Consider the following 70,255-nt stretch of genomic DNA (forward strand, 5'->3'; position numbering starts at 1 on the left):
GCCGAGCTTGAGCTCGAGCTCCTTAGAAACACAACGAGCTCGAGCCTTGTATAATTATAGCGAGCTCGAGCTCAAGCTCGGCACAAGAACCCCTTAATCTAAATATATTATTCCATTAATATGATAATGCATTAATAAAATAAATTAATGTAAAATTATAAACCTATGTTATTATATTGTTTTAATTTTTTTAAATATTATTATAAAAGAAAACTTAATTCAAAAATATATTATTATAAAAATTTGAGTGTTTTAAATTTATTTAAAACGTGAGATTTAAAAGATTTGAATATTTTATTATAAAGAAATACTAAATTCGAAAATATATATGTAAAAAAAATTGAGTATTCATACTAAATTCGAAAATATATTTTAGAAAATTGAAATTATAAAAAAGATAATATTTTCAAATTTATAGAATATTGAATGCATGATATATATATATATATATATATATATATATATATATATATATATATATATATATATATATATATATATATATATATATATATATATATATATATATATATATATATATATATATATATATATATATATATATAATTATTAAATGATTGTGCAAATGTGACCTAAATAAAAATGTCAACTAATCAATTGAAGAATCCACCTCATCAATTAAACTCCAACTAAATAAATTTGATAACGACATAGACATTTGCCACATATCATTCATATATGACATAGATCCTCTTTTTATATTGGGATAATTAGTGAAAAACCCCCAATATATTTGATTATATTAGGATGGATATAGCTTCATTTTACATATAATTAGTGAGAACCCCCTTATTTTATATTTTAATTAAACATAAATTCAGATTTTAAGTGGTATGTCTATATTACCCTTAGTTATCATATAAAATCATCAAACCCTATTTCTCTTCTTCATCTCCTTTTTTTCTCTAGCCACTACCTCTCTCTCGTTTCTATCCCCAACCCCAAACCAGATATCATATCCCCACCGCCACCCTCCGTCAAATGCCATCGTCCCTGCTCTCCGTCCACCGCCGTCGTCGCTGCCCTCCATCCACCGCCGTCGTCACCGCCTAACGGTACCCTCGTTAATCCTTTACTCTTTTTGAGTCTCGCCAAATACCAGAAGCCGTCATTCAGTAAGCAACAATCGCTCTCCGATTGCCTCGAGTCGCGGCTCTTGCCGATTCATTCAGCCCGAGGATGAAACCGGTGATAAAAAAAACTCATCGGAGCAAAGCAGTTAAGTCATCCTATCTTTTGCCAATTTTAGATGGAATTTTCAGATTCGGTTCAGATCTGTATTTATAATTTTCGATAAAAATGTGGTTTGTAATTGATTTTCGATATATTGTAGAGTGTAGTTGATTTTTTATACTAATTTTCTCAAAACCACTTTAGGTATTCGCAGTGGCGATCTAATGTGGCAGAGTGGTAATTGACGGTTGACGCAAGGGATTTGCGTCCTTTCTTCACATGAGAGTCGTTGACATGTAGAAGTTGGGAAGTGGTTGAGACAGTGGCGAAGGAACAAATCACCCTCACAACATATGGCCGGTGGAGATATAGCCCCTTTTCGATGGATATGCGACTGTAATGTCCAGCATCTGGATTGAACTATAGTTGTTTAATCTCTTAAATTGAGATTTTTTATTTTATAGTTGATTTAGTAAATTATAGTTGTTTTTGATTTTTATAGTTGGTTTAGATAATTTTAAGTTGATTTGATAAATTTTTTGGTTAATTTCAATTTGTTATGGTTGATTTTCGTTAATTTGTAGTTGATATAATTTTAGTAAACCTGCTATTAAATATACCTATTTTTTGTGATTGTTGGTTCGAGAAATAAACGAACAAAAAAAATAGTTGCTTTCAGTAATCTATAGTTGATTCTGGAAATAGTCAATTTTAAAAATAGTTGATTTCAGAAATAGTTGATTCCGAAAATTTTATAGTTGTTTTCAAAATTTTATAATCGATATGAAAACAAAAAACTGTACAATAAAAATAATAAAATTGAAAAAAATTTAAATAAATAAATGAATATTATAATTAAAAGAAAAAAAATGAACTAGATATTAAAGTAGTGGAGAGTGAATAGTAAATAAGGGTAAATTTGAGAATTAAAAAAAGTTGGACCTATCACTAATAAAGGAAATGGGGCTGGACCCATCTTTATTAAAAAAATACTAGAGGGGTTCTCACTAATAACCCCTTTTATATTATATGTAGATAATTGGGCTAGAGAATAGAGATCCACAAATTAGGCTGGACTAAAGTGTCAACAAAAAAACAACGGAAAAAACTAAGAGGGACCAAGGAAAAAAAAAGAAGAAAAATTGGAGGAAAAAGTTGAAAAGTCCATTAGTTTTTCGTATTTCTCCACAAATAAATTAAATTAAATTAACAACAAGGGATTTGATTTGCGTGATCATTTAGAAATAGTTGATTCCGAAAATTTTATAGCTGTTTTCAGAATTTTATAATCGATATGAAAACAAAAAACTGTACAATAAAAATAATAAAATTGAAAAAAAATTAAATAAATAAACGAATATTATAATTAAAAGAAAAAAAATGAAATAGATATTAAAGTAGTGGAGAGTGAATAGTAAAGAAGGGTAAATTTGAGAATTAAAAAAAGTTGGACCTATCACTAATAAAGGAAATGCCATCTTTATTAAAAAAAATACTAGAGGGGTTCTCACTAATAGCCCATTTTATATTATATATAGATAATTGGGCTAGAGAATAGAGATCCACAAATTAGGCTGGACTAAGAGCATCTCCCACCCTTAACACCATTTTTTCACCGAATCCTATTTTTGGTGGTGAAAAAATGGTGTTATCTCCCACCCGTAGCACACCATTCTATAATTTCTCTATTTTTAGTGACAAAATAGTGTATTTGGTCTCCCACCAATTTCATCAAATTTTACACCAAATAATAAAATGTTAGTATTTCACCATTTTACCATTTATAGAGAATAGGATTTGGTTTGGTCTCCCATGACATTTCACCAAATATATTACAAAATCATAATTTTAATGTTAATTGTAAATTTAGTCTATTTTATTACCAAAATATTGATTATGAATTTGATCTTAAACAATGATTTTATTAAGTATATAATTTAAAAATTATGATAAATATCAAAAATTTATTAAAACATGAATGAAAATCGACTTAGATTATTATACATATAATAAAACCATGAATAAGCAATAATTTCACTAATTATTTCCTAAAAACCTTACAACATAAATTAATCATAAAAAACATTACAACATAAATTAATTATAAAAATATTACAACATTTGTTTTGGCCAAAAAAATTATTTCATTGATAATAAGGGTCTCATTAAAACCTTGTTTGTCCTTACAAGGAAAGTGTACCTCTTATTAGCAGATGAGTCTCATCCACCATTATTATTGTCATCATCTTCAACATCATCTATTTGATCACGTTTATCCCTCAAATGTGCTACCAGTCTTCTCCTTATATAGTTCATTATGCTCTCCTCGATTTATCAGATTTTGATGTTGATTAAGAAAATTATCATATTTTGTATTACCTAAATCTCTTGAAAGCTTAGCAGGCGGGACAGTGGATAAACTTTCATAGTCAAGGTTGTCGTGTAGATACCCACCACGTTCTTCTTCATGTAAGTCTTCTTTCTTACAAAATCGAGTTGCTCCTCTAATAATTGCAAACCAAGCTTGAAGAACTCCAAATGCCCGTTCTACATCTTTGTGATATGATTCATGTTTCTGTACGAAATATTTTTCTTTGGCGCATTTGGGTTCACTAATGGCTAATGGCTTGTACTAAAGTTGACCATTTATGATAAGTACCGTCAGCTAAATAATAGCCGACATTATATTTCCTACCTTTGATTGAATAATTAACTGATATAGATGTACCATGGGTCAGTGCTTGAAATAAAGTTGATTTTTGTAAGACATTAACATCGTTCTTTGTAAAACTAATTCACTAATTAACACTAGTATATTTACTATAAATATGTTTATAAGTTGGTAATCCCATGAAATTAGTTAATATAATAATGTTATATGCTAGTTATAAAATGGTGTTAATTACACCAAATCCTATTTTCACTTCTATATTTGATAGAATAAATAGGATTTGGTGAAAAAAAAATGGTAAAATGGTGGATGGATGGGAGATGAAAATTTCTTCACCAAAAATTTGCTGAAATATAGGATTTAGGGATATAGTGATATAGAGTTTGACTGGGGTGGGAGACTAAACTAAATCACTATACTTTTAGGTGTAACGGTGATTTAGAGATTTAGGTTGGGAGACTAAAAACACCTAAATTAGGTGATAATTATAGGATTTGGTGATGGGTGGGAGATGCTCTAAAGTGTCAACAAAAAACAACGGAAAAAACTAAGAGGGACCAAGAAAAAAAAAGAAGAAAAATTGGAGGAAAAAGTTGAAAAGTCCATCAGTTTTTCGTACTTCTCCACAATTAAATTAAATTAAATTAACAACAAGGGATTTGATTTGCGTGATCATTTGGGGGAAAAAAAAAAGAAATTCCAAAAATGAAAATGAAACTGAAAAGATTTGCATCAATTCCAGTTCTATCAGTGGTTATTTTAGTAGGATTCGTTCATTATGTGACGGTATTTGTATTCATCGAAGATTGGTTCGGATTGCGGAGCTCAGCTGGTTTGCTAAACTCTCTGATCTTCACTTTCTGGGGTTTTCTGTGTGTTTTCTCACTCTTAGTGTGTGTTCTTCGTGATCCTGGCCGCGTCCCATCTCGTTATGTGCCTGATGTTGAAGATAATCAAACTCAAAATGTGAGCCCTAATTTTTTTTTTCCTGTTATTACACTTTTTGTCGATGCAACTGCATTTCATTGATGGATTTTTCTTTTGATTTTAGTAATTAACTGTGTTTCTTTGATGGATTTGTTTGGGCATTTTGTTGTAGATTGTATTTGTGTGTGTGTGTGTGTGTGTGTGTGTGTGTGTGTGTGTGTGTGTGTATTTGGGGATTTTGAGAGTTAGTGCAGGATTAGAGATATTTAGAGAATCAAAATCAATGACAGTGTGTGTGTGTATTTGGGGATTTTGAGAGTTAGTGCAGGATTAGAGATATTTAGAGAATCGAAATCAATGACAGTGTGTGTGTGTGTGTGTGTGTGTGTGTGTGTGTGTGTGTGTGTGTGTGTGTGTGTGTGTGTGTGTGTGTGTGTTGTGTGTGTGTGTGTGTGTGTGTGTGTGTGTTTGGGGATTTGAGGATTTTGAGTGGTGCATGATATGAATTTACATATACAACGGAGAATTACTGCGGGAATCGAGATATTTAGAGAATATAAATCAATGATAGTGTATCATGCCTATATAGGGTTGTGATTGATTATAAAGAACTAAGAGTGTTAGCTGGATTATCTTCTGTTCGACTCTTCGAAAATACAAACTTGGCGAGATGATTATGTTCCGTATGTTGTTAGCGAGGTTATTTGCAAACTCTTTAAATGCACAAACTCTTTTTTTTTTCTTTTCTGTTGCGATTTTGCGAACTTAAGAAGGATTAAAGTTTCCGGAAGTTCGAAATCTTGGTAGAAAGATTATGTTCCGTTTAGCTCTTCGAAAACACTAACTTAGCAAGATTATGTTCTGTTGCAATTTTGCAAACCAAAGAAGGATGAAAGTTTAAAAATTGTATAAGCAAAACACGAGCTTCTTTTCTTCGAAGCTCAATATTAAATTGAAATTATTTTTACATTAATGGCTTTTTCAGGGCGCGAATCAAAGGAACTGCGACAAGTGCTCCGCTCACAAACCTCCGAGAGCTCACCATTGTCGTGTCTGCAGAAGGTGTGTTCTGAGAATGGTGGGTACAAAGTGTTTTTTAGTATTAATTTATTATTATTTTCTAGTAATTTATTTATTTATTTTTCTTTTTTTAACATTTTTGTTGGTGTAAAAACTCGACGCAGGATCACCACTGTTCATGGATTAATAACTGCGTGGGCCACAGAAACTACAAGTCGTATCTTCTTCTAATATTCTACGCATTTATTGCAAGCACTTACTCTGCGGTAAACATTCGATTTGTGTATTTCTATTTATTATCATTTTAAATATTTATCCACTTATGTTTTTATCTTTGTCGAATTCTCAGATCATTATAATTGGCAGCGCACTTAACAAAGACTGGGAGTCCACCATAAATCGTAATCTCAAGGCATTTCACGTGAGTTAGTTATTAAATCCTTATTAGCTACTTTATTTTGTCGCATTTTAATTGTGCGATTTTTTAGATTTTTTTTCTAAAATTATGTGACGGAGTTGTGTATTTCACAGATAGGTTGTGGAGTTTTAAGTGTGAGTCTAAGTGCGATGCTTGGAACTCTATTGGCATGGCATGTATACCTCACTTCACATAACATGACAACTATAGAGGTAAATAAAATTGAGTCTTGAGCGTTCGATCACACCTCGTTTATTTCCTTTTTTTAATTATGATTGAATTGATGATTTAATTATGAATCTTTTTACTCTCAGCACCACGAAGTAAAACGAGCTGCATGGTTAGCGAGGAAATCTGGACTCGTTTATCACCACCCGTATGATGTTGGTTTTTACAAAAATATTTCCTTGGTATCTCTCTCTCTCTCTCTCTCTCTCTCTCTCTCTCTCTCTCTCTCTCTCTGTGTGTGTGTGTGTGTGTGTGTGTGTGTGTGTGTGAATATTTGATGACGAAGTATGTAATTGATAATCAGGTGTTGGGACCAGACATGCTAAAATGGCTATGGCCGACATCAGTCAGTCATATCAAAGACGGGCTTAGCTTCCCGACTATACGTGATAGCTCGTGAAAACGGTTGTTTTTCCAGAGTGGCTATTGCGTAATATCATTTTTATGGTGACACATTCATGCTCTCAGGCTATAAAAACTAGTAAGTAGTTTTTTTTTTTTGAACATTGAAAACCTTATGCTGGGTTTTTTTGAAAATACGTTGTGATGTTTTGCCCCTTGGATAATTCATTTGGAAACGTTGTACAGATTGTAAAAGATCGTATAGTCGAAAATAGGAGAAGTTAGAACTTTTGTGGTGTTATAACTATGGAAAATGGAGAAATGAGTTGTGAAATTAGAAGGCAAGAACAAGATATATATATAGAAGTAATGTAGAAAAAAAGATTTTTTTTGTGGGAAATTTGTATCTTTACCTATAAGATTGCACTTGAGTTCATACTTGGTTTTCATATAGCTTCTCTATATAATGTTGCTTTAGCCTATTCATTATTTTATTTTTATTTTGTGAAATTTTGTGTATAAAAACAAAGACCAAGAGGTATTGGATGCTGGATCTACACCTGGTGAAAAGCACCGGGTGATTTTGCACTGAGTGATTTTGCACTATAAATGTATATAAATAACTATCCACTAAGCACACATACACGTGAGTATGTGTTATTATGTATAGATCAAAGGTACATAATCATCCAGTGTACTTCACCGGATGTAGCATCTATAAAACCGTCTGTCAAGTACGTCTGTCACGTAAATACGAATGCAAATACATGGATAAGTACCTTTAATAGATTTTTAGGTAAATACAGTGAAATGTTACAAGTAGGAGAAAATTAGGGGTGCGCACGGGTCGGTACGGCTCGGTTTTTGCGATAAACTAAACACGTACCGATAATATCGGTTTTTCATATTTTAAGAATGGAACATGTCGGTTTTTTTTGGTTCGGTGTTAATTGGTTTTCGGTTAACGGTTTCGGTATCAATTCGGTTTATTTTCGGTTTCGGTTTAATCTATTAGTTCGGTATAAAATTGGTATTTCATTAACAGTGAATTTGGACTTTCATTACATTTGTTTGAGAAAATTAACAAATAACAACTCAGAATTAATTAATAAAAAACATGTCACAACTCAAAATTAGCTAATAAAAAATATGTCACGTGGAGGCGAGAAGGATATAAGCACGCTAGGGGAAGACAGTAAATATTTACACCATCTATCAAAACGATGTTGTTTTGTATAAATTGGTTCGGTTCGAGTAATCGGTTCGGTAATTTTTTTATTCCCCATACACAAACCGATATTTTCGGTTTTTCAAAAAAAAATTACCGTATATTCGATTTTAAGTCGGGACGGTGCATATCGGCTCGATTTTTTCAGTTTTCGGTTCGATTTTCAGTTCCTCAATTTTTTTGCTCACTTCTAGAGAAAATAAATATTAAAAAAAAAAAAAGAATTAGTCAAATTTGGATGATTGAAACCTTGATTGATGAGAGGGAACCCTCTTCTCAATTAACAAAGAATTTGAGATTAAGACAAAATACTTGACAAGATTGAAATGAACTTTTATGGCCTTATTCGGTACTCAAACTTGCTAATTTGGGGCTCCACATTGAATGTAACTAATAAGTAATAAATCATCCCAATTTGAGAGTTCATATATATATATATATATATATTAAATTACAACCACCTTCTGAGTATGGTCAATTTACGAAAAGACCCCTCTTGTTTGGATAATTACATCTAATCCTCAACTATGATTACATATCCACCTTTATGGTGTCAAATTCAACATAATCATCTAGATATCGTGGAATGTGCTCTAATTTGTACTCTTTTTGTGTAAAAAATAAAAATACAGTTTCTGCTATACAACAATATGATATATACAAGTCAAAAAACACATTATGATCATCTTGCTTCAAAATGTAGAGTTCGAATGGGATAAAACGTGTATAAAAGTGATAATATTCCATATAATCTCGAAGATTCAACTAAATTTGAAACCGCAAGGATGGACGTGTGAGAATATTTATAGTTGATGGGGGTGGTTGTAATTACCCAAACGGGAGAGGGGTTTCGTAAATTTGACAATACCTCAAGGAGTGGTTGTAATTTACCTCAAACAGAGTTGGGGCGGGTCTGTGTTTTATATATTTTTCATGGGTCGGGTCTCGGGTTTAGACAAACCCGGCCCAGAACCGACCCGTTGCCATCCCTTCACTCAATCCACTAGTTAACTGGATAATAACGAGAGTTGCCATCCTAATCCTTTCCACGTGTCAAAATTCAAGATTGGAAATGATTATTGATTTTCCACTAATGCTTGTGTGTGATTTGATTGAGCATCTAAACATGTTTGGACATAACATTCATTATACACATGTATTTCCCACTTGCACAAAATTGCATAATTAAATAAGATAGAATCTGATAATAGATTCATTAGGGTTTGGTGTCTTGCATGTATATTCAATATTAGAATCATCATCTTTCGATTAATTAATTGCTATTTTATCATAAAGAAAGTTATAATCTTTATAGAACCAATATATATATTTTTTATTTGATTTATCGTCCTTAGTCTTTGGAATATATGTTACAAGTGCTTTTTCTACCTACATTGATAATAGATGCATGTCTAAACTTCAATTGGCATACATGATACAACACATTAATAAGATATATATATATATATATATATATATATATATATATATATATATATATATATATATATATATATATATATATAGGATTGGGCATGAGTCGGGTCGTGTAATTATCAGCCAATTACCTATTCAACCCGACACTCGATTTGGCTGTATATTGAAAACCATTATTGGCCCAAACATCATGGATCGGGTAATAGTTGGCAACCGACTTTATCGGATAAACAGGTATTATCAACCATTTAATTATTCATTTTTTTTTAATAATAATAGGATTTTTTAAAAGTTTATTCATAAATTATTTAAAATTTTGGGAAAAATTATATTGTAAAATTTTTAACTTTAAAATTAAGAGTTTTTCTATTTATTTATTAAACTTCTATAATAAGTAAATATAGATTGAAGAATATAAAATAAGAATTATTAAATAGAAATAGTACATAGAGGTTTATAAATTTGTGTTTCGAGTTTTTGAATTTTAACTTCTTAATATATTATTTCAACGTTAATAAAATAAAAATTACAATTAAATATTTATTATTAAAAAAGTCGGTAGGCCGATATTATCCGACCAACCGACTTTTGAGTACACTGAAAACCATCAACCAACCCATTTATATATGGGTCGGTTAAAATTACCGGTCCGACAACAAAATTATCGGCCGATAAAAGCGAACCATATATATATGAATTTACTGTATGAAAATTATGCTTTTAGCACCTGTGATGAACCCCATACTGCACATGTGAACCGATCTATACAAAATTCCCCAACATGCTAACTTGTAAAGGCAACTTGTGCCCTAGCATTTTCTTATCCTTTTCTACGTACCCAAAAATCTATTCTATTATTTAATTATTACAATGATAAACTCAATGAATTTATTTTTATAAATTTTAAAATTATTTATTTTGAATATACACGTCCAAACAAAGATTAGTGATCGAATTAGTCGAGTCGAACCGGAAGAATAGACCCCGAGTACATCCGCATCAAATGTTAGTGGTAATAAGACATCAAAATTATTATGAATTTATTCATTTGTCACCTATATGTTTACTCTAACCTTATATATAAAAATAAGAAACGCTAGAGCAACCTAAGAAATTCTAATGGTATATTTGTAATTATTAGTATTTTTCGTCTCCTATTTTTCAGCATTTTTTCTCCAATGACCTTCATATCAAATCAAATTTGCAAATCCACTAGCAAAATTTTAATACATTCGGATAATATATTTTTTTTACTCTTTCTCTCTCTTATACACACCGATGTTGATTTATAATTAATACATTAATTATTATGTATTAAACTTTTATACCTTTTTCAATCTCGTGCATCGCAAGGGGAGAATTGCTAGTTATTTTAAAAAGAAAATTCTTGCTTTTGTTAGCAAAAACTCCCCCTACTATATTTTGACTATAAATCGATTGGTGTTTGATCACTTTTCACAAGGATAATTGTTGCCTTGATTAGCATATAAACATATAAATAAGTTTCGTATGGTTTGCAAGCTATTATACGAGAATGTAGATTTACTTAGAACATCTATATGCAGGGGTGAGTCCACCCTTAGGCAATTTACAATTTCCCCCCTATATTATACTATAAATCTATTTACGCCACCCATTTTTTATGAATTAGCCCACTCAAAATTCAAATTAATGCAAAAAATGTCCCAAATTTTATTAATTGGCCCACCCAAAATCCAAATTAATGCAAAAAAAAAAACTCTAAAATTTGTTTTTTTTCTTTCTTTTTTCTTCGTTTCTTCTTTTCCTATTTTCAAAAAAGTCCTAAAAAAAATTCGGGGGCGCAGCCCCCAAACCCCCGAAATTTTAAGCCCATCCATCATATACCGAATTCCTGGACTCGCCACTATCTATATGATTGACACCAGTTCATTCATTATCAAAAATAAAACAAAAAAAAGTATATGCATAAGCATATTCTTTTTGCTCTAATGCAAATAATAACTTGTGGGTAATGACTAATGAGACAAACCCTTAATTACTACATAATGGGCCCTTTTCTTCAAATAATCACTTCTCTCTAAGCATCTTTAAAAATTATAATATATTGATTTAATCAATAATTAATTAGTCTAAGATCGAATTGCTAAATAGTTTTTTAGTAAAATAAATAGATAAATAAAAATAAATGAAAATAGAGAATATAGACAACCGAACACCCTTCCAATAGCACGTTCTAGTCCATACAATATGAGTTGTTGAGACGTGGAAAATCGACTAAATAAATCTATTTTTCTCTATGATTGCCCCATTAATAATTATTAAATCATAATAATTGTCATCCATAAAGATTTTGTCAAAATCTTGTCATTTCCTAAATCATATACATATTTTATTTCAAAAAAAAAAATGAGATATTTTGTTGATGCGAACTTCAAAATCATCGAGTGCAATAAATATTTGTAACACTCAGTTAAATTTTATCGGATGTAATTTTATTGGGTGCAAATTTAGATCGGATGGTCTGTTTTAACAGGAAAATCGGATGTTATTGAATGATTGACACGTGGATAATTTAAATAAAAATATAATTATGATTCTAATAATTGGACAAAAAAGAAAAAAAAGAAACGAAAAAAAAAACCCAGCAGAACCCATAACCCCACTAACCCTAATTATAATCATTGTGATTTATTAAGAGTTAAGACTTAAGAGTGCCACATGTCAAAAAATTAGTGGAATCCGATTTATATTAAATATCGGCTGATTCGCTCAAAATTTAATCTCAATTTTATTGTATATATTTTTCGAATATATAATTAGAACACATTCGGTGAACACACACACACAAACATGACACATGTACACACACTCATTACACAAAAAATTTAACATGTTTATGTATGTTTTCTACACTCATGTTTATAAAAGCTTTTACAAATAGATTATGAGTTTTTATCTGTATATAATCTGTTTTTAGGTGTTTGTAAACTAAGGTGGTGTTTGCAAATGATTATTTAAAAGCAGAAGTTAGTGATTGTGATTTAAGTTAGTTTTAAGTGCTTATTTCTAAAAGTTGGGGGTGTTTGCAAAAATTTCGGAAAATGAACTAAAATTGAAAAAGCAGGGTTAGGGGCGCTTTTAAAAAAATAGCTTAAAGCAGATTATTTTAAAAGAAGCAAAAGCAAAAGTTGATTTTGCAAACACCTAAAAACAGATTATGAGCAAAAAAAACCGCATAATCACTTTCAAAAAGCATTTGCAAACACCACCTAAGTTTCTGATTATCTTAAAATAAGTTGTCTTAAGCTATACTTTTAAAAGCACCTATATACCTGTTTTTTTCTATTGTAATTAAATTTTCAACTAATTTGCAAACACTCCCAATTTTTATAAATAAACACTTTAATCTCACTTAAGTCTAAATTACTAACTTCTGTTTTTAAATAACTTTTTGCAAACACATCCTAAGAATGAAAGGAAATAGAAGAATGTGAAAAATGAAGGGCTAACGAAAAGAAAAGGTATAGTTAAATTAATAAAATTTGTGTTGATGGATTGTTTATCTAATTTCTCCAAAAAATTAATACCCACCTCATAAATTAATTTTCACAATAGATTTTCACACAATTCAATAATATTCAAAGATCCAATATAATCGAATCAGAAATTGAATTCAATTTCCTCAAAGAAAAAAAAAATCAAGTGAAAAATAATATATCTAGTAAAGTTAAAGTAGAAAATCTCATGTGTACTTCAATTTTAACTTTTAAATAGCAATGGAGTTTTAATCAAAGGGTAAATTACAACCTCCCCTGATATAAAGTCTATTTACAAACAAACTCTCAATTTTGAATAATTACATCCAACCCCTTGTAATATGTAGATTCTTACATTGACACCCTTTAGTAGGTGTTATATGTAAAAAAATTACAAACTATAGAGAGTTGGATGTAATTTCTAAAAAATAAGAGTTTCTTTTGTAATTACACTGTATCTTAGGGAGGTGGTTGTAATTTACGGTTAATTAAAATAATACTAGTAGACAAGATTAATTTAATTTAGTGTATAGTTTGGCTTCAACCCCACATGTTGGACATTGGAATCACAAAAAAGTTGTCATGGCAATGTAGCATATATGTCTTTTTCCTTAAGTTAGGCTAAGTAGGCACATGTTCATCAACTTGCTTACCAACTAATGATTCATGATTAGTTTTTTTTTTTAGTTTTTTTTATTATTTTTTAATAATATATGCAAAATTTTATATTAAACTATTTTTATTGAATATGATTTGCTCAATGTTACACTCGATGAAAATCACTTGATTTTATATTTGACTACACGCGTGTATCGTTCCCCATACATCTTTTATACACATTCGTATGTATGAGTTATTGAGATTAAATTAAAGGTGAAAGACTATCGGATAAAATTCACAAGATTTAATATCTATCAGGTCATTAAATTTTAAATATTGAATGAATAAATATATTTCCTCCGTTTTTAATTAATTGTCGTCTTTTCACATTTACATAAATCTTAAGGATCTCAATAAATATGTTAAAAAACCACGTCATTAATTTATTAGAATAAGTAAAAGAATCATTAAATATTACATTGGTAGTATTGAGAATTTAAATATTATTGCTTTGGCATTTTCAATAGCTTTTTCTAATAAATAATTAAATTGATTTTTTTCTTCTTCTTTTAATTGTGTCATCAAAAAAAGAAGAAAAATAAGGATATTGTTATTTACTTAGGCCCCGTTTGATTGCCAATATAAGCTATGATTAATTAAATAGTTGGACTTAATTTGATATTTGGTATCTCCAATAAATTGTCGGATCGACCCGCCAAAATTATATAACCATGGCTTATCTTGCCTTATCTTGACTTTTCTTGCCTTCTAATGAGTTTTTTTTTGGTTGAATTTCATTAAATTATTTAATCTTATCTTGACGAATCTTATTTTACCAACCAAACGGGACTTTAAAGGGATAGTACTGCATAAGATAATTAACAAACATAGTATAAATTATAAAAATACTTGAGATACCCTTTACAAATGATTGAAAGATTCATCGTACATATATATCATGAATGTGTATGTGCGTATTCAAACATAGTCTTAGAGCAGTGATTAAAAATTAAAATAGTTTAATATATTTTTAAGGAAAAAAAAGTGATGTTTTAGTGGTAAAAAACAGTTTTAATTATTTTTCCCTAAAATATCATGAAAAGATTTTACAAAAATAAATAAAACAACACAGAAGCGAATATCTCTTCATTGCGACGGAATATATAAGACTCGTCGCAATTTGGGGACGTAACTCTATTATTCGCCGCAAGATTTGGAGGGAAATTTTCACGGTGCGATGATTTTTGCGACACAATATTGAATTGTCGCAATATTTATTCCAAATTTTTAAATGTAAATTTAATTTATACTTTTTTGCGACAATTATGTGATAAAATGTCGCAAATTGAGCGACGAAAAAAAAAAAAAAAAAAAAAAAAAAAAAAAAGTCGCATGAAATAAAATTTGGCCTAGCGTCGTTAGTCAACAAACTATAGAATTAATTTCGGAAATACCTGAAAAGAACATTTGAATTTAAAATTTATTGTTTTTAATCTATTTATATAATGACCCCTTGGAAGCAATGATCTGCCAATAAATATTGAATTCTTGAGAGGGCAATATAATTAATCAAATCTTTATCACATTGTTGTGATAGCAACTTATCCATATTTATATGTTGCCCAAAAACCTACCATTAATTTGTTTTCTAGAAAATACCCACACACATGATTGAAGTGACACTTAGGGGTGGAAATTAGAACGGAATTTCCGAATTCCGCCAATTCCGATCCGAAAATATTCGAATTTGGAACACTTTTTTTCATTCCGATTTCCGATTTTTTCGATTATTTTTGGAACGGAATTGGAATTACATATAAAATTATTGGAAATTTTGATTTCCGATCCGATTGTATTTCCGAAATATAAAATATAATATATTGATGCTGCTCAAATGTCTATTGGGCAACCCAAGAGTCTTTGAGCCCACAAGGGTAGAGAATGCCGAGAGTCACTGCCACGCGTCCGAGGTAGTCGAAGGGACCGCTCCACCGCTCCACTCGTTAACCTACAAAACAGTTGAAAACACTAGGTGACACGCCGGGGGTGGCCCGGCGATTGTCCTCCGACGCTCAAGTCAGAAAACTATCGCAATATAAACAATTAATATTAATTAATTGCCTAATTAGTGCATACCTTGTTATGTGATTGATAACACATATTTATAGGTGAAGTTTGGTATGGTTTTCTTGTAGAAAACCAATGTGAGACAAAAAAACATTAGATATCTTCCCATAAGCTTATTATGAAGTTCTTAATTAAGGACATTTGTGTTGGGCTTTTCCTTTGAATGAGCCTCGTGGGCTTTTTCGATTAAAGCCCAATTAGGCACATCATATATATATATATATATATATATATATATATATATATATATATATATATATATATATATATATATATATATATATATATATATATATATATTTCTATTCATGTTTTGCAAGAACTATGCTTGTTTTGATAAATCGGTTATGTTGTTTTTACAAGTGTTTACATTACATCTTATTAACCTTTGGATTCTTGCCTTTTGCCAGAAAATTACGAAAATATTAAAAAAAAATACTAAAAATTACCATTATTTTCGATTTTGGAACAAAAAATTAAGAATTAATTTAATTTCTGAAAATTCCGAAATTCCACCGATTCTGAGGTATTCCGAAATCGGAATGGATTTTGAAATTCTGATTTTTTTGGAACGGAAATTGGAACCTATTTTTAACTTCCGAAAAAAAATGGAAAATTTCCGAAAAAGGCATTTCCAATCCATTCCGTCCGATTTCCACCCATAGTGACACTTATTTAATTTTCCTTTAGTGTTTTAATTTTAGCAAAATTGATGCTAAAACCTAATTATTTTTGTTGAAATATCAAGTAGGTCTTCCTCCAACTACCACATAACATAGTTAATTTGATATTTTTAGATGGTCCCAATTTGAAATTAATGTAGTAAATCAATAAATTCTTAAAAGACATTGTTGTTGTTCAATATCATTTTTATTTTACGAGTTTACTATTTCAAATATTTATAGTGTCGATTTTTATTTTATTTTTTCTATAAATAGAAATCGAACTCACAGAATGTAGATTGCGCACCGACACGGTAAAAACAATATCAGCATTATAAGAAAAAATACAGTTTTCATCGCTCAAGTTTGCTCCAATTTTACATTTGGTCCCCCATGTTCATAAAAATCACATTTGGTCCCTCATGTTTAAAAAAAAAATCAACACTTTTAGTCATTTCGTCAATTTTCCGTTAAAACTAACAGAATCAAACATGTTCTCATCACTACAGTAACTGACAGAGTAACGGTAAATTAATGGAAATAACCAAAAATGTCATTGAAACATGAGGGACCAAATGTGTTTTTTGTGAACATGGGGACCAAATGTCAAATTAGAGCAAACTTAAGGGATGAAAACTATATTTTTCCTAGCATTATACACACAGTTACACCTCTACAAATTAAATTTAGCGAAACATTAAACCATCGAACTAATAATTTAGTACATTAACACCGAGTCGGGACCAAAATAAATTATTATTTAAGCTAGGTACAGTCTGCACGTATCTGGAAAACTAAATTTCTAAAGTTGGCGCATCATATGAAAAACTAGAAAAGTTGAGGGGTGCGTGGGCAAATAACCAAAAGACAGATAAGGAGAGAGAAAGTGCTGACTGGTTAGGACTTTGCATTGCAGTCGTCTTCAAAAAATGGTTATATATATATATATATATATATATGTATATATATTATGCATTTGGCGAATAATTCCTATCAGATTCAGGTCTTAATCATTTAAATTTTTTTTTTAAATATTTATACAATTATATTCATAAATAAATAATAATAATAATCAGTAAAAATCAAATCTTGAAATGACCCACGTTTGACTCATTTGTGTGTGTGTGTGTGTGTGTGTACTTAACTCAAACATTCTCAGCAACAATCAAAATCCCCCCCACTTGTAGTACCTACCCAAAGATACTGTTTTTCTTTATTTATTTATTTATTTTTATTTTTTTGCTATTCAGAAAGAATCAATATATATATACACTCCCTGTGTGTGTATTGTGTGTCAGTGTGTGTGTGTTTCAAGATCCAAAAAGAAGTCTTTGTTTTTAATTTGTTGAACACTTTATAAAGATACTGTTTTTATTTATCTTTTTGGTGCTCAGAAAGAACTAATATAAATACACTGTGTGTGTGTGTAGTGTGTGTGTGTGTGTGTGTTTGTTGGAACAGTTATAAAGATTGAGAACTTTCTGGGTTGAATTCCGCAAGAAAAGCCTGACATGTTTCTACCTTTCCCAAATCTTTGAAAAGGTATTCACAAATCTCTCTCTCTCTCTCTCTCTCTCTCTCTCTCTCTCTCTCTCTCACACACACACACACACACACTAGGTGTAGTGGAGTGCATGTCTTGATGATCTGGAATTGGCTCAGCAAACTTCAAAAACAAAAAATGCTTTGAGTTTTCTAACTTCAATTTTTTTTTTTTTGATGTTTTCAAGTAAATATATTAATTAATTAATTATCTAATATAATGGGTTAATTATAGATTGATTATGCATTGTGGTATGTATGTATTGATCAGTTTTCTTGAATTTTCAGATCTGCTGTCAGTAATTAATAATTTTTAAGAATCTTTTCTAGAGAGAGAAATTGAAAGACAGAGGAGAGAGAGAGAGATGGCAATGAAGAACTCTGTATCGGAGCAGAGTTTCTACATAGACAGTGAGGAAGAAGAAGATGAAGAGAAGGTGCTGCTATACGATAAAGTCGAAGATACCGAGGCTGCTAACAATTCCGATTCTTCGAATTATTCGAGCGATAACGAAAACGAAATCCGTCAACAAAGCAAGCCCAATTCTCTCAACCCCTCCTGGCCTCAGAGTTACAGGTTTTTTTCTTTTTCTTTTCATGTATCTATATCTTGTTTTCTTATGTGTATATTACGATTTACGAGCCGATTTTGATCAAGATTCGTTTGGTTTTATGTTCTAATACGATTACTTCTCGTATCCGGTTCGAGTAATTCGATTTGATTACGACCTGTTTTTATATTTATGATGAAGTTATTAGGCCATTTTTAGGGAGCACATCAACTCACAACGGATATAAGCTCGTACATCTGATAAGTTGTTTTAAGAGCTGATAAGTTGTTACATCTTATTTTTACTGGCTTTTAGATCTTAAATGAAAAGATGGGGTGTAAGTACTTTTTTAAAAAGATCTTATAATCTCCATCAGCTTATTTTTTGAATTTTTAAGATCTTTCTGTAAAAAAATTCCAAACACTTTGGAAGAGCTTATAAGTTGTTTTAAGATTTTTAAGATCTTAAGTAAAAAGGTGGAGTGTACGTACTTTTTAAAAAAAATCTTATAAGCTCTCCACCGGCTTAGTTTTTGAATTCTTAAGATCTTTATGAAAAAAAATTCCAAACACTTTGGAAGAGCTTATAAGCTGTTTTGCTTATCCAAACACAGTCTAATCGATTTTTTTTTTGTTGGATATTTTGAAATTAGTAACTTTTTTTTTTGTGTGTGACAGGCAATCGATTGATCTGTACAGTAGTGTACCATCACCAAGCCTTAATTTTCTCGGGACACCTACGTTAACACGATTTAGCAGCTCGTTTCTTTCGTCGACTCTTACAAGGAGACACACACCCGAGATATTGCCTTCTTTAAGTAAGCCTCTTATTACACCTGTCGATGAAGAGAAGCCTAAAGAAAGACGGAGTTCGTCGCATTCTCTCTTGCCACCTATACCCTCGAGGAAGTCTAGTTTGAAGAAAATAATACCTGATGGTAAATCTTCGGTTTCTCACGAACTTCCGCTTTCTCGGCAGAGCTCGTACGGTCAAGCGGTGCTAAATGGTAGGTGTTCTTTATTCTCATTGAATACATTTTTTTCGAGTTTTTTACCGTTATTAGTCGAACACTTTCAAACATTAACTCTCTATTCACATCACATCATTTAATAACAAAGGGCATTTTAGTCTTTGTTATATGTATTTTCTTAGAGTATGATTTCATTTAATACTCCTGTGTTGTATTGAATTGCTAAACAAGTCCCCGTGTTATTAATATTAGCAAAACAAACCCCGTAATGCATTTTTTTCTTAGGACACAACCCCCTAAACGACGAGGTTTTCGGGTGTAGTTTGCTATAAAAAATTGCATTATAAGTTTTTTTTTTTTTTTTTTGCATAAAACACGAATAATCGAGGCGATATTTTTTAACGCAGGAATGAACGTACTATGCGGGGTCGGAATTCTTTCAACTCCATACGCTGTAAAAGAAGGAGGATGGATCGGTCTTTCTATACTATTTATATACGCAATACTTTCTTACTACACCGGAATTCTCTTACGGCACTGCCTCGACAGTCAACCTGGCCTCGAAACCTACCCCGATATCGGACAAGCCGCATTCGGTACCGTAGGTCGTATTGCCATATCCGTAAGTATTCATCTATTATTTCCTAATTTTTTTTCCCACATTTTTTTTAACAGCTAATGTTAAATTTACGTTTGTGGTGCAGATAATTTTATACGTGGAGCTATACGTAAGTACTTCTCACCGTAGTCGAATTATACGTAAATTTACGTATATCTATATCTCATTTCGTTATTTTTGCAGGCTTGTTGTGTTGAGTATATTATTTTGGAGAGCGATAATTTGTCGTCTTTATTCCCAAACGCGCATTTAAATATCGGATCGTTCGAATTGAACTCTCACCATCTTTTTGCCGTGATGACTGCGCTGGCTGTTCTTCCGACCGTTTGGCTACGCGATCTGAGTATTCTTAGCTACATTTCTGGTAAAAAAACAAATTCATCGATCGATAAAATCACATTTTCGAACTTGTTATTACATTGAATTTAATGTAGTAATAATATATATTTTTTTAATAATTATTATCAGCCGGAGGAGTTATCGCGTCGATATTAGTGGTCGGTTGTTTGTTTTGGGTTGGATTAGTCGATCAAGCTGGTTTCGAGCCTCAAAAAACGACGACATTAAATCTTTCGACTCTTCCAGTTGCTATCGGTCTATACGGTTATTGCTATTCGGGACATGCCGTTTTCCCTAATATTTATACGTCGATGGCTAAACCTTCTCAATACCCTTCGGTACTTTTATTGAGGTAAACTGATTTTTTTTTTCTTCCGAATTATACCGCCCTCCGTTGAAAGTTATATCTAATTACACATAAACCCCGTCGCGTTTGAAAATATTACTCAAGCATCCATTATGATTTGATTTGGTGTTCGTTTATATGTTATGTTTGTTTGCTTTCGCTATTTTGAAACTCGTGCGTAAAATGAAAAAAAAAAACCACAGCTTCGGAATCTGCACTGTGATGTATGCTGCAGTTGCTGTTCTTGGGTACACTATGTTCGGTGAATCGACACAATCGCAGTTCACTCTCAACATGCCGCAAGACTTAATCGCGTCTAAAATTGCTGTTTGGACTACCGTAAGTATTTCTTTTTAGTTGTTAATTTTTATTTATTTCCGAGTCACGAATAAAACGAAAAAAATCGAAACTTACGAAATAAATTCTCGTGAGCTAGATTTATAAATTGTTTATGAAGTTAATATAACTTATGCTTCTAATTTCTTTTCTGCAGGTGGTCAATCCATTTACCAAATATCCTTTTCCCACTTCAATGTGTTTATTTACGAAAAAAAGGGGGTCTTCGCCCCCAAGGATGAAACTAGCTCGAAAGGCCTTAAAACAGTCTCAACGCGCATTCTTTTTAATAAACGAATGACAAACTAAATTTTGAAAATCGTATCGGTTTGATATTAATGCATGTGCAGGAAATAAAAAATAAATTAAAAAAATTGTCGCTTCCTTAATTACGATTACGTATGCATTAACAATGTCCCCCGTGGCGATGAGTCTCGAAGAATTGATACCGTCTAGCCACGTCAAGTCGCACGTCTATTCGATCCTCATAAGGACGGCTTTGGTCATTTCTACTTTGCTCGTTGCTCTTAGCATCCCCTTCTTCGGTAAATTTACTATAATACCCTTTTTCGTCTTTTCCTACGTAAAAAAAAAAACTTCGTTCATCTCATTATTAATTCGACGGATAATGCAGGTCTTGTGATGGCCTTGATTGGTTCTTTACTCACAATGCTTGTTGTAAGTCCTCATCTTCTCTCGTTTACGATTCCGTATTTTTACTATTTCCACTAACTAAATTTACTTTCGGCAGACCTTGATTCTTCCATGCGCGTGCTACATGAGCATCGTAAAGAGAAAAATAAGCTTATTTCAGGTATCCTTTCGATACAAAAAAAAAAAAGAAAAATGAATCAAGAATTCGCCGAATCAAATTTTCATTTCTAGCTACTTCATTGCTATATTTCATATATTTTTATTAATAAATATTTTTTTTTCGTTTTTTTTTCAGGGGTCGATGTGTGTACTGGTGATTGGAGTCGGATTAGTTTCTGCGGTATTCGGAAGCTATTCGGCGCTCTCCCAGATTATCCAGAATTTGATCTGATATATTTTTGCCATTGTGTTTCATATAATTTGTGTGCAATCTTTGCATTTAAGTGAGGTGAAAACAGTTGTGTTTTGCAAATTGTTGTTATGTTATATTATATTATAAATAGTTTTTTTCTGAAAATCGAACGGATTAGACCAGAATCGGGTATTTCAGGAAATTTCGAAATTTTCAAAAGTAAAAAAGATTATTATTATTTTATTATTTTGAAAAAACAAAATTTGAAAATCAGATTTACTTTTTGTTAATAGTGGAAAGGGTGTGGTAAAATGGGTAAATTTTGGATCGAAATCATGGGGATGATGCAAACATTTTGTTTCGATTCGTTAATATATAGAATGTATAGCACAATATAATCAAATTAATATTATAAGTATAATTTTGTGGAAAAAAAAAGAACTTTCGGAAATTAATTGAAAACCGAAATTTCGTTTATAAAATAAATAAAAAATCATACCCGGACCGCCGAATAGGTTGAATTGTTGTGAGGTGCAAGATATTTGGGAGGACTCGGCTAAATTATTTTTTGTGAGGTGAGATATTTTTCTTTAATTTTATTTTTGAAAAATGTGCAAATTTCAACTTATGTACACTAGAATCTCGATAAATTAATAACTTTGCTACTGACTCTATATAAACATAATAAATTATTAATTCGATAATTTGATATTTTACTAATCTTTTTATTTGTCAAGAATGTATTAATTTATAGAGGATACGTTCGACAATGAAAGTAATTACGTTTACCAATGAGTCAAAAACCAAAAAAACCTATAAATAAATAAACAGGGTAAATTATACCTACACCCATGAAGTATACTAAAATAGCTTTAAAGTCTCTATAGTATTGATAATTACAGCCACAACCCTTAAACAATTACCGGAGCATGTCCAGGAAAACGATATGCATCCGCGGGGCCGATGCTACCATATACGACAATTTATAAATCTTATATAGTAAAATAATAATGATATAAGAAATGTTAGGTGTTTCATGTCACCCCATAGCCCTATGTCGATAACTTGCACCAAAAGGCGAAATCCCTCGCCCCCATCCCTTGGCCCGATAAGTATTTGATGGAGGAATGTAAATCATGGTAATTCAACGGCCCGTTAAGGTAGCGGACCCGGACCTAGTGCCCACAAGGAACTAACCCTCATTGGAGTTGAAATTTCCACACTGCGGCTGTCAGGATTATTCGATCCTAGGACCTTGCACCAATTTACCACCTCCGGAACCAGTTGAGCTACACCCATGCGGGCCCTATGTTGATAACTTACCCAATGTATGTAGTTAGAGTTTCTAACAATGTTTCAGGAGATGATTGTAATTAGCGATGCTACAGGGACATTAATGTTATTTTAACATACCTCAGGGATGTAAATGTAATTTACCAAAATAAATAAAAAGTCGTATTTTTGCTTCCCCTGTTTTCTCAATCAAAATATTCTGTCTCCATTCAAAATCATTCAGCTCCAAAATTTCTTCACAATAATCACACACAGTAAACACACACTGATTCCAGAAATATTTTGTTAAAAATGGATATTTTGGCGTCGGTTAAAACCCAGTATTCAAGAATCCCTTCGCTATACAATCCATTCTGTTCGATTAAATCCAATAGAAATTCAATATCTCCCAATAATATATTTCACTCGAATAGGGTCCAGAGATTAGTACTGCACACTAGCTACACTGAAAGCGGGTCGGTTACCCAACCGGGTCAAGATGATATACGGGTTTCGGTGGACCTGGTGCCCGTTTCCAGCGAATCCGACTTCGATCGGGTCGTCGCCGGCGCCCAACACCTCGACGAATCCGTCGTCGTTTTATGGTATGCTATTTTTATTTTTTTGATTTCAAAACTATAATTTATTTATTTTTCTTTAATTTATTAATTTTACTTGTTCTTTTGCAAAAAGATGGTAATTTTTATATTATTTTTACAACCACCCCTCCACTACAAATCTTCTTACATATCCATACTTTGCGGTTGTCAAATTTAGTGGAATCTTCTAGATTATGTGGAATATTATTCAGTCTGTACCTGTTTTACGCCGTTCGAGCTCCACCTTTTGAATGTGTCTCTTGGCTTGTAAATATCAAATTGTGGTTCATCAGAAACTGCATTTTTTGCACAAAACGAGTAAAAACTAGAGAACATTCCACGGAATATAGAATCTTCTAATGTTGAATTTGAGTGTGGACGTGTAAGAAGGTTCATATTTGAGGGGTGGTTGTAATTACTCAAATAAGAGAGGTTTTTTCATAATTTAATTGTACCTCAGGGGGTTGACCGTAATTTACCCGTTTTCTAATTTTTAGAGTATAAATTCTCTAGAGACTTGTTGCATATTATGTCTAGAATAGTTCTAGGTACCTTGATACATGAAACAAATTGCAAATTTGAAATTGATATTTATTCTTACCCTTTTATGTGTTGCAAACGGACAAACTTAACAACACGATTGATTATTTATTCTATCTATATTCAAAGCAAATCTACCTTTCGTTATTTCTAGCTTCTGAAGAGTTGAATGTATATTAAAAGAAATAGTGAAGTTTTAGTTCCGATTTATTTTTCTAAATGCCAAATGTAAGATTTTTGTAGAACTATGTGTCGTGAAGAATTTAATCTTGTGTATGTTTAGGCAGATAAAGTTAAGTATTTCGATATGCAGGATGGCAAGTTGGTGCAGGAAATGTATATATTTGAAACCGAAGCTCGAAAAATTAGCAGCTGATTATTATCCAAGGTCAGTTCTTAGGTTAATACGATTATTTTATTTCATGATCAGTAGAGCATTTTCTTATTATCGTCTCCCTGTTATTTAGTTTACATTTTGTCGAGTGGTGGAGATCAATTTTCTAATGTATACGTTCGTATTCACCCTCTTACGATAGCATTTTCTTATTTTTACATGATTGTATACATACATATATACATATATATGAGCTATCAAAGGCGGATAATAGTGATATACTTTTAATTTTGCGGAATTTCACCGTACTGTCTATTTTTAGATCTTTAGTGCAAATTAAGTCGGTTGAGGGTGTTTGAAATTTTTTTTAAGTTTTAATTTTTATTTTTACATACTGATGCAGAATAAAATTTTACGCAATTGATGTCAATAATGTTCCCCATAAGCTCGTTGTTCGTGCTGGAGTTACTGTAAGTTTCTCATAACATACTCTGAAATGTAGAAAATATCCGAAGAGTTTTTTATTTCTCCATTGCTTTCGTTTCGCTCCATTAAACTTGTCGAAATTCAGTATTTTTTTTTCGTTTCCTTTTCATGTTTCTGCTGCTCCTTGAAATGAATTGCAGAAGATGCCTACAATACAGGTAAACCTTTCAAAATTACCAAATTACCAAGAAATTGTTATTAACAAAAAAAAAAAAGGAAAAACGGTTTACGTTTCGAAACGGATTTACAAATACCCCTTTTGTGATAAGCAGTTTGTAAATTAGGAACAAACTTCAAGGGGTATTTACAGTTTATAAATGGGAAAATTACAGCTTTCATCTCTCAAGTTTGCTCTGATTTCACATTTGGTCCCTCATGTTCACGAAAAACACATTTGGTCTTTCATGTTTCAATAATTTAACACTCTTGGTCCTTTTCGTTAATTTACCGTTACTCCGTCAGTTAAGGCAGTGATTGGCACATGCTTGATTCAATTAGTAGTAATGAAAAATTGACGGAAATTACTAAAAATGTTGAATTTTTGAAACATGAGGGACCAAATGTGGTTTTTTTTTTTTTTTTTTTTTTTTTTTTTTTTTTTTTTTATAAACATGGGTGACCAAATGTGAAATCGGTGCAAACTTGAGGGACCAAAATTATATTTTTCCGTTTATAGATTTAGCTTAACTTTGTTTGTAAATAGGCAAAATTGGAAGAGTGGATATTTTCGTAATTTAATGTTTTTTTTGTAATATAGAATATGTGAACTAAACTTGCATTTTTGTGACAGCTTTGGAAGGATGGTAACAAGCAGGCAGAGGTGATTGGTGGCCACAAGGCATATTTGGTAGTTAGTGAGATTCGAGATATGATAGAAAATGAAAATAGCATTTTATAATAATCAATTTTTTTTTTAATATTTTTTTTTTTTCTTGAAAAAGAAAAGATAATGAAATAAAAGAGTTAGAGTTGGTCATTTTGTATTGGATTAATGGTGTTATTTTGGATTTTGACCGTTGACCACACGATTTAATTATGCAAATATATTTGGTATTTTGTAGCTATTTATTCAATTGTGTTCGAGTGTTGTAAAAATGAAATTTATCCCCTTCAAGTTGGAGTATAGATATTAATCATGTCCGACTTGTTATAAAAACAATCAACTAGATTCCTATTTAAGATTCCCGTAACGAGGTCTCCTAACTGATATATTGTACAATAACTTGATGCTCTGATTCTGCATTTGATCGCGATACAACAGTTTGTTTCTTACTCTTTCGTGAGACGAAATTTTCCCCAACAAAGGCAAAATATCCCGTTGTGGATCTTCTATCCACTTTAGAACCCGTCCAATACGGTTATGTCTATAATTTGCATACAAAATTCCACGTCTAGGTGCACGTTTGGAAAAACATAGAATATGCTAGGGCCGCCCAATAATGAAATATGCAATATGCAGCCGAGTCACTGTGAGATAATTTCCTATATCTTTCAGGGTCTTCGAATCGGCCACCCTTAATTTTCCCGTCTCGGTTAGCAAATGAAGGACATATTTTCTCTGACACATAAATATTCCTTTTTTACACCGTATAACCTCAACACCCGAAAAGTACTTCAGCGTCACTAAATCTTTTGTGAAATTGAGTATGAAGAAAGAGGACTTTGAAATGAAATCCCTGTAGTATCACTACCAGTAATAACGATATCATACACCCGATTTGCTTTTCTTCGTGCCAACTTTCTCAACAGCTTGACTGAATCAAGCACGGGGACTTCGTTTCAAACCATACACATATTTGAAAGATCGACTAACCTTACCATACTCCCTCTGAGAAACAAAACTAGGATGTTCCTCCAAATAAACCTCTTACTGAAGAAAAACATTCTTGATGTCTAATTGATGTAAGACATTAATTACTGGAATCAAAGCTCAAAGAACTTCAACCTTTAATTCAACAACTTTCATATCACTCATAATAACAAAATAAAAGGTAGGTACTTAACAATCTCAAATACCAAACCCCAACCACAAAAAAAGGGTATCCTCAAGACATATTAAAGAAAAACTCATAAAACACAGCAAATGGGCTGAAATTCAGTGACGATGACCATTGGGCTTTGGTCGGGACGAAGAGGCACATACGTTCAAGAAAGACGGTTGCAGAAAAGTATGGGACACGCCTGCACGCCCCAACGCGTGGATTAGGGCAAAAAATGCTTCAGGCGGCGCGTGAGACTCACACGCTAGAGTTCATTCAAGAGCATCCTATAAAAATGAATGTAAAAAACCCTATTAGGATTACGATTTAATATCAATAGTGCACTCTAGGGTTGGGCATGGGTCATGTCGGGTAATTTCGGCAACTTACTTTCCCGACCTGACCACCCAATTTTGTTGAATATTGAAAACCATTATCGACCCGACCATTATTGGTCGGATAATGATTGGCCACAGACTTTGTTGGATAAACAATGGGTCGGTTGGAGGTATTATTGGTCATTTATTTATTTTTAATATTTTTTAATAATAGTAAAATATTTTAAAAAGCTTTTTCAGAAGATATTTAAAATTTTGGGAAAGTTTATATTGCTAAATCGTAACTTTAAAATTAAGAGCTTTTTTTATTGTAGTAAATATACAATGAAAAATATGAAATAGAAATCATAAAATAGAAATAGTACGTATAGTACTTAATTTAAAAAAGAATATCCAACTTTTGTCTTTCAAATATTTCCGGTTCATTCAAACTTATTTGCAAATAAGGAAAACCCTTTTATATATACCAAAATTACCCCAAATTCCTTGAAACTCAATTCAACTCCAATTTCATGATTTACACCCCAATTTAGCCATATCACTAATTAACCAATTTTGATCCAATTTTGACACGCCACCACCGGAGACCGTCGGTCAGCTGCCGTTCACCTCCGGTCTCCGACGTTGACTTTTTTTTTTTTTAGAAAAATATTTTAATTAATATTACTGTCATGGTTGCTAAATTACTGTCTCCAACAATAATTTAACTGTTAATTGACTTTTTTTTTTCCTTAAAAAAAATTATTTTAATTAATATTACTGTCTAAGCTGCTAAATTACTGTCTCCAACAGTAATTTAACTATTAACTGACCTTTTTTTTTTATTTTGTTTTTTCTTAAAAAAAATTATTTTAGATTAATATTACTGTCTTGGCTGTTAAATTACTGTCTCCAACAATAATTTAACTATTTGAAACAGTAATTTAATTGTATGAGATAGTAATATTACTGTCTATCTTAGACGGGTAATTTTATTGTATTAATTAATTTTATCGTTTTGGCCTGCAAGCAGCGGCGGAACATATAAGGGGCACGGGGGGCTGTTGCCCCCCAAGATTAATTTTTTTTTAAGGTATTTTGGCATTATAGTTTTCAAATATTACTTTTGGCCCCCCTAAAGTTTTAGTAAATATGTGTTTAACCCTCAATTTTTTGTTTTTTCTCCACAATCTTATATAAATTATACTTGTATATATCATATTTAATATAAAAATATTTAATAAAATGATTAAAATTTGTATTATTTTATATAATATTTATGAATATTTACTTATTTTTGATTTTTTTTTTATCAATGTCTCTTAAAAATAATATGGGACGATGCCATTAATCTTCAAAATATTTAAGTGCAATACATTAAGATTTTTTTGCCATGCTTAAAATATGATAAAACTATAATATATATGCTATTTTAATTAAAAATTATCAATATAAACTTATTTTTGCTATGTCTTGTGAACCTAAATTTTTTTTCGGGGCGCTGCCCCGAACTCCGAAATTTTAGTTAGCCCCCCCTACATTTTGATCCTGGTTCCGCCCCTGCCTGCAAGTTTGCTGTCTTCGACTGTAATATTACTGTCTCCGACCGTAATATTACTGTCTCATGCAATAATATTAATTAAAATATAGCAGCCAAGATAGTAATATTAATTAAAATAATTTTTTTAAGGAAAAAAATCAAAAAAAAAAAAGTCAACACCGGAGACCGGCGATTGACCAACTGAAGAAAAAAATTCAGAAAAAAAAAATCAACACCGGAAAACAAAATCATTTTTCTGAAAAAAAAATAGTTTTTCAAAAAAATATTAAAATGGGGGTTAATGTGATATATTTGTTTAAATTCGGGGTCAATGTGTAATATTGAGGAAGTTAGAGTATAATGGATGGAATTGGTAAAAAATATATTACGGATGGTAGTTTAGACTAAAGACATGGGGATGAGTTTATTTGAAAGACTGATTTTTTTGTGGACCAATGTGCATTTAAGTCCTTTGTCATTTGCCCTTATATATTATTTCAATGTTAAGAAAATAAGAATTACAAATAAATTTTTATAATAAATTTGTATTATTAAAAAAGTCGGTTGGCCGATATTACCCGACCAACCGACATTTGAATAAACCGAAAACCACCGATCAACCCATTTATATATGTGTCGGTTAAAATTACCGGTCCGACAACAAAATTATCAGCCGATAAAAGCGGGTCGAAAGTGGGTCGGTTGGCCGATAAAATCGACCCATGCCCAATCCTAGTACACTCCTTTTCAAATCCCCTCTTTCTATCTTGTTTTTGTTTTTCATCGATCGATTAATTCATCTTCGCCGGCCAAATACCAGACAAGGCATACATACATTTCAACTCTTCAAGGAGTAAAGTTTAGATGGAGATCTTGCGGGTGTTAATCCGACACTAATCATCACGAGATGTTCGTCTGTAAAAGAGTGGTGCTATTTCCACCTCCAAAATATCTCAATTCACCACCAAAGATTATAAAATGTCATAAATACCCCTCATATTTATAATCCACCACCCTTTGTTATATTCACTTAATCCTCATGTGTTTTAAGTTATTTCTGTTTAATTTTTTTATTTAATTTATTTAATTTATTTTAGTTTTTATTATTATTTTTTTTTACTTTTTTGCAAGGAAATATTTATTAAAAAATATTTAAACTTCCATATCAAATGACTTACATATTATGTAATTTTGTTTTTTAGGAAACGAAATTATATTAAGTCAAACTGGCCAACTCTAGAGGAAGTCAGGACATTTCATCCAAGCAATCTTAATTTATTTCTCAAAAAACGTCAATTCCTGCTCTTTTTGACCTTCAAAAATATTTTTCTCTGACGAAAGTACTATTCACGAGAGGGTGGAATTTCCAGTAAAATTTGTGGGGGTTTTTTTTATAAATTTTTAATTAGTTTAGTTGTAGATAGTTTACATATTTAAAAAAAAATATAGATGAAAGAAGAAGAATAGGGTAAAATGAGAAATATATTTAATTTAGTGGTGAAATAAAATATTTTAAGGGTGAAAATAGCGTGTCTCCAGTGAAATGAAGGATGTAGGGAAAAAATAAAAATCTAGTCCTTACCGAAAAACTATGAACTTACATCTTACTCGGAAATTTAGCATATTCTTCTTTGACTGAAAAAAAAAAAAAAAAAAACATTCTCCAAGGAAATAAAGAAAGAGAAAAAAAGTATTTCTAAAAAAACAGTGAAACACCACGTGGTCAATGTGTCTAAATGTAGATAGTATTTACGAGCCGTTATTAAGTTATGCATGCACGTAAACGAACAATTATCAATCAGGAGAATAATGTTTTCTTTTTTTCTTTTTTCTTTGTTCTTTATTTTTTTTTTAAATCACAAAAATAATCTAGAACACTGAACAACACCCACATTATTTGGTTTATTCTCTCTCTCTCTCTCTCTCTCTCTCTCTCTCTACCATCATCGCGGTTTATTCTGAATTCAGAAATTTCAGATTACCCATTTCCAGAAATCACCATTTCTCGTGAGTTCCTTTCTTCTCCGACGACCCACATTTATTTTAATTTTAATTTTAATTTTATTTTATTTTCATGCATGTTTTCCTTCGTACGTTCCTGTAAATCAAACTCGATCCGCTTTTTCCTGATGAATTTGCATTTTTTTTTTAATTAATTAGGTTTTGTATAATTTCTTCATGATCTGAAATGCGCCATTTTTTTTGATTTTTCGAGATCTCCTTCCTCTGTTTTTTTTTTTTTTTTTTTTTTGTGTTTCCATTATTGGAAATCAAGGTATTTTGGGGAAGCGAATTTGGCGAATTAGGGCTTCGATTGGAATTTTACTATTTCCTCCCGGTGTGAATGCGGGGAAGAAATTGGGGATTTTTTAATAAAAATAAAAAATGAGGGGATCGAATTCGAAAGGGAATTTGGAGAGCAGCGCCACCTTGCAGAGTGAACTCGAATCGCTGCTCCTCCAGCAGCAACGTAACCGCGGTTTAATTCTAGAGAGAGAAAGGGAATTGAACATTAACCGTAGCGGCAGCGCTCCCCCCACCGTCGAGGGCTCCTTAAACGCCGCCAGGGCCCTCTACAGTTACCCCCACATCGTCAAACTCGACGGCGGCGGCGGCGGCGGCGGAAGTAGCAACAACAACGCCGCCCCCGCCCCCGCCCCCGCCCCTACTTTCTGCGTACTGACCGAAGAGGAGATTTTGTCTCACCCGGCGTATTTGGAATACTACTACTCGAACGAGAATCTGAACCCTAGGTTGCCGCCGCCGTCGCTATCGAGAGAGGATTGGCGGATAGCGCAGAGGTTTCGGGCCGCGGGGTTCAATCTGGACAGGAATTTAATGGAGAACGTGGGGAATTCGTCTCTGTTTTCGACTCAGCCGAATTTGTCCGTGAAGAAATCGGAAGACGATATGCTGGAGCTTAGAAAAGCTGCATTGAGGAATCTTTCGAGGAAAAGTTCAGTTGAATCTCTGGATAAATATCTCACTGGTGGTGCTTCCACTTCTGGAATGGGAGGTAGAAGGAAGAGTTTTGCTGATATTCTTCAGGTTTTTTTTTTTTTTTTATTTATTTATTAAATTTATGGCAAGTTATGAAGTAAGGTCAAATTATGAAAAAGCCCCTCTTATTTGGTTAATTACAACCATCTCCCTCAACTATGAATCTTCTTACATGTCCACCCTTGCGGTGTCTGTCAAATTTAGAGGAATCTTATAGATTATGTGGAATATTCTCCGGTCTGTACCCGTTTACCCCATTCGAGCTCCAAGATGTGTCTTTTGGCTTGTAAATATCAGATTGTAGTGCATCATAAACCGCATTTTTGTTCAAAACGGATTCAAAGTAGAGAATATTCCACGGAATTTAGAAGATTATGTTGAATTTGACATCATAAGGTTGTACGTGTAAGAAGATTCATAGTTGATGGGTGATTATAATTACCCAAACAATATGAACTTTTTCGTAAATTGACTTTACATCAGGGATGGTCGTAATTTAATCTTAAATTTATTTGTTTTCATGGATTTTGGAGTTTATTGCATTTGTACACTAGTATTATATTAAATTATCAAACAACCCGTATGATGCATTTTCTTTAGCGCAAACCCCCCCAAATCGTGAGTTTTATGGGGTAGTTTGCTAAAAAAAAATTGAATCGTAGGCGGTTTTGCGTATTTTTAACACGGGAAGTTTTTTAACAGTTATAGTAATGACAAGTTTGTTAAATGCAATAAACCCTTTAAATATCAGTATGCATGGTGGCTCTTGTTATTAATGTTTCTTGATGATGCATGTGGCATGCTCTGTAAATATGTTAAGTTAGTGGCAAAGTAAAGGTTCCGATGAATTTTCGTATAATCCAGTTAGTGTTTCTTGATATGTAAATGTCGATTATTTTCTCTCGTTTGTCAGCACCATAACGATGACCAACATAGAAAACAAAATATGATCATTTTATTCTATACTAAGTGACTTTTTTTTTTTTTTTTTTTTTCCGTAGCAATTTCACAACTTCAGTATATTTTTTGGCTATATTGCAGGGAGGATCGGGCCAGCCCGTGAAATCGAATCTGTCACGCCCCGCCAGCCAAAATTCAGTTGCAGACGTTTTAGAGTCAATGGCAAACAACCCCAACACTACTAATTCATTAGAACTACGAAACAAAGCAGAAGCAGAAAGAGCATTTGCCAGCTCATCATCCACCACCCAAAACCCTAGTCGAGGCCTTGTTACTATCGGCAACGGTGTTTATCTCGCCGAAAACCTAAATTCCATGCGAGGGGATTCTCGTAATTTTCCTCCACCCGGAATTTTCGAGATAGCTGACGTGGAAGCTTCTCTTTCCGGATTAAGCATGTCTAGAGGAGGCAATCATTACCATAATAATCCTCATGCAGAAAATATTCTAAAGTCTTCGCTTCAAATGGGGATTCCATTAAATCAGCAGCAGCAGCAACAGTATTACGGCGAAAATTCTCGAGCGGAAAATATGGCCCACAATATAAACAACTACGTAAATCTATCGAGGAGTAATAATGGATCGAACAACAGCCTTAATAATATGCCAAACGAGGGCGTGAGTTTTCCGAGGAGGACTTCTTCTACTACGAGCCTTCATTCTCAACAACAAAATCATTCCGATATTTCTAGTCACAGAAACAGTGGATATTCGGTTGACCAAAAACCTCGTATGGGGATCAGTAGTGATCTTAGTACAGGTAGTTTATTTATTTATGAACAAAAAAATGCACTTTCGCCCCTTATAAAATTCTCATATTCGCACTTCCCCCCCGAATATTCAAGAAAGTGAGTGTCCCCCTTCAAAATATTATTTTTGTTGCACGTTGCTCTATAGACAAATTCCGATGGGTCATTCATCGGAATTGAGTGTTTTTTGTTGCACGTTGCCCCTTTAAAATATTATTTTTGTTGCATATTGCCCCCTTAAAATGTGTCTTTTGTTGCACGTTACCCACCGGAAATTGGCTTTTGCAGCAAAGTGCAACAAAAATAATATTTCGAAGGGGGTTATCTCTTTTTGAATTTTTAGGGGGGGGGGGGGGTGCAAAAATGGGAAATTTATAGGGGGTGAAGTGGATTTTGTCCATTTATTTATTTATTTTCTAAATATCGCGATTGTGTCATTTAATAACTATATATTTAGAAGTTTTTCATTTCTTCGAGTGGTGCTAATAATGTAGATGGATTGATTTTGAGACCTAGTGTGCCACCTGGCATTCATCTCCACGTAGTGGACCCACATCAAATTCAATACATGCAGAAAATACCGAACTATGGAGGGGGGGAGCCACCTCATATTTCCGGAAACTCGAGTCGAGCAATGCAGTACGACGAATTGCAAGCTTTGGAGAAAGCTTATCTCGAGGCGTTGCTTTTGCAACAAGCGCAGCAATATCAGTCGCAGTTATTACAAAGACCTAGCGGAATTATGAATCATCAATACCACGCGGGCCCCACATTTAGTGGTCAACAGCACTCTTCTTCTTCCAGCTCGTCGTATCAAGGAAATGTGGTCAACTCTCAAGATTCGAGAGGCAGTTCGAAAACTCCCGTCCTTCAGAAGGAGAAAAGTACTCAACTGCCCCCGACGAGTTTGCGAAGCCCGAAGGGAGATCAATCCACCGTTACGCCACATCAGCAAAGTGGAAGCAGTTCGAAAGGAAGATTTGAATCGTTGTTAGAGGTGCTCAAGAATAATAAGGCGAAATCTTTGGATCTTTCGGATATTGTTGGTCATGTTGTTGAGTTCAGGTATGAAACAGCCAAAAGTTTGGGGTTTATTGCATATCGTACCCCTGTGTTATAGCGAATTTTTGAAAAAGCCTCATGTTATTAATATTAGCAAAACGAAAGAAAAAAAAAATAAAAAAAATTGCATTATAGGGGGGTTTTTGCTATTATTAATAACATGGCGACCTTTTTTAGCAATAAACTCATTAAATTTATCTCTCTTTTTTCAAAATATGTTTATTTTTTCGCGTATGATGATTCAGTACGGATCAGTTCGGAAGTCGGTTCATTCAGCAGAAACTGGAGACTGCTACTGTTGAAGAAAAGACGAAAATACTTACCGAGATTATTCCCAATGCTCGTGCTTTGATGATCGATGTTTTTGGAAACTATGTCGTACAAAAGGTATATATATATATATATATATATATATATATATATATATATATATTAAATAGTCTGTATTGTTAATGTAGTATTAATTTATGGTTGAACCAACAGTTCTTTGAGCATGGGATCGAAAGTCAACGAAAGGAGTTAGCTACACACATTATCGGTCATGTTTTGCCCCTCACTCTACAGATGTATGGTTGCAGAGTTGTGCAGAAGGTAGGCGTATCCAGCTCGTGTTTATTGCGTTTCTTTTCCGTTTGATCTTTTCTCGAGTTTTTACTAAAAACATTTGATTCTAATCACAGGCGTTGGAAGTGGTCGATGTGGAATTGCAGACTGAGATGGTGAAAGAGCTCGACGGTTCGGTTTTGAAATGCGTGCACGATCAGAATGGCAATCACGTAATTCAGAAATGCATAGAGCGTGTCCCGCAAGAACGCATTCAGTTTATAATATCATCTTTCTTAGGGCAAGTCGTCACTTTGTCCACACATCCATATGGCTGTCGTGTCATTCAGGTTCGATTTCGGCCCCTTTTTTTTTTGCTTCATTTAAATATATATAATCGTTTTATTTATTTTGTGTTCCTTTTTTTTTTTTTTGGAATAGAGGGTTCTCGAGCACTGCGGTGATCCGAAAACTCAAGAATTAATTATGGATGAAATACTGGGCTCCGTTTGTAAGTTAGCTCAAGATCAGTATGGAAATTATGTCATTCAGGTATTTAATAAGTCTGTTTTTGAAATCGATTGTTTTTGTTGTTAATATTAGCTGGCAAAATATAATCTCGGTGTTACATTACATTTTGGATTTTCGAATTCATCGAGACTACTATTTAAGAATTTTAATCTAGATTATACTTCAATCATTTATAATCTTGGTGTAACATTTATAACATTTTCCATCTTGTATTTGTATATATAGCACGTCGTGCAGCACGGTAAACCACAAGAAAGGGCTGTGATAATCGGGAAGCTAGCAGGACAAATTGTAAAGATGAGTCAGCAAAAATTTGCATCTAATGTTGTCGAAAAATGCTTGACTTTCGGTGGTCCAGAAGAGCGCAAACTTTTGGTCAATGAGATGCTCGGTTCAACCGACGAAAATGAACCATTACAGGTTTTTTTTTTTTTTTTTTTTTTTTTTTTTTTTTTTTTTTGAAATTTCATCTATGTTGGCATGTTAAAATGCATATTAGCTGAAAACAGTATCTTGTGACTCGAAAAACATCGTAAAAGTAAAGCCTCCAAATCTTTATTAGTAACGTCTAATTTGCTTTTCCTCGATCGGAATATAACACTTCAATTGCGAGAAATATTCAACTTTCTTCCGTTTCTACCCCCGATCTTTCCTCCCACTTTTCACAAACTCAAGGGACAACATTGAGAAGAAAATTTATCCACTAAAACCCGTTTTTTTTTTTTTTATTTTTTTTTTTTTTGTAATTTGATTAATTTTCGTACTTAATGATAACAAGAGTTGAAAATGAAAAAAAATGTCAGGCTATGATGAAAGATCCTTTCGGAAACTACGTTGTACAGAAAGTACTCGAGACGTGTGATGATAAAAGCAGAGAATTAATACTCTCTCGTATAAAGGTTCACTTGAATGCACTCAAGAGGTACACTTACGGCAAACATATCGTTTCCCGTATCGAAAAGCTCGTTGCAACTGGAGGTAAGTATTAATTAAATAAACCCTTTTCATATTTATTATCTTACTCCATTTTCTTTTTGTTACTCTATCGAAATATAATCATTAATCAACTCTCTTATTGATACTCAAAAAAATTGTCATTTTACAGAAAGGCACATAGGGCAATCCTCTCGTTCTTGAAATGATCCGATTTTGGTGAAAATATTTACGAGTTTTGTATATATATATATATATATATATATATATGGCCTCGTTTTCTCGACAAGGCTTCTATTCGGTGTAAATGGGGTAGTATTAAGATTGGTTGCGCTCATAATTTTGAGCTAATAATTAATAAGCTATTTTATTTATTTATTTATTTTTTGGTTTTTGTATATTATGGTCAGGATTTGGATTAGTATTTTTTGTTTATGTAAATGGTTCATAATATTGTGAGCAAATAAGGGTGTATAGAAACTTGATATGCAACACTCTATTGCTGTTTATGAATTTCAGCATTGTATTATCTATTTTTTTCGAAAATAAGTTTCGGACAATTTCTGATTTTTTTTTTTTCGAAAGTGAAAATTGATTCGACGATTCTGAAAATCGGAACTAATTCTGAAAACTAAATTTTTGGAATATCAGAATTCGTGCAAATCGTGTTTTTACTTGTATGTTTTTGGAAAATTTGTGGAACTCTCAGATGATTTTTCAATGTTAAGTTGGACCAAAAATTGAATTTATCTGTAAATTTATAGAGAGTTTTTATTCATATTAAAAACTTATCGGTGAAAAAAAAAATTTGAAAATCAAATCGGAACAAAAATTTTGTTCCAAATCGGATATTCTCAGCTCAATAATCTGATCTAACAAATCAGAGTTTAAGATAAAAATCATTAGGGGACTGAAATTTGATTTGATTTTCTTGTTTTCTAATAATAATTCAACTTTTAATCACATTACAGACAACCTAATTCAAGAAACTTATACAATCAAATGCTAAGTAATCTATAGAAATTACCTCAATTAATTCCATACGAATTTTTCACCTTTTAAATCGAGAAAATGACAATCGAATAACAATGAACGAACACACGCAGAATTCTGAATTGCTAAACTGCAAATTAAAGAAAAATGAAAGGTTGATATATTTACATGAATAAACTAAGTAACAATCAAAGAATAGATGCAATGCTTTTTGTGTCACCAAAATTGCTATGTACAATGGTAAGCAAAAAAAATAAAAAAAATAAATAAGTAGGAAACTAATGTATATAAAAGGCCCTCCCTGCTAAATTCTTTCAAAACTCACGACGAAATTCGTCACCACCACCACCGCTTCTTTTTCTTGCTCTCCTCCACGAAAGGCAATTCTACGAGCAATAAACATATATATAAATAAATAAATAAATAAATAAATAAATAAATAAGCACAAAACCAAAAAAACAATTACGTTTATTGAGTAAACGATTTAAAGAATTTAGTGTTTTACCTCCTAATGGATAAATTGAATTGTAGTGAACTTCTGCCCAGAAGCTCAAGAATATAACTGCATCAACACCAAAAACAAAACCGAGTAAAACAAATGACTGGTAATAGTTTCGAGCAAAACGAGACGAGGAAAAAAACGAAAAAAAAACGTTGGATTTAATCAAAAACAGAATTTACTTCTATTTGACTTCTGATTTTGTGGAAGTATCTCAATATAGCATGTATCCTTGAATGATGTTACGACAAATATCTTGATGCCAAACTGCCAACGAAAAAAATACAATTACATTTCCATTTTTTAATATAAACGCCAAGTCATGTGAATCAATAATAGACATAATTAAAACAATATTACTACATTTTGTGTATTAAACAAAATATACATATAACAATCATAAGATGCACATAAATACGAGAAAAAAATACCCAATCTGAAGCAGCCTGTAACGTGACATGATCACCCCATTCCCCGTTCCTGAAAAATTCATGCAAAATTTATTTATTTAACAAAATAAATATAATAAGCATAGATGCGAATTAAAAAAAAAAAATAAGAATAAAAAAAAAAAAAACGGGCTCCAAAGGCAATTTTTACTTGCTCATTTTCTTCAAGTATTCGCCGTAAGCCATGGGAACGTAATTCTCATACAATTCAGCTCGTGACTTCAGCTGTGATGGTTGAAACATAATAATTTAAAAAAAAAATAGTGTTACAATAGGGATTATATGAAAACGACAAAAACGGAATTATTGTAACTTATGCAAAATACAATTTAAAAAAAAAAAGTTGACAAGCAAAACCTGGTTCACTATTTGTTCTCTAACAAATTTGTGATGATCTGAGCTTCGATATATTTGATCTGACAATGAACGGAACTACATCGAAGACAGTAAGATAATTTACTAAGCCATGATCAATAAGGATCAATTATTACAAACCGTGGTTAGATAACTAACTAGGCATCATTAAGAAAAAAAATAATTAAGCACCAATTACATATATATAATGAATATATAGATGTCTAGAAACCAACCTGACAATTACCATCTCCCGATATTTTTAGTTCAACCAAATCATATAGCTGTAATCTGACATTCGCGAAAATAAAAATAAGAAGTAAACTTACAAGTTATGAACAGTCGAACAAAATGACAGTTATTATGGAAAATAATATTTCGTAATTATTTATTTTGGATAATCATGACGTATAATAATCAAGAAAATCAGTTCAAGAATCACTGTCGATGTTCGTTCTACTAATTGCTAAAAATAATATACATACATTATCACAGTAGTATAACTATATAAAAGGTCGTCAAAGAAAGAAAATGGAAACATTAAATAACCTGTCTAACAGCCGTTGATGATCTGACGTGGCTTCATCGACGGACGGGATTTCTCCATTAATCTTAGGAACATGCTGAAAACAATCACAAAGCACAGACGGGATTTCTCCATTAACATTAAAACAATCGATTCTTAAAAAAATTCACGAGGAAAAATACATCTGATTCAAAAAACTTACCGCAACTGGAACCATCCGATTCAGCCTTTTGCCCAATTCACCATCGAGAGCCGACTCAGATTCTATCTCCGGTAAAATATCTCGATCCTCATTCGTAACCGATAATTCTTCCAATTCACATAAACATGCTTCATTCTTTCCTGTCTTTCCGTCATTACTCTGATTTTCTGTACAAAAATAAATAAAATAAAGAAACTGCAAAAAAAAAAAAAGAAAAAAAAACCGTTAACCTGTATTTCTGTACCAGAATTCGAGTTTGTTTGCGAAGGAATCCAATCTTGAGCAAGAATAGATGCTTTTTGATGGTGTTCCCCGTTAGAAGTAAACCCTAATGCCTCTTCGTTATCAAGCTTCGATAATTCTTCTTGAAGAGCGTGAGCTATTACTTCGTCGTTCTCAACATAAGACCGTGTTTTTGGACTACATAATAAACCTTCTCTTACAGAGCCAGTCGAAGACAAGTCGTTCTCGAAACACGTAACAGTTTCCGGAGAACCGTTATTTGTTAAAGAGCAGAAATCTATGAGGTGTAGGCCCCACCGAACAATATCGGGATCTTGCTCGTACATACTGATATCCTTGTATATAATATTTTCGGGAGCTGAAAAAAAAAACGAGCAGCTTCGGTTCAAAGGAAAGTAAAAACATCCTCATTTCATATTGACATTAAATCTCCAAGCAACTCTACACAACTATAAATTTGAGCTTTCTCGAAACAATTACGGAACAAAAACCGAACCAACGGGCAAAAACGAAAAAAAACCGCATAGCATGTAGCCCTTCAAACAATTTCATCTTTTCCTAGTACCCTTTTTTTCTTATATCTTGACTGAAATTTAGTAATTAGAAGATTATTTGATTTAAAAAAAAGAGAAAAAAAAAAATTAGGGGTTCATCCCAAAACCTAAAATCAAGAAATAAACAATGGAGAATTCTTGATTCTAAAATCCAAACACCAATCAAATAAAAACCGTAATCTTTAAACAATACAAACCTTAAATATCAAGAATCAATTAACCATTTGCGAAAAAGAAAACGATCAATACAAAATTCATGTACGTATACGCGGTGTGTATACAGAGAAAGAGAGGCGTGTTGAATTGTATAACAACTAACCTTTCGATTTTGAATTAGAAGCGAAGAAAACCCAGATTCCGTTGTGGTAAACAATAAAATGAAGAAGTTATCTCTATCTATTTGGTAAAAAAGGTAAAAACCAAAACGGTAGCCGGTTGGCCGCGAAAACGGCGGTGATTGCCGCCGTTAGGGGGGGTGGGTGTGTTTGTTCAACTTCCTATGAGATCGGTACACGTGTACTTGGTATCGAAATTTTGAATTTTTTTGGTGATTTTTCGGACTTTTCATTTTAGGGTAAAATTCATTTTGCACCCCTGTACTATGATAAATATATCGTTTACCCCCCTGAAGTATTGAAAACATCAAATACCCCCCTGCCGTTAGTTTTTTTCTTCTAATTTCGTTAGTCAAACTCTTTGACCGACTATTGCAAAGAAATGTTGGATTTTTTTTAACGAAAATACCCCAAAAAATTTCTATATATAGATTTCAGGGCTTTTAGTTTTCATTTTTTGTGGGTTTTGTGCCGTTAGTTTTCCTATACATAGAATTTTTTGGGGTATTTTCATTAATAAAAAAGCCAACATTTCTTTGCAATAGTTGGTCAAAGTGTTTGACTAACGGAATTAGAAGAAAAAAACTAACGGCAGGGGGGTGTTTGATGTTTTCAATACTTCAGGGGGGTAAACGATACATTTATCATAGTACAGGGGTGCAAAATGAATTTTACCCTTCATTTTATTATGTAGTTTTTGATCTCGGGGTGAATATTTTCGTGAATTTATGACGCAATAAAAGAGCAATATTTTGATTTTTGAGTTCAATTCTAATTGTGAAAATGCATTTTTCATCCTTCAAGTTTGCACTAATTTCATATTTGACCCCCATATTTATAAAAAATACATTTGGTCCCCTATGTTTCAAATATTCAATACTTTTAATTAGTCATTTTGTTCAAATTTCCGTTAAAGCTAACGGAATAAAACATGTGCCCATCACTACCGTAGCTGACGGACTAACAGTAAATTGACAAAAATGACAAAAAATGTCAAATTACTAAAACACGAGGGACCAAATATTGTGAAATTGTTGCAAACTTAAGGGATGAAAACTGAAAATTTCTTGTGGGAAAATTATGGATTTCATATATTACGATTTGTGATCCTATCTTTTTCTTTTTATTTTTTCATAAAACAAAAGTGGACAACGAATGAACATACAGTCAATCATGTAGAATATATATATTGAGATGCTATACCCGGTGAAATATACCAAGTAATTTATAACCGTTACTGTAGTGAAATAACTTCCCATTAAGTATACATACACATGGATTTGTGAAATTATGTGTAAATCAACGGTTAATAATCGTCATATGTATTTCACCGAGTCTAGCGTTAAATAAATCTGTATGGAATAAATTTTCACTCTAGTCTCGTGTACACTCTTGTATTTATACTAAATTTCTTACCAATGTACTAGATATGTCACATTGGGTAAATATAATTATTTTTTCCTGTTTCTTATATAAATTTAAATTATCATATATCAAATTGGCTAACTTATATGCATAGGCCATAGCTTTGAAAAATAACCAACATAATCGATACACGAACTACCAAAAATACCATCAATAGCAAACACATATAATTGTAGTTTCATCCAATTTAATTGTATTCTATTTAAATGGGAGATAAAAGTGGATTAGAACATTCATAAATAATGAAATCTAAGAGATAATCACAAATTTGAAAAGAAATATTAAAGTTAATATGGATCAAAAGCTCATAATGATAATTCTCATCCGAATATTATTTAGCCTCATTACAAAATCTATATAAAGAGATTGTGAATGTTTTGCTATACCACCAAAAAACGAAAATGGAGTTGCAATTTCTAAGAATTTTCGTGCTCTTATTCCTCTGCATCGCAGCCAATGCAAAACCCACAAAAATCGACGATAAGCTATTTACGAATATCTGTTCCAAGACAAAGGCTCCTTACAGATGCACATCGTATTTGAAATCGGTCCAAAAGGATGGAGCGTCTTCCCTTGAAGGCGTAGGAGTAGCCTTTCTCGGCATCGCTGTTAACAGAGCCAAACAATCAACGGATTTGTTTAATCGCTTTGTTAAATATGATTACATTGCCAAAAAACATTATATGAAGGCGAAATATGAGAAATGTAGCGAACAATATAAGTGGGCCACGGAGAAGCTGAGTGAAGCAAAGGTGACTTTGAAAGCAGAAATGTTTTCACCGGTGAGAGATAATTTGGAAGAGGTGGCGAAAGTTCCTATTTACTGTGAGAATTTAACTAGATCAAGCTCACGTGATGTTATAGGAGCAAACGAGGAGTCGGATTTTATTTTCGACATTGCTTTAGCTGTTGTTAGAGAGTTGGAACGAAGCACTAGAAAATTTACTAGCCTTGCTTCCATAAATAACTAAAAAATGTTGGCGTATCAAATAAGTAATGATATGAATAAGATGTAAGCAGTAATTTGTTGTTGAATTTACGAAGAAGTTAATGCAAAATTGATCAATGTTTTTTTTTTATCTTATTAATCAAAGTATAATTTATGTATCTTCGTGTCAAATATCATTTTTACGCACATCATAGTTGATTTGTTCACTCTTAATTAAGTTGAGTAATATTATGTTCAACACAATTAATATTATTGTGTGACACATGAATATTAATTTTTTTTTATATATGAAAATTATAGAAATATGCGTTCCGGGAAATCGAAAAAAACCATGTAGCACGGAAACTTCAACTTGTCAACGTTTTCCCGTTTCTGAAACGTTTTGTGTTGGAAATTCGAAGATACCTGCCGGACACTTTATGGGTCATTTTTAAATAGTAAATTTTTAAATATTTTTGTCGCTTCCCCAATTATTTACATGATTTAATGATCAATTGCAAATTGATAGGTGATAGTAAAATTTATTTTGGAATATGTTTGTTTAAAAATATATAAAAAGAATTTATATATAAATAACAATTATATATGTTTATCTTATATCTTATATATAAAAGAAAGAAACGTTGGTAGCAACCCTAAAAAACTCTAATGATATTTTTGTAATTATTTATTTTTAATATTTTTTCTCTTATAATTTCTAACTATAATTTTTAACAATTATCAAAATTAAAACTAATCCGTGAAGAATCTTACCTTATTGCTACTTATGTAATTATTTATTTTTAATATTTTTTCTATACTAATTTTTTAACTATAATTTTCAACAATTATTGATCTCCTAATTTTCATCAATATATCTCAAATCTTAAGAGATAAAGCTAAAAATTCAATATGAATAATACTACATTATTAAATTTTATTATATTAGTGTACTATATTTTCTTATTATATATTAAATTGATTATTTTTTTTTCACTATTTAAATAATATCCCGTGCATCGCACGGGGGAAAAATGCTAGTATAGAATAATTATAAATATATTCCTACACTTTTAATATTTACATGTTTCCCCAAAAAAATTGTATCCCCATTTTTGGCACATGCTGGTTTCCGTATCCATTTTTCCGGTTCCCCGTATCGACGCTTCCGTTTCCGTGCTACATATGAAAAAAGTGATTGAAAATGAAGAATCATATATTTATAAGTAATAATATGATTCTTTAATATATATCCTTTTATTTTTATTTTAATCACTAAAATTTTATTTCCAAAATATATAAAACCTAAAAATAACCAACAAAAATAAGTATTTTTTATTTCGTAATATCCTAAGGGGCAACAAAAAATTAACATTTCTCGAGAGGCCCAGCCCAAAACACGAATTACCAAAAATACCCCCACCAATTTCCACACAGCCTCACTCTCACTCTTCCCATTTCTAGGGTTTTACTTCCCATAATCAATTCAAAACCCCAAATGCAGCTGAAATTCAATTCAATTCCACCAAAATCTTCCAATTGTTAATCCATCCAGAAAGCAGAAGAAATGGCGTCGACGTTTATGCAGCAGTTTGCGAAGAAGAGGAGTTTACTGAAACGGTCATCGAAGAAGTACTTGGAAGAAGCTCTTTACAAGAAGCTGCTCAGCGATGGCGGAGAAGAGCGATGCGTTAGGGAGAAGCTGAATCAGTTTATAGATTCCCGTAAAAGTGCTTTTAAATGGGAAGCTGGCCACAGTCTCAAGATTCTCCGCAGCCGAAAGCTCTACGGCCCTGCCCTCAAGGTACTGTATCCGAGTTTTTATTATTTTTAATTAATTTGGCAGTGGGGTTTTGTTATGGAAGGGTTTTGATGTGCACTGTTGATAATTGGATTTTTCGATTGCAATTATAAGAAGTTGTGTTTGATTTGCACACGCTATAGATCAAGATCAATGTGATACCTGCTTGTGTGGGTTTATTCGTGTAAAAGAGTGTTTTTTGACGATGAACGGCGATGCCGACTGCCGAGTCTTCTGGTTGAATCATGAGTTCACTAGATGTTTGTTTTTCCGTCTCTGATAGAACTTAATAACTGGATATGTTTGTTTTTTTTTTTTTTTTTCAAAATTACTCATCACAACGACATCGGTTTTTAGAAGAGCGTTAGTGGAAGGAGACTTAGGCTCCTTTTAGTCTACTTTAAATGGGTATTATCTAAATGTCGATTCCCGTCTTAGTCTCTGGAGCTTATCTAATAGGTCTATTTCTTTGGTCATTCTTCGATCAGGATATGACGATCAGTGACGAGCAGACCATTATTAATGGATCGACCACCCCCCAGCCAGAATGATTATTTAATAGATTTCCACCAAAATAATGTGGAACTTTTTTTTTGAAGTCTTAGATTTTCTATCTTATATCGGTTCGATTCTGGGCTGGTTGGTATAGTATATTTTTGAATTTGTAATACTCAATTGTATAGACAGACATCTCTTCGCATTCCCCATCTTGAAATAGTGGTAAAAGGACTAATATATCAGCTGCAGAGTAATTATACTTGAAAATTGTACGTACAATTTGTGAGTTGGTTCTCATTGTAAGAGGGGAAACTATTCTTGAACAGATGAATAAATTAGCTCGGAAGTTTGATTAAGACTTTAAATTAATGGATAGACCTGTCTTTATTTAAGATTCCAAGGTATTTAGATCCTAAGGAGACTAACTTGAAGTAGAAACTGGTATGTAACGATAATGGGTCATGGACATAAATCGAGAGCATTATTTTTTAGGAAGCTAAATCTAACCGAAAATGTATATCTGCATCAAGAAATTGCTTGTTTTAACAGCTTGATTTTTCTCTGAATATGTTACTGATTCTACCTCAACTATTTGTTTGGTACAGCTGTCGGAGGTAACGGAAAAAAGAGGAATGAACAAAACAATCAGTGATCAAGCGATACATCTCGATCTAATAGCAAAAAGTAGAGGCATTACTGCTGCAGAGGACTACTTTATCCGTCTGCCCGAATCATCAAAAAATCACCTCACTTACGGCGCTCTTCTCAATTGTTACTGCAAAGAGTCAATGACCGAAAAGGCCCAGACTTTGTTCGAGAAAATGAAAGAACTCAATTTGGAACTGGGCGCCATGTCATATAACAGCCTTATGACCCTACACTTAAAAAACGGGCTGCCAAAAATGGTCCCGACATTTATCCAAGAAATGAAAGCCAACGACATCATGCCAGATACTTACACATACAACGTGTGGATGAGGGCTCTCGCTTCTGTTAATGATATATCTGGGGTCGAGAGAGTTATTGATGAGATGAAGAGAGATGGTCGAGTTGCTGGAGATTGGACAACGTACAGTAATTTAGCATCTATATACGCCGATGCTGGATTATTTGATAAAGCCGAAAAGGCCCTTAAAGAACTCGAGAGCAAAAACGCCACCAAAGAGCTTTTGCCTTACCAATTCCTCATCACTTTGTACGGGCGCACTGGAAATCTGATTGAAGTGTACCGTGTTTGGCGCTCTTTGAAGCTAGCTTTTCCTAAAACTGCGAATTTGAGTTATCTGAATATGATTCAAGTCTTGGTTAATTTAAACGATATACCTGGTGCTGAGAAATGCTTCCGCGAGTGGGTATCTGGTTGTCCGGTTTACGATATTCGAATTGCGAATGCGCTGATTGGAGCTTATCTTAAAGAGGGTTCGCTCGATAAAGCCCAAAAACTGAAGGATCAAGTTCGAAGGAGGGGAATCCAGGCGAATGCTAAAACTTGGGAGCTTTATCTTGATTATTATCTGAAGAAGGGGGAGTTTAAATTTGCCGTGAAATGCGTTGCGAATGCGATTACTGCTGGTAGGGGGGACGGTGGTAAGTGGGTCCCACCCACTGCAGTTGTTAAGACACTGATGCAATATTTTGAGGAAAATAAGGATGTTTTGGGTGCTGAAAGCTTTGTTGAGGTTTTGAAGAAGTCGAAAGACGACGTCGGAGCTGAGGTACTTGAATCTTTGATTAAAACTTATGCAGCTGCCGGGAAAAAGAGTGCCGTCATGCATCGTAGGGTTAAGATGGAGAACGTGGAATTGAGCGAAGAAGGCAAGGAGTTGCTGAACGAGATTTTGGAGGAATGAGATTGTTTCGGTTCGTTTATCTCTCTGCCGAAATTTTTACTTTGAAAAGTTTCGAGTTTTTTTTTTTTTTCATGAAGTAGCTATTTAACTCGGTTTCTAGTGTTGGTCTAGAAAAGCTGATTAATTTGGTTGCAACTCTTTTCTTGCAAATGGGATTTGTTTTCTTGTACCCATTTATCTTATTTTGTATACAATTTCGAACAAAATTTTGTAGCTTTTAAGCAACCCAGTAATTGGAATTTGGAATAATGACAGCAGCCATTCTATAAGCATTTCAATGTAGACATTGTTCTGGTTCGATGCTATGTTTCGATAACGAACATAAATTCTCAAACTATCGTCGCTTGTAGTATGTTAAGTTATATTATTCTTGACTACAACAAATTGAAATAATATGTTCTAGCTGATAAACGTAGTCGGGGGCAACATGTACCCTTTTTCGCTGCGATTCATAAAAGAAAAACGGGAAAACGAGCAACATATAACTATGTAAATACCCAAACTCTCTCGTCTCGTCTCTCGTCTTTCAAATATTAAGATCTTTCTTGCCGGCAAGATCCTCAAGAGTGAGATTCAAAGTATCAACGGACCCTGTCTTCACCTTCTCACCACGAGCAGCCAGAAACTCCTCCACGCTACCGGGCTCTCCAAACCAACCCAATCGATCGGCAATTAAATGCAAGTTATTACAACCGTCGCATCTAGCAACAACCACGCCTTTGTCATACGATTCGCGACAGGCTGTCTTCATGGACCTCGTGTCGCAAACTGTGCATGTGAACATCATCACAAGGTCGTGCCTTTCCGATATTTTCAAGTTTGAATTCACTCGGTGCTCCACACTAGTCTCGTCTTTTTTTGGATCGGGATTTGAGCTTGTGCAACTTTCTCGTTCCTTCGAGTTTTTGACATCTGGAACACTTGACTCTGCAAGAGACTGAAATCTTCTGGTGTATTGCTCATAGTTGCGGTAGAATGCGTTTGTAGAAGGGTGAAATTTCCGAGAAATTTCTGCATCAATGCAAAGCGGAGAGAAGTTATTTATATAGTTAAAACTCTATAAAGTAATACAGTCGGGATCAGCCAAATTCTATTAAATTCTATTAATTTAGCGAAATATTAATTTAATGAAATAATTATTAGCACGCTGCTTTTGAGTCAACATATTATGTAAACAAGGTTGTTAAATTATCGAGGTTCTACTATTAGGCACCCATGATGGTCGATTCTAAATGGGAAAAAATCCGAAGTAGTTTTCGTACTCTTTCGATTCTGACATAAAACATCAAATAGGAAAAAGAAAAAAAAACACTATTAATCGAATAAAACACATTTCATTTCTGCAAGTTAGGGTTCATCAAAACTTTGGAAACCAATTGATTCTTCTTTACTGCAAATTGGAATAAGATAATTCAATAACTCAAAATCCCAATACTTAACAAGAAACTATCCCATTCGAAAACCTAATTAGAAAAAAAATGTCACAGCCTGAAACTAAAATTAGCTTCTGCGCAATACAAAAATAAAAAAATAAAAAATTCTCAATAATCAAAAAATCAAAATCAAAATCAAAATTAGACAGACTCTCAGCTGGTAAGCACAAAAAAAAATTATAATTTATTCAACACCAAAAAATTAAAATCAAAATCAAATTTTCGCTGACAAGTCTTAAAAAAAATTGGGCATTTGCTCCGAATACAAATAATACACACACACACACACACACACACACACACACACACACACATAGATATGCGTATGGCGGAGTGGGTTACCTGAGGGGAGGGGATTTTGGGGGATTTTTGCAGCGAGGAGTGAAAGAATTCGCCGAGCCGCCATTCTTCAGTTGCTTTTTCTTTTTAATTTTTAATTTTTCGTTTTCTCTGTGTTATTATATGTGAAAAATGGTTGGAAAACTTGCAGAAAAAGCTGAGATTTTATTGGGCACAAGAAAGAGGGCTAATTTGGAAATACTAATTTATTCGAAAAATAGTTTTGGGTAAATAGCACTTACCTCCCTTGTAGTTTGAACTTCGTGCACATGACCCCGTTATACTTTCAATATATCACATAACCCCCTTGTAATTTAATATAAACGCATCACCCGAAAACCCGAAACCGAAACACGGAAATTTGAAACCCAAATACCCCAAAACCAAAACCCGGAGGCAATGAAGTTGTAACTGGAGTTATTTCTTTGTCAGTGTGCCTAATAAAAATCCATATTTCCTCCATATTTCATCTGCATACATACAAAATATATATATATATATATACATATATACATATATATATATATATATATACATATATACATATATATATATATATATATATATATATATATATATATATATATATATATATATATATATATATATATATATATATATATATATATTCGAACAACTAGTGGTGAAACCAGGATTTTATAACGGGAGTCGGATATACATTAAAATAACTAAATTTCGGGGGTTCGGGAATCAAGAAACAGAGAGCCATTTGAAGTATCGGAGCCGAATATACATTAAAATGGTACGAAGGACTTTGAGTTAGCTAATCACCATGTATTACTCCTAATATAGGGTTATTAAAAAGGGATTATTTGAGAAAACCCTCTCATATGCATTGTATCATTAGACTAGATTCTTTTTTTTTTCCCCCTTTTTGAGATAAATTCAATGTATTTTATTCAGCAAATTATATTATTAATAACCTATTTTACCCTTTCTCAATTTCTTTTAACCTACCCACGTCTCTCCTCTAGCCGTCTATCTCATGGTTCGCCGGAACGGCGTCGGAACGGCCGTTCCAGAACGGGAACGGTGCCCTCCGTTCCGGAATCCGTAACCAGAACGGTTTTTCACCGTGACTCATTGGAACGCCGAGAAATCGGTGGGATGGGCGAGACGGAGCCACGGAACGGCCCTGACGCGGCCGGAACGGCACTAGAACGGCCGGAACAGGAAATAAAATTTTGAAAAAAAAAAAAAACAAATTTGGCTAAAAAAATTAAGGAAAAAAAACATAAAAGAAAAAGAAAGAAAGAAATAATATGATGGTGGTGGGCCTGGTGGCTCGTTAGAGAATGGAGATTTCCCTTAATCACAAATTTTAGGCCTCGCTCTTCAATTATATCTTACACAATTCTAGTTCGGTATTCTACTTGGTATTAATTTTGTTTGTATTTTCATAATATTCTTTATAATATTTATTTTTGAAATTGTAATAATATTTTGTATATTATTGAATTTCAATATTGTTATTAAAAGCATATTTGAAATATATTGTATTTTTTTAACACTTTAATTAAAATGTGTCCGTTCCGGCCGCGACGTTGCAACGGAACTGGAACGGCAGTGTCCGCGACAATGCACTCTTCCGTTCCGGCGAACCATGGACTCTATCTCATTCTCTTCTCTCCCTTCTCTCCACTCCACACCTCGCAGATCTATGCCATCTGGCTTACCCCTCCTCGTCCGCCAATGGTTTGCCGGTGAATGCTTCATCGCCTATTGAAATTTCTGAATTTATTGGTAATTTAAATTGAAGATTCGACAGATTTTTTGCAGTTTGTAATTGGTCATTCAGTCGCCAAATTGGTACACCACAAATGGAACCATCCATTTTGGATTTTTGGGTTTTTACTACTGATTTTTTAAGTTTCTCGTTTCTTTTTTTTTTTTCCTTTGTATCAAATCTTGGCATTTTTTGTTGGATTTATGTCAGCATATCAATCTAATAAAACCATGTCCGAAATTTATAAATTAAATGGGCGTAAATGTTGAATCTGTTGAATTAATTAGGTGGGCAATGAAAATTGTTTTCGGATTAACTTTAGGGTTGTTTTGTCATTTTTTAAATTTTTTGTTGTAATGAATGTCCATGAAATTGAAGAAGAATATTCAACCACGTCTCATATAATCACTCCTATGAATTAATTTAATATATTATTATTTTGGTGTTTTATAATAGCGGATTTTGATAAGACTATTGTGGATTTTAAGTTATTGTCCTTGTTTAGAAAAAAAAAATGAGTGTTTGTGTAGCGGTGAAGGTGTGCAAAATAGTTGTTTTTGTTATCTTTGGCAGTTGTTTTTTTCTATTTTCGTGATAAGTTTTGTTATTTTTGCAAATTATTTTTGTAGTGGATTAGGTTAATTTCTTAGTGGATTATGTTAATATTTGAGTGAGTTTCAATATTTTTTGTAGTGGATTTTGATGAGATTGTAGTGGTTTTCAAATTCTTGTTTTGGAGACTAATTTTTTAATGAATTAAATTTACACGTTGTCTTTTTTTTTTTTCCAGGTTCTTCCACAAGCGGAGTCATGGCAACAAGTGGGACGAGGTTGGGTGATGCTCGGGTGACTCTACAATTGTCTGCGGTGACGGTGTTTATTAAAGAGGATTTTTATAGAGGATTTGGGCAAATTTTTAGTGGATTTTCTCTTTGTAAATGTGATTTTTTATAGTGGATTTCTATATTTTTGTAGTGGTTTTTGATGAACTTATAGTGGATTTCAGACCAAATATACCTGATACATGCGCGTGCAATAGAGGAGGGGGTGTCGATGAGCTTACACTAAATAGTGGTTTTCGAACTCTCACGCGACATTAACTAGTGGATTACGTTAGAGGGAAGGGGGTTGACAACGTGTACAATGAATAGTGGATTTCTAACAGTGAATAGTGAATTTCAAATTCAGGCAGTGAATAGTGGTTTACATTAATTTTATAGTGGATTACGATAATTTTTTAGTGGATTTTAAGTTAATTTTTCTTTTTTCAATAGTGAATGTTCATAAATTTTAATGTGTAGTGGATTTCATTTTTCGGTAAACCTGCTTTTCACTAAATTTCGAAATATTTATAGTGAAAAAAAATTCGATAAGTGTGTAGTGGATTTCAATTTGGCAAAGTGAAAAAAAAAATCAATAAAAAATATTAATTAAAAGAATAAACTGTTTCAAAAAACAAAAAATTAAAAATAATAAACGAATAAAAAAATTGAAAAAACTAAAAATAATAAATAAATAAATAATTTTTAAGTAGAAAAAAAAACAATTTTTTTGAAAGAAAAAAAAAATCTGAATGTAAGGATTTGCATACTTACGTGTTTTTTTATTAATTTCCCATACTAATTATTCTTTAATATTATTATGAATATAATAAGGGTAAATGGAGTATTATGCTAAGTGAGGGGTTATTTCTAATAGTGAATAAAAAAATGGATTTATCCCTCTAATGAAATTGTATGAGGGGTTATCTCATATAACCCCTATTAAAAAACAAAATATCAAGTTAATGATATCTTACAATACCACATTGATAATTAATTAAGTTAACAAACAGAGAGAACATTCACATTAGTTCGTTTCCCTTCTTCAACGAGTCCGACTGGCTCACCCCTAGATCGGAATATATAAGCTTCGGCCCTTTATTGATTTATGCATTTTAAGCCTTCTTTATAGGCTTGGATGATCATTAATTAATGGGCAAATTACGGCCAATCTCCTGAGATATGGTTAAATTACGAAAATGAAACTTCTCATATTTGGGTAATTGCAACCACCTATTTCACTTATCTATTCTCTTACGAAAAAATATATATTTTCAGTAGATAAATTTGACACCGTAAGAATGGATGCTATGTAGAACGGAAACTTCAACCTCTTAAAGTTTCCCCGTTTCGGATACCTTTTGTGTCGGACACTCAAGGACACCTGCCGGACACCTCGTGGGCCATTTTGCACTGTTTAAAAAGTTAGAAAAATGTTTGAATAACAAATTTTTGAAATATTTTTGTTGCTTCCCTAATTATTTACACGATATATTGTTCAATTACAAATTGATATTTGATAGTGAAATTTATTTTGAATATGTTTGTATGAAAATATATATAAAAAAATAATAATACATAAATTAAATAGTTATAAATATGTTTATAAATATACTCCTATATTTTTAATATTTACGTGTTCCCTCAAGCTCCCATGTCCCCATATTTGGAATATGCCGTTTTCTGTATCAGTTTTCCTGTATCACCGTTTCTGTGTCCGTGGCCGTGCCACATAGGATAGACATGTAAGACAATACATACACTAGCGGAGCTAGACTTTTTAACTTTACGGGGGCCGAATGCATTAAAAAATTTATTAGAGGGCCCGATAATGCTAATTATACACGATTTTTTTCAAGTTTACATAAAAAATAGGGTTTCGAGAATTGGATTGGGGGAGGGGCCATGGCCCCTTCTGGCCCTATGTTGGATCCACAACTGAATACATATTTGAGAGAAGTGATTGTAATTACTCAAACAAGAGGATTTTCTTTTCGTAATATAACCTTTAACTCAGAGTGTTGGCCATAATTTTCCCTTAATTAATTAAATACTAAATAAACCTTACCTCACTTGCGTTAATAATCAGAAGAGAAAACCCTATTTGGATTTGTATATATAATATATGGTAACCTAGCTCCGAACTCTCTGCAGAAAACTCTCACGGCATAATTCATAGGCAAAAGCAGCAATCGATATTATCATCATCATATGTAAGTTTTTTTGATTATGCATGCGCATTACGTATACGAGATTTAATGTTAAACGAGCGGTAAATTTATCTTATTTTAAATAATTATGAAAACCCTAATTAATCAACACTCCCATTACGAAACAGAAATGGCGAACTCCGACCTTCCAGAAGAAATACTTCTCCCAATTTTCTCTCTCCTCCCCGCACAATCGATAGGCAAATGCCGGTGCTTATCGAAATCGTGGCGAACTCTTCTCTCCACACCGCAGTTCGTCAAATCCCACCTCAATTGGAATGCAGTACACCAGAAACAAGTCTTTTAATCTCTCATTCCTCCCCCGCCGCACTCCAATCGATCGACGCCGTCCGAAACAACGGCGTCGTCGTCCCGCGACTAATCGAGCTGCCGCACGGATGGCAGATCGGCGTCGCCGGTTCGTGCGACGGATTGGTTTTGCTGCTGAATCATAAAAACGAAATCTTTCTACTCAACCCCGTCACTCTGCAGTGGGCGAGGGTCCCGGATTCGTACAAGACGAGGTACTACGGCTGCAAGTACGGGTTCGGGTACGATGCTTCCTGCGACGACTACAAGATTTGTCGAAACGTGTTTGTACATTGGCGGTCGTGCGAGTTTGTTATGTTTCCACTCGAAGAATCTTACAGAAACTCAGAAACTTAGAGAGATGTTAGAAGATTTAAACATAAATAAACATATATGAATTAAGAAGAAAGATTGAAAAGTAATATTGAATAAATCACAGCTCAGTCTTCCAAACCAATTCACACCAGAGATCAACAGAGGTCTCAAATCGTAACACACAGACTAAGATTGCACCAACAGAGAACAGATCTCTCTCTCTCAAACCCTAATCCACCCAGATCAGAGGTAAAATCAAGAAAACGATGCACTCAGCAACTCACCCACTCAAGACAGACCCAACTCCCAGAAGAGAGGGGTAAGGCTTTGAAACTAGGGTTTTTCTCAAGCTTTTACCCTCTGGCACTCCACTCCCCGCATTAAATAGAAGCTCCAGTCAAAGGTAATCGTTGAAGGGACCACCACTGGGACAAGCACAACCAAGAACGACGGTGTTTGGCCCATGGTTGCTGGAGCAAAAGGAGTAAAGAGCAGAAAGGGGGCAAAGAGGAAGAACATAGATTGTCTAGGGCACAAAACGGTAAAGGAGAGTACAAGGGGAGAGGGAGAGTCAGAAAGAGTCAATGGCCAGGATCAAGTGGATTAATCCAAGGGCGGGCTCAGATTAATCCTTTCAGCACATTCCCACAAATGGGTTTATTCTCTGTTGGGTCATTCATTTAGAAAAGTGTGTGTGTATTTGAATGAGAAATTGGGCTACAGGCCCAAACACATTGGGCCACAACCTCAACAGAGTTGCACATTTGCTGATGTGTATTATGTGAAAAGCATCTGTGGAAAAAAGTCGAGCATTCGCGTTACGTTCACTACCCTTGTGCTGTGACTCCCGGTGCTTTCTTGAATGGGGCTATCCATTATTTGACTGGTGAAAGAGAACACAAATTGGGTGTTCGTTACAATATAATCGCTGCTTTCGATTTGGAGCACGACGTGTTTGATGAAATGCCTCTTCCAAGTGGCTACAATGTGGGGAGATTTGGGTTCGATAAGTTAGTGGTTTTCGAAGGCTGTCTTTGTGTGGTTGATTCGAGAGAAACGTGGAGATCGATGTTTGGGTTATGAAGGAGTATGGTTTAGCGGAATCTTGGGCTAAGTGCAGTTTTTGTTGAAACTAATGCACTTTGATATTCATGCATTTCAATATTCATGCACTTTAGTATTCATGCACTTGGTAGTTTGAAAGTCCATTTTAATTATCTAGGCAAGAGTTTCAAGAGTCATTTTACCATCTATTTAAAGGGTCTCAAGAAATCAAGAATTCAGTAAATAAAATTATTAATAAGAGCTTTGCCTTAACAACTCTTTCCTATATTTTTCCTTGAATTTCTTTTTATATTTCCGCAAAATATCCAACAGTTTCCGGGTCGGGTTTTACTGGAATAATTTAAAACCTTTGTGTTGTATTAACAACGGGGAAGATGTTTTGGTGAGTACGTCGCAAAAATTGCGTTTGTACAATTTGAAAGAGCGGGCTCTGAGAGACGTTGTTGTTGATGGCGGTACAGTTGTGTTACGGGAGGCGATCGTGTTTGTTGGGAGCATTGTCTCACCTTTTATCGATACCTAAATAAAGTTAAAAAAAAAAAAAACACAATTGGAAAATTGTTAGTAAATAAAGAAACCTCTATTTTAATTTTTCATTTTTCATTTTTTTGAAGTATATTTGTTAGCATTTTACAATGATTTTGAGGAATATATCTTTACATTATTTGATGCATTAGTAAATTTCTAACCTAAAATTGGATTGTTTAATTTGTTTTAGTTTGGTTTGTGGAGTGAGACAAATTCCAATTGGTTGAGTGCAATTTCTTTGTGCTGTAAAATTGGAGAGAAAGAAATATTGTTCATTTCGATGTTCCACGCGCCGGTTTAGGGGTGTAAACGAGCCGAGCTCGCTACAATTATACAAGACGAGCCTATGGTTTTTAGCTCGAGCTCGAGCTCGTTGTGTTTCTAAGGAGCTCGAGCTCGAACTCGGCACAACCAAATTTTCATTCAATTAGAAAAGTAATATTATTCTTTTTTATTTATTATTAACAATATCCATTATTATAATATTAATATGTATTAAAAAATATAAAAAAAGGTAAAGCTCGCGAGCCGACTTGCGAGCTGTCGAAAAACTGAAATGAAGCTCGAACTCAGCTCGTCGAAAAGCTCGTGCTCGCTAGCTCGAGCTCGAGCACGATTTTTCGAGCTCAAGTACGAGCTGTTTTCGAGCAAGCTCGGGAAGCTCGCGAGCCGGCTCGACTCATTTACACCCCTACGCTGGTTCGAAGCAACTCGACGGTTTTATCGAGTGTTGCCAACGGTCAAATGGTCAATAAATCTCGACTGTAGATTTCAAAATGGTCATCAAATTTTGCACCATTATTTTTTTTATCCAACTAGTCGGGTTGACCTGTCTGACCCGGCTCATCGGATCGGTCAACATGATCGTTGCCAGCCATAACGTCCAACAAATCCTGGCCTTTCATCTTCTATGGCTACATGTCGTGATCGTCAATTTCAAGCAAAAAAAATCTTGAAAAAGATAAAGAAAATTGAGAAATTGAAAATATTTAACAAATTGAACCGAATTGGAACTTTAGAAGATAATAAACTTGAGACTAGAGAGATAATTGATAGTGAACTATTGGCAACAAATTGAGTTGAAGTGTCCTAATATTTATACGTCGTACAAAATTGAAAAATAAAATTAGGTTCACTTTGATCAGTTCAACCGGTTCGTTCGAAGTTTGAACCAACTCGATGATTCAATCAGCGCATTTCAACGTTCAAATGGTATAAATATGGACCACTGCACGTACAGATTTCAAACGGTCATCAAATTTGCACCATTATTTTGGTATCCAACTAGTCGGGTTGACCTGTCTGACCCGGCCATCGGATTGGTCAACATGATCATTGCCTTTACGTCCGAAAAATTTGTGGCCTTTCATCTTCTATGGCTACATGTCGTGATCGTCAATTTCAAACCAAAAGGTAAAAGAAAAGATAAAGAAGAACATGTGAAAATCTAGGGGTGTAAATGAGCTGAATTGGCTCGACAACAGATCAAACACAAGGTTTTTCGAGCTCTTGAGCTCAAACGTATTATTAATTGTTAGTTAGCTCACGAGACGGCTAGCCATTTTTTAATTTTATTTTTATTATATATATAACTAATATTTATAAATAATATAAAACTTTAAAATAATAATATAATAATAAATTCATATAAATAATTAAAAAAATTACGTAGAGTTCATATTTTTGTGTAATTTATTTATTAAAATATATATAAATTATAATAATAAAAACCGAATGCTAATAAAAATGAAAAATTAAAAGAAAAAACACAAGTGTGCTATGTGTCACGACCGACCAGTTTTGACCCAATCATTTGCGAGTTTACCTTGGGTTGGAGAGGTTAAGTCCAATAAAAGAGTGCAAGACTTAGCCAAGAAGAGTTAGGCCCAATTTATCCTAAATGTAAATTGGTTGAGTAGAGATATTTAGATGATTGTAGAATACTTTGTAGAATCCTCAATTTGTAGGTATTTTGTAGAAATTCTTTGGAGTGTACTAGTGAACAACTCTTAGCCCTTAGATTAAATAGACCTTCATTGAGGAGTTGACCTAGTATAAATAGGAGTAGGGACTTCATTTGTAACCATCCAAGCAAATGTAAGAGATTCTAAGCATTAAACAATAGAAGTACAAAGCTTTCCATTTTTCATTACTTAACATTCTCAACACATTTGGAAAGGCTGGCTTAGCTATCACTATGGGCGAAAAGCAGCTAAGACAGCAATGTTCATTGTTAAGGGAACAAGCCCATGACATCTAGCTCATGCTCAAGCTCATCTACACACCTATGTGAGACCAACAGTTCACCGGTGAGAGACACCAGAGACCATAGGGGCGAAAAGCAACTAACACCGCAATGTTCATTGTTAAGGGAACAAGCCCATGACATCTAGCTCATACTCGAGCTCATCTACACACCTATGTGAGACCAACAGTTCATCGGTGAGGTGAGAGGCACCATAGACCATCTGACACCTATGACCAACAGTTCACGGGTGAGAGACAACTGCGAAGGCAAGTGATGTCACTCTACCACTCAAAGTTGTCATTATGGTCATATATATTTTTAATTTGTTACAATCTGAAATGTTTTGACTTGGCCTTCTTGTACCTTTTATAGTAAATGTAATACGATCAGAATAAGAATACATTATACAATTTGAAAATTCTCGAAAAAAAAAAAAAGTAAATGATAACAAAAAATAATAAATGATTAAAAAAAAAAGTAAATGATAAAGGCTTGAGTCAAGATTATGTTATTCACAAATTGTACTTCAATTGAATAAAGTTGTCTCTTGACCAATAGAGAAATACTTATAATAAGATCATATATATATATATATATATATATATATATATATATATATATATATATATATATATATATATATATATATATATATATATGTCAAAAATATTTTATTATTCAATTAATATCGAAGTTTTTGGAATCTCGCTAAAATCTTTTGAGCCTACACAACGAAAAAGAATACCCCTGGCAATAAAAAATCAAAGGAAAATCTCCAAAGTATGTCTATGTAAACTAGAATTACTATAATTGCAAAATGACCCCTTATTGGACCAGAAAGGTTATACCATAAGTATGCTCATCGTGGACGAAATACCAAGAGATATATCGCCATGTAAAACTCTCGAGTAGCATTGTTTTGTACAGTAAGTTTAGCAAGCGCATTGATTCGGTAAAAGTTAAAAGTCTTGGCCCATTAAAGAAAGGCCCGGTAAGGGCCCAATAAGTGAAATCTCGCGAGAGTCCAATTTCTGTCGAGAGGAAAAGAAGATCTCTCATTTGCGAGAGGAGAGGACTGGAGCAGGAGATATGGTCTATAAAGAAGATCAGCACCGCCGACTCACATTTAATGCATGTCTTCTCAAATGTCAGAATGGCAGAGAATATGCAGGCTAGGTGATTTAGTAGATCAATATGATGGGTCTATCTAGAGGACTCTCTCGAGAGCCGACCATGGGGCGAGAGGAAAGCCATTCTCTCAGTAGCGAGAGGGAAGGGGCGAGAGGAATAAGGTATGGTCTATGGGAGGTCTGACACAATCGGCTTGCATTTAATGCATTTCTCCCCAAGTGTCAAGAAGGTCAGAGAATATGCAGTCTAGGGATTAAGCAGCACACAACACTGTTCATCGAGGAGACAAGGTAAGCTTAATTGAATGATTATTTGAAGTCCGGAATGTTTTGATGTGACAACTAAAATAGGAGTGAAATCCGGATGAGGTCCGGGCTAAGATTTTCCTCCTATAAATAGTAAGAAGCTAATTCAACTGAGATTATCTTTTTTTCCCAAAAAATACATATAACTGATTATTCAATTGCAATTTTCCTTAAAACCAGAAATATACTAACTTGGCCGTCGGAGTGCTAACTCCGGCATCAGCCCGGTCTTTCTTTTCCTTGTCTTTCATTTTGCAGAATCCAAAGATCCACCAACATATTCGGACGAATCAAATGCCAAAGATCCACCAACATATTCGGACGAATCAAATGGCGCCGTCTGTGGGAACGATTTGAGTATAATTAGCCAAAAACCTTTCCAAAATCATCTTTTCCTTTTTCTCATTCCAAAAAATCTAAAAATGGATACCCCCATCGAGAGGGCTGGTCAACCTGATCCAGCTGAAGCCGAAGTTAGCCCAGCACCTTGTCCTAATTTACAAGGAACTTACCTAGGAAGTACTTCTGCTCGGCAGGTAGAGGTTTTACGTACTCCGGACCCTGCAGCTGCTAGCCCCACGGTAACTCTAACCATGGAATCACTCCAAGCCCTTCTTGCAGCCGCAGTTCAAGGCGGGTCGCCGAGTGAAAGAAGAGAGCAAGAGGGGTTACCACCCACGAAAAGACGCTTGAGGTACACGGACAGGTCAGAGGAGGAGCCTCCTGTGGAGCGAGAGTCGCTGAATCCGACCCTCATTTCGATGGAGCAACGAGAGCAAGGCTAGACCAAGAGGAGTCCGTTCATAGCACAAATACTGAATGACGAACTTCCTGGATCATTTCGACCAGTCACGTATGAATATCTGGGGATCACGGATCCTAACGAGCACCTATGTAGGTTTAACAACACTTCAGATCTACATCGTTTTTCGGAAGGAGTAAAGTGCAGAGTGTTCACTACCACTCTGGCGGGACCGGCTCAAGCGTGGTTTAGTCAGCTACGACCCTCCTCAATAGGCAGTTTTGACCAACTCGCCTCTGTTTTCCTCGATCATTTTGCGAGCTCCAAAAAGCAGAAGAGGAGTACTTTGACCCTCTTCGCGGTCAAACAACGGGAGGGAGAACATCTACGAAGCTTCATCAAGCGTTTCATAACAGCCACTTTGGAGGTGCCAATAACTTCGGAGGAGGTCCTGATCAACGCCCTAGCCCAGGGATTGCGACTTGGAGATTTCTTTACCTCCATATCCAAAAAGCCCCCTCTGTCGTTTAACGATTTGTTAAGAAAGACGGAGCGGTACATGAACGCGGAGGAGGCCGAGCAGGGCAAGGCTGTCGACAAAGGAATGGATTAAAGGAAAGAAAGGCGGGAGGAAAAGGTGCAAAGACCTATCCCCTTAACCAAAAAGGAGGGATTGGTGGAGAGAAGAGTGGGCCCCCGGTTCGAAAACTACGTCTCGTTGGTCGCGCCTCCTGCCGAGATCTTGATGGCCATCGAGAACCACCCCAAATTGAAGTGGCCTCGTACCTACTCCGAGGTTCCCAAGAAAAATCCCGTCGCGGGAAGTTTTTGTCGTTTTCATAATGATTACGGACATACCACGAACGAATGTCAACATCTTAGGGACGAGATAGAAAGGTTGATTCGAGCAAAGAACTTGCCTGAATTTGTCAAACCTGGACAGCCCCCAGCGAGTACATTGGCCCCGCACGTTCGACCCGGTGTTAACCGATATGAGAATGCGCGAGAGAAGGCCAGTGAGAGGAATGACCAACCCTCGACATGAGGATTTATCCACATGATACACGGAGGACCTTCAGGAGGTGATTCAATTAGGGCCCGGAGGGCCCATCTAAGACAATTAAGGGAAACGGAAGAACTTTTTGGGGAGGCGGAAGCGGCCGATCTGGCAAGCCGAGCGAACTTGCAAGTACTTTACGAGATGGAGTCACAGCTCGCTGAGGTGCAGAGGGTGTCGCAAGTTCCTCCCATCATGTTTGGACGGGTGGATGAGGAAGAAATACAACAGCCTCATACAGATGCCCTGGTAATCACAGCCATGGTGGCCAACATTGATATCGCACGAATACTAGTAGACACGGGAAGTTCTGCAGACGTCATCTCTTATAGTTGCTTCAAACAAATGAATATGAATTTTAAGCTAAAGTATGTGGAGACCAGCTTAATGGGATTCTCGGGCGAGACGGTGCAAGCCCTGGGAGAAGTCAGCCTTCCCATCTCGCTGGGTATGGAGCCCGTGCGAGCTACCAGGTCAATAAATTTCCTAGTGTTGGATGTCCCTTCCACTTACAACATGATACTTGGACGACCGTCCATGAATCTATTCCGAGCCGTGGTATCTACCTACCATATGAAATTAAAATTCCCCATGGGAGATCAGATCGGAGAGGTGCGAGGAGACCAAGAGACTGCGAGAAGATGTTATTACGATGCATTAAGGCGAACCGGAAGGATAGACGCCATTCATATTGGGCGAACTGACATGATGGAAAAGGACGAGCCTCGTCCTAAAATCGATCCCGATAAGGAGGACAGCCATGTGCGACCCATGGAGGAGTTGATGACTATGCAGCTATGTGCGAAGGATGCTACTCGCACAACTAGAATCGGGAGAGACATGGATACCACGATGGCAGAGCTATTAATAGAATTTTTGCGCAGCAACCAGGATGTGTTCGCATTCTCATCAAAGGATTTGGTGGGAATCGACAATCGATTGGTTGTTCACAGATTGAATGTCAAAACAGGGGTCAAGCCAGTCAAACAGAAGAGAAGACATTTTGGAGTAGAAAAAGATAGAATAATTCAGGAGGAAGTACAAAAGTTGCTAATGGCGGGGCAAATTCGGGAGATACGATTTCCCACCTGGTTGTCCAATGCTGTCCTAGTAAAGAAGGGGGCGAGCAAATGGAGAATGTGTATTGACTTCAGGGATCTCAACAAGGCATGCCCTAAAGATTATTACCCTCTCCCTCGAATTGACCAACTTGTAGACTCAACTGCAGGATGCGAAATACTGAGTATGATGGACCCATCCCAAGGTTACCACCAGATACCCATGGATCGAGAGGATCACGCCAAAGTAAGCTTCATCACATCAACAGGCACCTACTGTTATACGGTGATGCCCTTCGGCCTGAAAAACGCGGGAGCAACCTATCAACGGTTAATGGATCGGATGTTCCGAGCACAATTAAGAAGAAACATGGAAATATATGTGGATGACATGCTGGTAAAAATCAAAGAAGCAAGAACGCACTTAGAAGACCTTGAAGAAACTTTCCATACCTTGCGACAGTATGGAATGAAGCTCAATCCAAATAAATGTGCTTTCGGTGTCCGAACAGGCAAGTTCCTCGGTTACATGGTCACCGAAAGAGGAGTAGAGGTGAATCCAGAGAAGGTTCAGGCGGTCATCAACATGAAGGCACCAAGGAGCATTAAGGAAGTTCAGACGCTGGCGGGAAGGTGCTGAGTTCAGGTGGACAGAAGAATCGGAGGTCGCTTTTGCCCAATTAAAGGCGCTTCTCGCTCAGCTACCGTTGCTAACCAAGCCAAAAGCGGGAGAAAAATTGTATGTATATTTGTCCGTGGGCAAATATTCAGTAAGCTCTGTTCTGATTCGAGAGGAGGAGGGGAAACAAAGTCCAGTGTATTATGCGAGTAGGCTTCTGCGAGGGCCAGAGGAGCGGTATACTGAAATTGAAAAAATTGGTCTAGCATTAGTAACTACAGCTAGAAAACTACGGCCTTACTTCCTCTCGCATACCATAGTAGTCCGAACCAACCATCCGATGAAAACGGTGCTAGGGAGGATTGATGTCTCGGGAAGGATGGTGAAATGGGCAGTCGAGCTCGGGCAATTCGACATAGAATATGAGTCTCGCGTAGCAATCAAAGGCCAAGCTCTAGCGGATTTCCTGCAAGAAACCACGAGGGTCAATGAGGCGGCATAATGGAGGATATTTGTGGATGGTGCTTCTAACTCGATGGGAAGTGGAGCAGGAGTAATATTGCACAAGGTAGGCGAGAGCGAGGAAGCAGAATACGCGATCAAGTTACCCTTTCGATCTTCCAATAATGAAGCAGAATACGAGGCAGTGATACATGGTATGAAACTGGCCACGATAGCAGGTGCCAGAAGAGTGACTATCTTTTCAGATTCCCAGTTAATAGTCCAACAGATAAAAGGAGAGTTCGAGACCAAAGACAGCAGAATGAATAATTATTTTGAGATGGCGCGAGTCCTTATAGAGGAGTTTGAAGGTGTAGACCTGAAGCAAATTCCGAGAGAAAAAAATACGAGGGCAGACTTCTTGGCCAAAATAGGAAGCATGGATATAGGCTGCGAGTCGCGAAAAATTCAGATAATAGTAGGGGAGCCGTCTTTGAGTGTTGGGCACGAAATATTGGGAATGACGGAGGTACATGATTGGCGCACGGAAATAAAGAATTATCTGCTGGATAAAAGTCAAGGGAGTTCGCGAGAGATAGCAAGATTGAGTCAACGAGCAAAGTATTTTTGTCTCGACGGAGATATTCTATACAAAAGAGGATATACAAGACCGCATCTACGGTGTCTCAGCATACAAGAGGGCCAATATGTACTGCGAGAGATCCATGAAGGATGCTGTGGTGATCATGCCGGGGGGAGGGCCCTAATTACACGGGTTTTGAGGAGCGGGTACTTCTGGCCGACTATGAGGAAAGACGCGATGCAGTTTGTTCAAAAATGCAATAAATGCCAAAAACATGGACCGTTAATCCATGTTCCGGAAGAAGACATGACGATCATCACATCACCACATCCATTCGCACAATGGGGGATCGATATTGTAGGACCGCTGCCGCTCGCTAGTGGTCAGAGAAAATTCTTGGTAGTCGCAGTGGACTACTTCAGCAAATGGGTCGAGGCCACAGCAGTGGCCAAAATCACAGATACAGAAATTATGAAGTTCTTGTGGCAGAATATCTGTTGTCGTTATGGGTTGCCAAAAAACATCATCTCGGACAATGGCACACAGTTCAACTCAAAAAAGATACGAGAATGGTGCGAGGGCTTAGGAATAGTACAACGGTTTGCTGCTGTGGCATACCCGCAGGCGAATAGCCAGGTAGAGGTAATTAACCGTATAATACTCGAGGGGATAAAGAAGCGATTAGAAAAGACCAAGGGAAATTGGGTGGAGGAATTACATGCAGTCCTATGGGCATACCGAACAGCGCGGAAGGAGTCAACAAGGGACAGCCCCTTCTCGCTAGTATATGGGTCTGAGGCGGTGGTCCATGTCGAAATAGGAATGCCATCGAGCAGAATTATGAACTTCCAACAAGCGGCTAATAGTCAGCGCCTGCGAGAAAACTTAGACCTAATATTGGAGAAGCGAGAGGATGCTAGACTCAGAATGGAGATAAATAAAGCAAGGATCAAGGCTGCGTACGATAGAAAGGTGAAAGCGAGATCATTTCAAGTAGGGGACTTGGTCCTCAGGCAGGAGGATGCACTAAAGCAGGTGGGTAAGTTGATGGAGAAATGGGAAGGGCCATATAAAGTGGAAAAAGTTCTCGCAGGAGGAGCGTATATGCTAAGTGATATGTCAGGAAAACAGGTGGCGCGTGCTTGGAATGTTTGTCATTTGAAAAAATATTATGTATAAAACGGGAAATATGATAGAACATCCTGTATTTTGAAACTTATATTTTGTATAGATGTAGGACTCATATTGTAGTTCGTCTCGCATAAAAGGGACGAACAGTTTTCCTCGTAACAACACAATATGAAAAGGGCCTCTTTTTGATATACTTGCATAAATTGAAACACATCAGGACATGAGTCCAAGAAAAAGGTCATCGACAGAAGTCGAGAATCATGAAAATAAAAAGAGCACGAGCTCAGAGAGATCCTCGATAGAATTCGAGGAAGACGGAGGCTGTGAGAGCACGAGCTCATATAGATCCTCGATAGAATTCGAGGATCATGAAGATTGCGAGAACCCGGATTCAAAGGGATCCTCGATAGAATTTGAGGACCATGAATCTAGAAAGAGCGCAAACTCAAAAAAGAGACGGATAGAATTAAAGGATCATGGATTCTTGAAAAAACACAAATCCGGAAAAGATCCTCGATATAACTCGAAGAATTATAAGAATTAAGCAGACACGAGCTCAAAGCTCTCGATAAAAAACGATAAGTAAATATAAAGGGAAAAAGTGCGGCGAGGATCTCGCCCAATAACAGTTGCGAATTAACAGTATTAAAAATCCTCGAAAGAAAATAACTGGAATAGAAATAAAGTGCGAGAATTTAAAACAAACAAACAAAAAAAGCAAGTGTTTTGGAATGCAGGAAAATAGTAAAAATACAATCATGTTTTTAAGGGGCTGTTCAAGAATCGGGAACATCTGTATCAGCGGCAGTCGGGGACTCGGCAAACATTGTTGGTGCGGAAGTCGCGAGAGCGGGGGCTGAGCCAGAAGGAGGATCTGAGGTAAATGGGTGGCCCGAGTCCATTTGAGCCACTGTCGAAGGAGCGTGAGATGCATAACGGTTGAGGGAAGCAAGAATCTCTTCAAGGACCCGAGACCACCAATCGTGATCGAGCGGTTCTTCAGGATTGCCCTCCCACCCGGGAATCTCGCCACCAAGCTGATCGAGCAGGTAGCCTATGACTTCAGTGGGGTCAGGATAGCCGTTCTTCTCCGCATACAGACGAATCCCGCGTTCGAAATAACCGACTCCGATGGAAGCAGCTTTGGAGGCAAAGTGCATCGACAGGGGATAGTTGGTGATTAAAGCCTCACGATACTTGCATAAAAAATGTTGCCCGCTGGGCGAGCAGAGTGTATCATACAGCCCTTTTGCCCTCTCGTGTGCCACTGCGCGAATGCATTCTATCTCCATGTTCTTCGTGGTCTCGCGAGCCACGGCCATCGTCTGTTCTTTCTCCGCCTCTAGCCTTCTAACTTTACTCTCGAGGGATGACTTCATCTCCCTATATTTTTGGGCCTCCATCTGAACCTTCTCGTCCGAGGTCTCCTTGGCTTGTTTCAGCTGGCGAGCGTAATCTCGCAACTGGACCACCTCCAATGACTTCTCGTTGACCTCTTTCCTGAGGCGGTTGACTTCGTCTTGGCGAGAGGACTCGTCAGCACCAAAACCATGAGCCAGAAGTACGTTCATCTAAAAGATTAAAACACGAAGTCTAAGAAAGCGAAAACATATAGGAAAAATTATGCAATGAAAATAGTCATCTCAATAAAACGATAAAGTAAAAATGATTGCCATTTTACCTGAGAAGCGTGAAATAATAGGCGAGCATGCTTTTGCTCGGGGGACAGCCGCTCGAGAGCCTGAGCATCCTCGGCACACCTCAGCTGGTCAAAATGCAGGAACAGGTCCTCCATGGGAATATCCGGGTGATAAGAAGACAAGAAACCACCTTCTCGGATGCGAGAGCATTTGGAAGCGAGAGAAGTCCCTTCATTCTCTGGCATGCACAGGGATTTCGGACCCCCCAAACCCGAGGGAGTCCTCTCGGCAGAAATCGAGAGATCAGGCACACCCTGAGCAGTGTTCTCGCTACCAAGCTCGATGATGAGCTCCCATGTCGCAGCTCGCGGGGGGACGGAGGAAGCGCCCGGAGCCGCGCTTGTCACGGCCCTGTCTGGAGAGGGTTGGCGAGTGGAAGGAGCATGACTGGTGGATTCCGAGATTTGGCGAGAGGAAGATTGCGCGCGTTGTTTGGCTAGAGCCACCTTCATAGCCTCTCGCATCATCTCGCCTAAATAAAGAAAACAATAATGTTAGGTAAATGAAAGATAAACATCCATACATTCAGTAAATGCAAGGGGAATAAAAGTACCGAGAGAGCGAGAGTCAGGGCAGGGCATAGCCCAAAGGCCTGAGCGAGTAAAAAGAGGGGGGGTGGCAATCAATTTTTCAACGTCCCATCGCTCGGGAGGGGCGCGAGCTGCCAAATGAGCGAGGAACGGCTTACATCCCCCCGACACCGCCACGGGTGTCGGGGAATCTAACAGAAAAGAAGTAGGAAAAACCTCTGGGAAAGGAGGGCGAACAAAGAAAAATCTTTGAGGCCAATTTTGAACTTTGTTGGACAGCCCGCTAAAAAGTCCCAATCTCGGGCGAGAGGTTAGATGGAAAAAACCTGAAGGGGAGTGGTTTATGACGAACGTTGAATGGAAAAGATCACCGGTCGGGTTGAGGCCTGCTTCGAGACAAATCATAAAAAAGGCGGACATAAATTTGATCGAATTGGGGAGAAATTGGTTAAGGGGGACTTTATATTTGCTCGCTACTGCAAAAAAGAAAGGATGAATAGGCAGGGATAAGCCCGCAAGAAATTGATCCAAATACCAGGTGCTGAAGCCGAGAGCAGGGTGTAGGGAATCTTGGGAAGGATCCGGAAGGGCTATGTCATAAGACACATCCAAACCTTGTCGAATGAGAAGGTCGGCTATGTCATCGGCAGTAAGAATGGATTTAACTGGGACGGAGGGGATATGCAAGGTGGGTTCTCTCGATTTAGGTTCGCGTATGATTCCGCGACCTTGGGATGGGGGAGGAGAAGGAGGTCCATCTACCTCCCCGGCCCTGCGAGAGGAAGGCTTACCGCGCACCTTGGAGGTTACTATTTTCTTTTTCCTCTTTGGCACGGCGGCGCGTGAAGAACCAACCGCAGAGGGAGGAGGAGAGGCCTCTCCAGATGAAGAAGAAGAAGAAGCCATAGGTATTCGAAGGGAAAAAGTGAGTAAAAAGAAAACCACAGAAAGGAGTAAATGTACCTGGAAGAAAAAGAGGGCCGGAATAATCGTCGGAGGGGGAAGAGACAGACGCCGGAAAAGGGGAAGAAATGGCAAAAGAGAGAAAAGTGAAGAAATGAGGGAGAAGGGGGTACTTATAGCAGGGGAGGGAGCGACATGAAGCGACGGCTGCACGGTTACCTAGGGCAGCCCAGCCGTCGCATTCAAGTCGAAGAGACGGATGTCTCCTCGAGTGAAGAGCCGCAACTTTGGGAAGTGTAATCGGCAAAAAAAAAAAAAAATGAAAAAAGACTGAGAGACAAAAGGAAAAATATATATGTATAGATATATATAATAAAATATATATATTTTTAATTTACCAAATATATTTTGGTGTCGATGAAGGAAAACTTACTCGCGGAGGACTTTAGTTCTGTCCTCGCGAGCAGGGGGCTAGTTGATTCGGTAAAAGTTAAAAGTCTTGGCCCATTAAAGGAAGGCCCGGTAAGGGCCCAATAAGTGAAATCTCGCGAGAGTCCAATTTCTGTCGAGAGGAAAGGAAGATCTCTCATTTGCGAGAGGAGAGGACTGGAGCAGGAGATATGGTCTATAAAGAAGATCAGCACCGCCGACTCACATTTAATGCATGTCTTCTCAAATGTCAGAATGGCAGAGAATATGCAGGCTAGGTGATTTAGTAGATCAATATGCTGGGTCTATCTAGAGGACTCTCTCGAGAGCCGACCATGGGGCGAGAGGAAAGCCATTCTCTCAGTAGCAAGAGGGAAGGGGCGAGAGGAATAAGATATGGTCTATGGGAGGTCTGACACAATCGGCTTGCATTTAATGCACTTCTCCCCAAGTGTCAAGAAGGTCAGAGAATATGCAGTCTAGGGATTAAGCATCACACAACACGGTTCATCGAGGAGACAAGGTAAGCTTAATTGAATGATTATTTGAAGTCCGGAATGTTTTGATGTGACAACTAAAATAGGAGTGAAATCCGGATTCAGGTCCGGGCTAAGATTTTCCTCCTATAAATAGTAAGAAGCTAAGTCAACTGAGATTATCCTTTTTTTCCCAAAAAATACATATAACTGATTATTCAATTGCAATTTTCCTTAAAACCAGAAATATACTAACTTGGCCGTCGGAGTGCTAACTCCGGCATCAGCCCGGTCTTTCTTTTCCTTGTCTTTCATTTTGCAGAATCCAAAGATCCACCAACATATTCGGACGAATCACGCATCAACTACTTGATTTTGGTCCCTGTATATACAGTTATATTCTAAAGAGCTGGGATATATGTTACTTCTGCCCATGTATGCATGCTTTACTTGGATTGAAGTTTTGCCCTCAAATTTACTTGGGTTGGGTAAATTTCTGTCTCGAATATGATTTTTTTTTTTCGTTTTAGTTTTGTTTGTGGATAGTGACA

At 35.0% G+C, this 70,255-nt stretch overlaps 7 protein-coding genes across 10 annotated transcripts; 5 read left to right on the forward strand and 2 right to left on the reverse strand.

Moving 5' to 3' along the window:
• The first annotated feature begins 4,355 nt into the window (after positions 1-4,355).
• Positions 4,356-7,249, forward strand: LOC105955712 (DHHC-type zinc finger family protein). The gene is made up of 7 exons (XM_012979499.2): positions 4,356-4,831; positions 5,778-5,870; positions 5,977-6,078; positions 6,162-6,233; positions 6,344-6,442; positions 6,545-6,640; positions 6,763-7,249. Exons 1-7 carry the CDS (start codon positions 4,571-4,573, stop codon positions 6,856-6,858), a joined length of 819 nt encoding a protein of 272 aa, XP_012834953.1. The 5' UTR covers positions 4,356-4,570; the 3' UTR covers positions 6,859-7,249.
• Positions 7,250-17,501: 10,252 nt separating this feature from the next.
• Positions 17,502-22,246, forward strand: LOC105955711 (amino acid transporter AVT1C). 2 transcript variants are annotated; one of them, XM_088819989.1, is made up of 13 exons: positions 17,502-17,914; positions 18,203-18,491; positions 19,143-19,471; positions 19,843-20,057; positions 20,140-20,163; positions 20,238-20,418; positions 20,523-20,745; positions 20,943-21,078; positions 21,233-21,252; positions 21,475-21,620; positions 21,710-21,753; positions 21,827-21,889; positions 22,025-22,246. In XM_088819989.1, the coding sequence occupies exons 2-13, from the start codon at positions 18,280-18,282 to the stop codon at positions 22,118-22,120; spliced, it is 1,689 nt and encodes a 562-aa protein (XP_088676115.1). In that variant the 5' UTR covers positions 17,502-17,914; positions 18,203-18,279; the 3' UTR covers positions 22,121-22,246. The 2 variants fall into 2 exon arrangements, with proteins under 2 accessions (XP_088676115.1, XP_088676116.1); XM_088819990.1 differs by having other exon boundaries at positions 17,540-17,914; positions 18,245-18,491.
• A 1,310-nt stretch (positions 22,247-23,556) lies between these two features.
• On the forward strand, positions 23,557-26,365 carry WCRKC2 (WCRKC thioredoxin 2). 2 transcript variants are annotated; one of them, XM_012979497.2, is made up of 5 exons: positions 23,558-23,958; positions 24,806-24,880; positions 25,230-25,296; positions 25,453-25,470; positions 26,103-26,365. In XM_012979497.2, the coding sequence occupies exons 1-5, from the start codon at positions 23,666-23,668 to the stop codon at positions 26,208-26,210; spliced, it is 561 nt and encodes a 186-aa protein (XP_012834951.2). In that variant the 5' UTR covers positions 23,558-23,665; the 3' UTR covers positions 26,211-26,365. The 2 variants fall into 2 exon arrangements, with proteins under 2 accessions (XP_088676109.1, XP_012834951.2); XM_088819983.1 differs by lacking the exon at positions 25,453-25,470 and having other exon boundaries at positions 23,557-23,958.
• Positions 26,366-30,941: 4,576 nt separating this feature from the next.
• LOC105955709 (pumilio homolog 4) lies at positions 30,942-37,483 on the forward strand. Its single transcript, XM_088819987.1, has 11 exons — positions 30,942-31,155; positions 31,424-32,196; positions 33,190-33,868; positions 34,352-34,922; positions 35,165-35,306; positions 35,403-35,510; positions 35,600-35,812; positions 35,904-36,014; positions 36,219-36,413; positions 36,797-36,971; positions 37,099-37,483. Exons 2-11 carry the CDS (start codon positions 31,534-31,536, stop codon positions 37,128-37,130), a joined length of 2,889 nt encoding a protein of 962 aa, XP_088676113.1. The 5' UTR covers positions 30,942-31,155; positions 31,424-31,533; the 3' UTR covers positions 37,131-37,483.
• A 551-nt stretch (positions 37,484-38,034) lies between these two features.
• Positions 38,035-41,272, reverse strand: LOC105955423 (Cysteine proteinases superfamily protein). Of its 2 annotated transcripts, none has more exons than XM_012979139.2 (11): positions 41,067-41,272; positions 40,195-40,551; positions 39,951-40,117; positions 39,772-39,845; positions 39,459-39,513; positions 39,226-39,300; positions 39,020-39,093; positions 38,851-38,899; positions 38,602-38,686; positions 38,426-38,482; positions 38,035-38,305 (listed from the first exon to the last, which is right to left on the reverse strand). In XM_012979139.2, exons 2-11 carry the CDS (start codon positions 40,517-40,519, stop codon positions 38,256-38,258), a joined length of 1,011 nt encoding a protein of 336 aa, XP_012834593.2. In that variant the 5' UTR covers positions 40,520-40,551; positions 41,067-41,272; the 3' UTR covers positions 38,035-38,255. The 2 variants fall into 2 exon arrangements, with proteins under 2 accessions (XP_012834593.2, XP_088676114.1); XM_088819988.1 differs by lacking the exon at positions 41,067-41,272 and adding an exon at positions 40,945-41,063.
• Positions 41,273-44,841: 3,569 nt separating this feature from the next.
• On the forward strand, positions 44,842-47,853 carry LOC105955707 (Tetratricopeptide repeat (TPR)-like superfamily protein). The gene is made up of 2 exons (XM_012979493.2): positions 44,842-45,239; positions 46,340-47,853. The coding sequence occupies exons 1-2, from the start codon at positions 45,003-45,005 to the stop codon at positions 47,582-47,584; spliced, it is 1,482 nt and encodes a 493-aa protein (XP_012834947.2). The 5' UTR covers positions 44,842-45,002; the 3' UTR covers positions 47,585-47,853.
• A 38-nt stretch (positions 47,854-47,891) lies between these two features.
• Positions 47,892-49,533, reverse strand: ZR3 (Zim17-type zinc finger protein). The gene is made up of 2 exons (XM_012979494.2): positions 49,360-49,533; positions 47,892-48,595 (listed from the first exon to the last, which is right to left on the reverse strand). The coding sequence occupies exons 1-2, from the start codon at positions 49,421-49,423 to the stop codon at positions 48,111-48,113; spliced, it is 549 nt and encodes a 182-aa protein (XP_012834948.1). The 5' UTR covers positions 49,424-49,533; the 3' UTR covers positions 47,892-48,110.
• Between the last annotated feature and the right edge of the window lie 20,722 nt (positions 49,534-70,255).

The sequence above is a fragment of the Erythranthe guttata genome, chromosome 6, assembly GCF_056151865.1.
Source record: "Erythranthe guttata isolate IM_541 chromosome 6, IM_541, whole genome shotgun sequence".
In the NCBI taxonomy this organism is placed as follows: domain Eukaryota; kingdom Viridiplantae; phylum Streptophyta; class Magnoliopsida; order Lamiales; family Phrymaceae; genus Erythranthe; species Erythranthe guttata.

What these genes read in the sequence shown, in the direction of transcription:
- LOC105955709 (XM_088819987.1), top strand. Translation starts at nt 31,534, where the DNA reads ATGAGGGGATCGAATTCGAAAGGGAATTTGGAGAGCAGCGCCACCTTG. An exon ending in ATGGCTGTCGTGTCATTCAG is followed by an intron (nt 35,813 to 35,903) that starts GTTCGATTTCGG and finishes TTTTTGGAATAG; the next exon opens with AGGGTTCTCGAGCACTGCGG. An exon ending in AAAGCTCGTTGCAACTGGAG is followed by an intron (nt 36,972 to 37,098) that starts GTAAGTATTAAT and finishes GTCATTTTACAG; the next exon opens with AAAGGCACATAGGGCAATCC.
- WCRKC2 (XM_012979497.2), top strand. Translation starts at nt 23,666, where the DNA reads ATGGATATTTTGGCGTCGGTTAAAACCCAGTATTCAAGAATCCCTTCG. An exon ending in GAATCCGTCGTCGTTTTATG is followed by an intron (nt 23,959 to 24,805) that starts GTATGCTATTTT and finishes TTCGATATGCAG; the next exon opens with GATGGCAAGTTGGTGCAGGA. An exon ending in GCAGCTGATTATTATCCAAG is followed by an intron (nt 24,881 to 25,229) that starts GTCAGTTCTTAG and finishes ATACTGATGCAG; the next exon opens with AATAAAATTTTACGCAATTG.
- LOC105955423 (XM_012979139.2), bottom strand. Translation starts at nt 40,519, where the DNA reads ATGTACGAGCAAGATCCCGATATTGTTCGGTGGGGCCTACACCTCATA. An exon ending in TACTTGAAGAAAATGAGCAA is followed by an intron (nt 38,900 to 39,019) that starts GTAAAAATTGCC and finishes TGAATTTTTCAG; the next exon opens with GAACGGGGAATGGGGTGATC. An exon ending in TTCAATTTATCCATTAGGAG is followed by an intron (nt 38,306 to 38,425) that starts GTAAAACACTAA and finishes TATTGCTCGTAG; the next exon opens with AATTGCCTTTCGTGGAGGAG.
- LOC105955712 (XM_012979499.2), top strand. Translation starts at nt 4,571, where the DNA reads ATGAAAATGAAACTGAAAAGATTTGCATCAATTCCAGTTCTATCAGTG. An exon ending in TTGCAAGCACTTACTCTGCG is followed by an intron (nt 6,079 to 6,161) that starts GTAAACATTCGA and finishes TCGAATTCTCAG; the next exon opens with ATCATTATAATTGGCAGCGC. An exon ending in ATAACATGACAACTATAGAG is followed by an intron (nt 6,443 to 6,544) that starts GTAAATAAAATT and finishes TTTTACTCTCAG; the next exon opens with CACCACGAAGTAAAACGAGC.
- LOC105955711 (XM_088819989.1), top strand. Translation starts at nt 18,280, where the DNA reads ATGGCAATGAAGAACTCTGTATCGGAGCAGAGTTTCTACATAGACAGT. An exon ending in TATTCTTAGCTACATTTCTG is followed by an intron (nt 20,419 to 20,522) that starts GTAAAAAAACAA and finishes AATTATTATCAG; the next exon opens with CCGGAGGAGTTATCGCGTCG. An exon ending in CCTTCGGTACTTTTATTGAG is followed by an intron (nt 20,746 to 20,942) that starts GTAAACTGATTT and finishes AAAAAACCACAG; the next exon opens with CTTCGGAATCTGCACTGTGA.
- ZR3 (XM_012979494.2), bottom strand. Translation starts at nt 49,423, where the DNA reads ATGGCGGCTCGGCGAATTCTTTCACTCCTCGCTGCAAAAATCCCCCAA. An exon ending in CCAAAATCCCCTCCCCTCAG is followed by an intron (nt 48,596 to 49,359) that starts GTAACCCACTCC and finishes GCATTGATGCAG; the next exon opens with AAATTTCTCGGAAATTTCAC.
- LOC105955707 (XM_012979493.2), top strand. Translation starts at nt 45,003, where the DNA reads ATGGCGTCGACGTTTATGCAGCAGTTTGCGAAGAAGAGGAGTTTACTG. An exon ending in TCTACGGCCCTGCCCTCAAG is followed by an intron (nt 45,240 to 46,339) that starts GTACTGTATCCG and finishes TGTTTGGTACAG; the next exon opens with CTGTCGGAGGTAACGGAAAA.